The sequence below is a fragment of the Salarias fasciatus genome, unplaced genomic scaffold (genome assembly GCF_902148845.1).
Source record: "Salarias fasciatus unplaced genomic scaffold, fSalaFa1.1, whole genome shotgun sequence".
Classification (NCBI taxonomy): domain Eukaryota; kingdom Metazoa; phylum Chordata; class Actinopteri; order Blenniiformes; family Blenniidae; genus Salarias; species Salarias fasciatus.
In genome coordinates this window covers 66,904-138,992 of record NW_021941398.1, presented here as the reverse complement: position 1 = coordinate 138,992, position 72,089 = coordinate 66,904, and the positions used below count along the sequence as shown (strand labels likewise).

Sequence of the window (72,089 nt, the reverse complement as noted above, 5' to 3'; positions counted from 1 at the left end):
GAGACTGAAGATGTCTTCTGCACGATGCATGAAATCCTCCACCATTTTCTGAGGGCCCTGCTTCAAGGTTCTCAGGGCTGTCAAGGCCATGCGAGGTGAGGCATTGTCTGCGTGGTCCCAGTCCAGGTCTCTCATGTGGCTCCATCTCCTGCTGGGTCGCCTGCTGAGGGTGACGGTGCCTGGTGCTGCTGGTGGCGAGGGCTTTTCTCATCTCTGCTCCAGTGGGTCTGAATTCTTTGCAGAATGCTTGAAACTCCTGTCCAAATGCCTGTCCATTTTTGGCATTGGTGGACTCTGCACCCCGATCGGATCTGGTGGACGCAGAACGCTGACGTTGGTGAGTGTGTGGCGGAGATCTCACAGGACTGCGACCTCGGCATCTGTTCGTAGCAGAATCTGCCTCCGACTTGATCGTCTGCAGGTGATGATGGTGTCTGCTGGCGGTGGCGAGGGGAATGCGAGTCCAGGTCAGGGTCCACTTTCAGCACTGTCAGGGTCTGTATAGCAGGAGCATAGGCCAGGAAGGTGAAGCACCACTATGTGAATTAAATGTATGGCGGCGGCCATGTCAGACTTCTTGAAAGCTGTTTCCTTTCTGCTTCCTGCATCTAAGCTCACATCCAAACCTCCTGCCATTTTACACATAGTTGCTTTCTTGTTCTCTTTTTTTTTTTTCTTATACTTTCTGATTCACACTCAAACTTCCCCCTTTGGGGAGGCCAAATTTCTCACACCATTCTCTCACACACTCCACACACTCGGGCCCATATTTCTTAGACATGTCATTACATATTGGACTGTCTGGAGGACTTTCTTTAACAGATCTGTTACCCATTTTCATGTGGAACGTCTTCCACCGGCCTTTTCTGCCTTCGTGACCCAGCCACAGGGGCAAAAAGTACAAAAAAACCTCATCTACTTAGAGACCAGATCAGTGATCATGAAATCTCTTATAGGAAAATAAATAATTGTGACCCAGTCACTGTGGTCCACTTAGATAGGAAATGCTCTAGGTGGTCCAGCCGCCCTTCCTATCACAGTCCCCCAAACAACCCGATATGAAAGGAACTCACCGGGTGCCTGATGAATTTCCTCTGAGGAGAAAAAATCCGTTTATGGATCCTATCGGTGTCCCAGACGGTGGGCTCGGACCCAGTCCCCTTCTGGTCCAGCAAATGCGGTGGGGGCTGCAGTAATTTGTCTGCAGGATGATCAGTCACCGGGTCGTCGTCCGCCGCCGGGGTTCACTCGTAGGATCCTGCCGACAACGCCAAACTGTTGTGGAAATTCTATTAATAAATGCACCAACAATGAGTTCCTTAATGATTCCTTTAATTCCAGTTGCAACAGGAGAGAATCACCACTGTCCTCAGTCAGGGTGAGTCCTAAAGCTCTGTGATACAGACTGATATTTATACCCTGTCCTGAACCCCTGGGGCCAGGGGCAGACATGTTAATGTCATCAACATGTCTCAGAGGCTGCCTTCAGATAGGAAGGGACACATATTTAACATGTGAAGTGACAAAGGAACAACTCCAACAACCCAACCCACTTCAACCCCCCTGTGGCTGCTGATGCATCAGAGAAGAACAGCATTATGTTATGTTCTCACCAAAAACACCCCAAAGCGTTTTTTTCCTTCGTGCCTGTGTGTTTGAGCTTTCCTCCTTGTTGTGCTGCTCAGAGAAGCAGCCCCTCCCACCGTGACAACGCTCTGTTTCCCACGTTCACATCACACGGTGAAGATGGCTCCCCTGAGCCCCCCCCCCCCCCAGGCCCTCGGAAATCAGCGTTGCTGCTTTTTGTAACTCCGATTACGGAGATAAACTTTAACCATCGTCTGAAAGCAACAATAAAGCAGGAGCAAGAGTCTGAAGGGTCTGAAGGGTCTGAAGGGTCTGGAGGGTCTGAAGGGTCTGAAGGGTCTGAAGGGTCTGGAGGGTCTGGAGGGTCTGGAGGGTCTGGAGGGTCTGGAGGGTCTGAAGGGTCTGGAGGGTCTGGAGGGTCTGAAGGGTCTGGAGGGTCTGGAGGGTCTGAAGGGTCTGAAGGGTCTGAAGGGTGCATTTGTGCAGCGTACCTCTCACTCACACTCCGCGCACTCGTTTCCCTGATACACACGCACACACACGCCAACACACCAAAATAGTTGTGTTATTAACCGTCAATAATAATCAAGAACATATTAAAATTAGTAAAATAAGTCTCCCCGGCTGCGCACCAGGACGGACACCTTCCCACACGGCCCGTCCTCAATGTGATTCTGCGACTGCAGGCTCCACAGGACAAAGGTATTTATTCAGAAAATATGTTCGTTCTAAAATTAATTTTTGGAAATGAAAAATACATGGTTTGCTGTACTTTGATGGAGGATATAATATTTTACCTGAATCTGTAATTGGCACCTCTGGAGACGCTGCAGTGCTCCTGCTGTCAATACCATGTTCACTGTTGTGTTGAGATTTATTACATTAGTTTATTTTTATACCATTTTATGTTATTATTAGGGCTGGGCAAGTTAACGCCTTATTAACGCATTAACGCACTGCTTCCTTAACGCCGACAAATATTTTCATCAGGCGTTAACGCCCCTCACGCCCCCCCTCCCCACACACACTGCTGACCATCAAAGAAGCACACAGCAGCAGCACTTTCTGCGGTGAAACACGGTCCATTCCTCATTATTTGCCATAATGAATTCAGCCGAATTATCAGAAAAATCACAAGGAAAACGCTGGTATGAGGCACAAACCGAAATAAGGAGCGCAAATATGACGAAAATGAAAGTGAAACTTAAATCGCGCCTTTTAACGGCAGAACGCTTCCGCCCGCTGGGCAGTCTTCAGGCGCTGAAAACACGCAAAATAAAGTAAGGCCCAATCCCAATTCTCTGCTTAATCCTCACTCCTCAACCTTGATCCTGAATCTCAAATCAAGTGCCTCCTAAAAACAAGTGTTAAGGAATGTAATGTCACTTGGAAATGGGACAACCCTTAAAGACAGTTACGTCCTTGGACCACAGGGGGCAGCACTGTGCAAGAGGGTAGAAGAAAGCTGGAAGTGCAGTGTTTCCTGCAGGAAAAGAGTTTAGCCAGGGGGGAGGGCGCGGCGGGGAGTTTTTGGACCGTCAGGAGGGTGCTAGCGGCTAGCGCGACGCTCTTTTGGACCATCCGAAGGAAAAAGAGAGCGCACACATGTGGACCGCTGTTTTTTTTTTTTCCCTCTCCGTTGTCAAGGCGCTGCAGAATTTAGCACGGTAGCGGTGGTGGGGGGGCTGGCAGCAGTGATACTTTTGGTCAATGATCCATAACAACGCCCTTTATAACTAAGTAATGCACCCTGCATTAGAAATGTTGAACATTTTGCATGTGTGACCTTGTTAATAAATGCATTCAAATGAATTGTCTCGATTTCTTTATAATAGCCTTTGTAAATATTATCTGTGATAGAAAGTTAATACAATTACTCCCAAAGTAATATACACAATTTTTCATTAATAAAATAACAGCAAAACGAACTATTTAACAAGCATTCTGGATCATCCTTAACTCCAAGGTAGGTCTGGTAGAATCTCAAAATTAAGGGAGATAACGCTCCTTAGTCTCGCTCCTTTCCTCAACTTGTTAAGGAATGGGACAACACTTAACTTCACGGGAGCGTGCATTTTGAGGAATGAGGGGTAAGATTGAGGATTAAGCAGAGAATTGGGATTCGCCCTTAATTTCCCTTCAACACACCATCTGGCTTAATGAGCCACAATTTGGCGCAACTGAATTTATCCTGTCTTCTCTGTATTAGGGTGAGAGATAGAATGAAGTTTGAGGAAGTGAGCACTCATCTTTCATCTGCTCTGCTCTTGCTGGTGTGTGTGTGTGTGTTTTGGGGGGGTCGGGGGTGGCAAACTTGGTAAAGACTTGTTATTTTAAGCTATTAAATATATTTGATGAATTGTAAAATTTTTATTGTAAAAATATACTTCTTGCAAAATTCTGGCAAAAAAAAAAAAAAAAAAGTTCCTGTCCCCAGCTGGGGCAGGATGATCATTACAGCGTACTTTTGAATTCATTTATTGTATATTGGCAATAATGTGATTAATCGCAGAAAAATTATGCGATTAATCATGATTAAAAAAATTGAATCGTTGCCCAGCACCAGTTATAATTATTTAGTTGTAAACTGACAGCAGCTTACAGTAATTCTCTACCTGGAGGTGACGCGTGAACGCTTCCATGCACCACTGCAGGTTCTGCTGGACTGTACAGCAGCTGGATGTCGGTCGGGTATTTTTGGGGCAGCAGGATTACATTTGTTTCGCTGTTTGGCCCGCGGCTGTTCTGACTCTGATCCAGAACTTTCCTTCTCTTCACTCCAGTCAAGATGGCTGATGTCCGACACGTCTCCGGAATCCGACTCCCCCTCACTGACCTCCTGTATCACTGCTAAAGCTTCTTCCACCTTATATCTCTTATTTATGCCTATTTTTATTGTCTTTCTTTTGGGATCTGGTTGATATTTTTGGCCGTGTGTCTGATTGTCTGCTGTCAGAGCTAGCTCCCTGTTCAGATGCTGCATATGAACCAAAACAAATCAACAGCAGAAAAAAAAAAAAAAGCCCCGTGAAGTGCATCTTATTAATCGGGGGTCTGTGAGACTGTTGGCCTTTGGAGGTATAAATGCTTTGTAATATTAAGTGTGTCATTGTTAGGACCTTATTTGCTTCAGAAAAAATACAAGACACATATTTAGGAAAAGTCAAAGAATTAGAGGACAGGGGAATTATTTTTAACAGATTTATTTGAATTCTAAAAACCCAAACGGTCTGTCAGACCGTCTTGGCTGTTCTAGTACTAAAGAAGATAATAAAAACAATTACGTGCTTCATGAGTGATTTTGTGTATCTTTCATGACACTGACAAGCTGAAATCCTGCCTCTGAGGTTTTCTCAGACAAATTATCATCAGATCCTCCTCCCCAGCCTGCTCACACCTTCTGCACTAAACTCTCACTGCGCCAGCTGATTCTGTCGAGCCCTCCCCCTGGTGCGCCGCCACGCCCATCTTGGCGCAAGTGCAGCAGACCGGTCAGAAACCCTCTTCTGCGCCTGTCGAAAATAGGAATGCGCGGCCTCCGCCGCTGATCATCGCCAAGTTGCGCCGTCAAATTAGAGCCTCTAGTGTTCTGCCTTTGCTAACTGTGGCTGACAGAGTTAAACAAAAACAAAAAGACCAAGACTATTAAAAATACACCTGCTTCCTGTGGGTGTTTTTTTTTTTTTTTTTTTTTTTACTTTGGTCATAATGGTGGTACTTGGAAAGCCTAATTTTTTCTCAGGTGGTACTCGGTTTAAAAAGTTTGAGGAACACTGGTTTATACGAGGGGGTACCCAAAAAAAAACGGAATTTGGTCAGAAAACAATAATAATAATGAGTTCTGACTTCTGGCCGTCAGATGTGCTGCAGGTAAGCCTCGTGCACATCTGTGAGAAATCTGAGCTCCCAGAGTGACACCGACGCCTGTCAGGAGCTATTTATAGTAACAGAGTGCAGCAGCGGTCTGTGATTTTTTCCAAAATGGCGACATTGACTGTGAAGCCAGAGCAGCAAGCGAACATTAAATTCTGCTTTTTGCTGGAAAACCAGCAGCAGAAACTCTCAGCTTGTTGCAGCAAGCCTACAGGATGCTGCTCTGGGGAAGACTCAGGTCCAGGAGTGGTCCGGGGGTCTGAGAAGGGCCAGATGTCGGCGCGTCAGGTCCGCTCAGCGTGAAAACAATGCTGAGCTGCTTCCTGGCTGTCCAGGGTCTCGTCCACAGCGAGTCTGTCCCTCCAGGTCAGACTGTAAACCAGGACTACTACAGGAAGTCCTCAGACGCTCCGTGAGGATGTGAGGAGGAAGCAGAGCGTCGTGGCGGAGTGGAGCCGGTTGATCCACCACCACAGAGCGCCAGCGGACACGGCGCTGCGCCTCACGCCGTTTCTGGAGGAGAATGAGATGAATCTCCTCTCCCATCCGCCTGATTCTCCAGATGAAGCCTCCAGGGACTTTTTCTTGTTCCCCAGGTTGAAGAAGCAGCTGAAGGGACAGCGGTTTGCAGATGTGGAGGAGGGGACAGAAAAATCACAGCCGGCCCAGAATGACACAGTTACGCACGGGTCTGACGACGCATTGGTGAAGTGGGAGACACGGCTGGAGCGCTGCATTAATGCGGATGGGGATTATTTTGAAGGCGACGGTGATGTTTTATTTTGAAATGTCAGAAATAAAAAGTTATAATCAAATTCCGTTTTTTTTGGGTACACCCTCGTAGAATGAAGTAGAACTCACCCGGAATGCTTTTCTGATCCGAACAGTGCTTCGGGAGAAATTGAGATCCAAAACTGAGCGGCGCACATCCCTATACTGTTAGCAGTGTTAGCACTGTTAGCAGACGGGGCTGTGTGTGGAGTCGCTCCTAAAACGGCTTTAATCGTCCAAAAGCTCATTAGTTTCACCAACATTTCATCACGGTCTGCTCAGCCTCTCCTCCTCCACAGCCCGGTCGCCTGATATGTCATATATGCAGATATATGTTCGGTAAATGCACGCGCGTCTAGATACATACGTCTAGAAATCTATGTCTATAGATCTATGTCTAGGTAAAGCTGGAACTACGGAAGCCGCATTGTTGTTGCGACTGCTAGCGGCTTGGCAGAGGAGGGCGTTCCCTTGACGCAGAAGCAGGATATGTTCAGCAGCAGCGTAGGGTTGCTGGTGTAGGAACGCCGTGGCGGCGACGGGGGAGCATACTGAGGCCTTGACGCGTCCGCGTCTCGTCGCTGGTCGTGCGTTCCCATTTGTTTTCATTTGACGCAAAATCGCGGAAAGCATTTGGCGGTGTCAACACAGTTTCCATTCCTCGCGTCGTTTCACCGCTGTGCTCCACCTGCTCGCTCCGACATGTCCGTGCGGCTTACACTGTCGTGCGGAAACATGCTGCGCTTTAGTTCCGGGCGCTACACGCTAGTGGTTTCACGGTAGTTTCACTGTACACAATTAAAAAACGAATGCTCGAAGCAACAGAATTTAATTCGAAGCTTTTTTATAATCGAATTATTCGATTTATTCGATGAATCGTTTCAGCCCTAATATAATACAATAACCCTATAATAGCAGAGCAGGCAGAGGGGCGGCTGCCCCGGGCCCACCCTGAGGGGGGGGGGGGGTTCTGAAGAAAATGGTAAGGAAGGAAAGTTGGACTCTCTAACACTTGCGTTCATGAGGATAACGTTGTTTAAAAATAAAAATGAAAGGTACATGACAGGCTCGTACCTGTGCATGCGCGCCCATGTTGTCTGGTGTTTACTTTTGCCGGAGGTGTAGTCTGTACTTTCTGCTCCGTTCTCTGATGAGAAAGCAGCTCGTTTGTCGAAGCCAATTTGTGCCAGGAAGCAACTGATCACTCATTTATTTTAATTTTGCATGCCTTGTGCCTAAGGAAGACCACACCTGGTTGAATGCACGCTTGGGAGAACTTTTTAAGGGGTGTTCTATTTTATTTTATTTGTTTCATTTCAGTTAATTGTTTTTCATACCTGTTCTTGCATATCCTCCGCCGGACGGGTGTGAGAGATGTGGGCGGAAGAGGGAGATTGTACCATCGTGGTCGGCACAGCGGCCGTGTGCGCGACCAGAAAGCCCGGCGCAAACAAAACTTCCAGAGGCACCAGGGAGATCGTTTGGGGAGGCAGTGGCGACCCAGGAAGGTCCAAGCAGACCCGTTCTCCGATTGGAGAATGGACAACAATTTTAGAACTCGGTTGTACTGAATCCGACATCACTGGATGTCATTTGATTTTTATCTCTAGTTGGATACCTATATCTTAAAGTCTGCATTCGACTTAAAATTAGATTTGACATAATGACTGGCAAAATCCGTGGTGCTGGCCATGGTGCTGAAACCTCATTTGAATCGGTCTGACCGTGTGCACCTGCTTGCTGTGGTTGTGTCAGAGGGGCTGATCTGTGGCATTTTTATTTTAAGCGGTGGGGATGTTTAGGCCACAAGGGCCCATGGAGAAACACTTCACCCCCCTGGGCTGGGACCCCTGCCCCACCCCTGGTGTCATTAAAAACAGTTGCATATCTACAAACTACTATACCTTTAAAATACGAGATTATTGATGATGTTTTGTTCTGGCCATGGTGTCCAGCATCAGTGTCTCTCATCCAGATTTCGTCTGATCTTCCTTCAGTCTTCTTCCCTGCATGTCCAGCATCAACTTCTTTTGGTCAGGGTTAACCTCCCCTGAAGTCAGTCACCTCAGGGAAAAACAGCTGCAATTTTTACAATTTTAACCCAGAAAAAAATAAAATAAATAATAATAATAAAAAAACCCTCTTTGCCAGTGAAAAGTGATTCTACAGTATCTGGTGTAATCAGAACATCCATAAAAGGGACAAAAAAATCCAGCATCTTTTCCAGTTAAAGCTGCTGTAGGCAGGATTTTGCTAGTCAATGCTAATTTTTCTGTGTTTTCTTTGGATTAAATGTTAGAGTATCCATTGATAATCCTTTAGGAGTGCAGCATAACTGCTCTACCGCGAGGGCGCAGCGTTTCCATCTGTCTCTGTTCTGAGCTGAAAAGGATTCTCTACAGCTCCAGGTATCTTTGACCAATCAGAAGAGCCCCTGAGGCTCTAACCGTGATTGGTCGAGGGGCGTTCGTCGCACATTCTTGTGGGAGGGGCTTAACTTGCGTAAGGTCACGATGTCAGAGAAAACAGGACAGGATTGGCTGTGCTGGGTTTCAAATCACCATCTTAGATGGGTCAAATCGCCATCTTGCTAAAGCCCGCCACACACTACAGCAGGGTTTCCCAACCCTGGTCCTCGGGGAACACTATCCTGCATGTTTTGGATGTTTCCCTCTTCCAACACACCTGACTCAAAGGACCAGCTCGTCATCAAGCTCTGCAGAAGCCTGATCACAATCCTGATCATTTGGATCCCCCCCCCCAATGGAGCACGGACTGTCAGCACCTTGTCAGAAAATTGAATGTTCCAGTACAGAAGAGGGAAACATAGTTTCAGATCATTTTATTATAATTTATAATTTACCCTCCACATTAATAATAATTCAGCTTATTAGTTAATCTGTTTGTGTGTGTGTGTGTGTGTGTGTGTGTGTGTGTGTGTGTGTGTGTGTGTGTGTGTGTGTGTGGTTTTTTTTATTGTTTTTTTTTTTTACTTTTGAGTCCGGAGTGGAGCAGTAGAGTAAAGTTATTAGCAGACCGTGTCAAATAAAAGCTACTTTTTTAAATCACCAAATATCTTAAATCATTCTTTTTGTCCACAGATTTGATAGTTTACACCAGAATAAAAACATGTTGAGCTTTAGTTTCATTATAGTCCGCTCTGTCTCTGAAGGCACAGAGTCAGTGGAAAGTTTTTTTTTCTTTTATTGTTATTTTTTTCTTCCCCATTCTTCCATGATGGTTAATAACGGAGATTAATTAAAACATTGGGATTATTACAGGACTAGCGGAGATGAGGATATTAGATCGGAGTTTGGGTCTGAATGGAGGAAATCCAGTTCATCCAGGAGCGACAGGATTAACCATCACTTCCTGCACAGCTGAGTTTAGGAGCTCTGGCTTTTCTGTTTCACTGTCATATACAATGGGGGAAATAAGTATTGAACGCATTAACTGTTTTGTCATTACATTTATTTCCAAAGATGCAATTCATGTGACATTTCTTCCAGACACTGGTATTAACTCAAATAATCCACACATGAAAAGAAATCACAACATTCAAATCCATAAATAGTGATTATGTGGAATTAAGTGCAATAACACAGGAAAAAAGTATTGAACACACCATGGGAAAGCTGTATAGTTTGTCAAGGAAAGGCACCATACCATCTCACACCTGAAAGTAATTAGTCTTTGTACTTCCTATAAGTGCAAACCAACATCAGCTGGGTTAGTGCTAATTGATGGCCCTATAAACAGGTTGTTTTTTCACCAAGTAGTCAAACAAGACATATCTCATGATGGGTAAAAGCAAGGAGCTCTCTCAAGACCTTCGCAGCCTGATTGTTGCTCAGCATCAGAATGGAACTGGTTACAGACTTATCTCAAAGAATCTGAGTATTCCAGTAAGCACCGTTGGGGCCATTATCCGCAAGTGGAAGAAGCATCACCTTATCCTCAACAGGCCGCGCACAGGAGCTCCTCGCAAGATTTCTGACCAGGGAGTCAGAAAGATGGTCAGAAGAGTTCTCAAAGAGCCAAGGACCACCCGGAAAGCACTCCAGCAAGACATGGAGGCAGCAGGTACAAGTGTTCCAGAGAAAACGATAGGCAATGCACTCCACCGCCATGGCCTCTATGGACGCTCAGCCCGCAAGACTCCGTTCCTCAAAAAAAGGCATGTTGAAGCTCGTCTACAGTTTGCTAAACAGCATCTGGATAAGCCTGTGGAATACTGGGAGAATGTTGTCTGGTCAGATGAGACCAAAATTGAACTTTTTGTCTGTCATACTACACACCATGTTTGGAGGAGAAATGGCACTGCACATCACCCAAATAACACTATACCAACAGTGAAGTTTGGTGGTGGAAACATCATGGCATGGGGTTGTTTCTCATCTCGTGGTACTGGCAGACTTCATATAATTGAAGGAGCAATGAATGGAAACATCTATCGGCAAATTCTTGAGATGAACCTCCTGCCATCCACCAGGATGATGAAGATGAGACGGGGCTGGACCTTTCAACAGGACAACGATCCGAAGCACACGGCAAAGTTGACTCTCGAATGGTTTAAAAAAAAGAAAATCAATGTGTTAGAATGGCCCAGTCAATCACCTGACTTAAATCCGATCGAACATTTGTGGAAAGAACTAAAGATAAGGGTTCACCAGAGGGCACCAAGAATATTCAGGATTTGAAGACAATCTGTGCGGAGGAATGGGCAAAAATCACACCTGAGCAGTGTGGGCGATTAGTTCATACATACAACAAGCGTCTGGAAGCAGTCAGTGCAAACAAAGGCTTCTCCACAAAGTATTAAACGAGTCTCAGATAGTGTGTTCAATACTTTTTCCCTGTGTTATTGCACTTATTCCACATAAACATCACTATTTATGGATTTGAATGTTGTGATTTCTTTTCATGTGTGGATTATTTGAGTTAATACCAGTGTCTGGAAGAAATGTCACATGAATTGCATCTTTGGAAATAAATGTAATGACAAAACAGTTAATGCGTTCAATACTTATTTCCCCCATTGTATAGTGAATGTATTTCACAGACATATATTCATCCAGCTATGAGTGGATTTTTTTTTAATAAGCAGCACCTTGGTGAGACGGAGCTGTTCATCCAATCAGGGAGCTTTATTCCGGCAGTCTGGACAGCTCTACTCAGAGCTGATCGGCGCCTCTCAGAGCTCCACACACTACAGGATCTGCGATCGGAAATATTAAACATGTTCATTATCTCTGATCTCCCCTTCCGACGCCTCCCGAGAGGCTCCGACCGGAAAAAATCTCTCGGAACGCACCACACACTACACGAAGATCGGACCCGAACTCATTAGCATACTCCCGACAGTCGGACCCTGTCGGCTTCGATTGGGAGGAGAAGATCAGGGCAAAATTCGGCCCGATTATCCTGTAGTGTGTGGAGGCCTTTAGGTAACCTTACCTAAGCAAGATGGCGGAAATGCCGAATCCTGCCTACAGCACCTTTAAATTGTGTTGGATTTTGGTTTTAAAGCATCCAAGCATCCTGTGTCAGAGCCACACGTGTGACGTTTTCAACAAATCTCCAGGGAGGAACGCCTCCTCCTGACGCAGAAAGTAGCAAGTAGCAACATAGCATCACAGCGCTAACACATAGCTACCAAGGTGTCCTTTTGAACAACACTAAACACAGCCAATAAGAGTAAAACCCTGTCCCTGAGCCGTCCCTGGTCTGGGTGGATCAGAGGACGGGGAGGTTTGTGTGGAGCTGCAGGACTGGAGCAGCTCGGAGCTCACAGCTGATCTGTGTGGCTGCAGCCTGCAGGCTAACCCCCCCCCCCCCCCCCCCCCCCCCCCCCCCCCCCACTCTCCGGACTGTTTCATACGAGTCTTGTTTTAAGATTAAAACATACATTTTCGCCAAATGGCAGCACGTTGCAGCTATGATTAAGAAAAAACGGTCTCAAATCTGCAGGTGAAAAGGTGTTGATAGCAGCAGCAGAGCCTGGCATGGGGGGGTGGAGCGCATGGGGGAGGGGGGACGAAAAGGGTGTAGGAGCATGAGAGCTACGCTACAAATGTAGAGAGGTTGATTGACACGTTAGAAAACCAATAGATAACGAGGCTACCTCCTTATTGATTGGCTAAAGTAACGTTGGTTTTACAACCTCCAGAGTTGATTGTTCATGATTTTTTTTGGATCAGGATAAAAACAAGGCTGCTGCAGCTTAGTAACGCCATTTTTTTAGCTTTAATTCATTTTTGTTAGTAATAAAGATCATCTATACAACCTTTAAGTCATTCCTTTCAAATTCCACCCAAAAAACTCTGGTGCCGGACCGGTGTAAGTACCAGATGTGTCCGGGCTGCCAAATCTGTCCGGGGGCCCGCGCATGCCGATGACGTGTCACATTCTGATTGGGCCAAATGCGTATCCGATGACGTGGCATATTCTGATTGGGTTTAATGACGTATCACATTATGATTGACAGTATGATTGGTTGTAAAAATACAGCGTTTGTTTTGATACCGGTGAAGAGCGAGACGGTAGCAAACGACATGGAGAACAAGAAGGAGAACGTGCAGAAGAACGAGAAAGCGTTTTATAGGAGATTTGGGTGGAAAATGTGAAAGCCACCACCTGTCACCACCGTCATTACCACCACTGTGGGGAAAAAACGTTATGTTTTTTTTTTTCCTGTGTTTAGCACAAATGTTTTGTGTATGAAATGTGCAATATAAGTGTGAGGTTTGCAGCTCTTTTTGGTTTCATGTCTATGTTGACTTAAATTTTTTTTTGCCTCTGTCAGTGTGAAATTGTGCTGGGAAAAAATAGATTAACAGAAAAATATGTTGTTGCAGCCCTGCTTTCATTGCAGTTGACACAAGTATGCCAAATAAGTGTTATAGTTATTCTACACTTCAGTCAATATCTGTTTTTTTAGATAGCTGGGAAAAATGAAAACTCAGCTGTCAAAGCACAGCCACTGCCCACTATGGTGAGCGTCAGGCTGTACTTAAGGTAAGATTTATACTTTATTGTGCTGGTGTAGTGAATACAACAGTAATATTTAGGTCTCAGTAGCCTTAAAATTCAGTACAATATAGATCCAGCAACTAATATATAAATGAAAACTTGTAATTCTTAGTGACTTGACAAATACTGTGGACATATTTAAATTCAATTGATATTGAAGCTTCAAACGATGTACCATATTTTTTGCAGTGTCTCAAATACCTTAAGTGTTACAAATCTCTTTATTACTCAATAGGTTATTAATGAAATAATTTAATTAATTTAACAGATGTTATGTATAGATGTGTCACTGTTTGAATTATATTAACCATTATAATTTTCATCACAAATATCTGGTAATATTTGGTATTTTATAATTAAACCATTGGTTTTGCATACAAAGGCAGTGTCTTCATTTAAAAAGTGCAAGAACTACTGCATTACGAATAAAAAATAAGAATTAAAAAAATCTTGTGACGTGTCACTCCCTAAATATATATTAAACTTTAAAAATCTCCATTTCAAATATCTAGCGATCTGTCTAGCGATCTATATGTTGTTTGTCCACGGGAACTTGCCGTTGGAAGCGGTGACGTCATCGGCAGGCGCGGGGCCCCCCGGACAGATTTGGCAGCCCGGACACATCTGGTACCTACACCGGCACTGCAACTTTCAAGTGACAATTTAGCGCTGTTACAGGTACTTAAATGAATATGTCAGGGCACATTGTACACATCATTAAAAATGTGTAACATATTTATGGTGGAAAATAAGTATTTTTAAAGTTGAAAAACTCTTTAATGCAACTTTAAGATGAAGAAGCCCTGACCTCCATCCACTTTCATGCACTGCTTAATAACTATCATTGAAATGTGAGAAAAAAATGAAGCAAAAAAATAAATATCTATCAGACAGTCACATTCTGAGTGTAATCTATCAGTACATGATCACTGGTGTACACACACACACACACACACACACACACACACACACACACACACACACACACAAATGTTTTTGTGAATTATCAGTTATAAATATTTTTAAGTACAGTGGTACAGCTCACGTTTGGACTTGAAACCCTTGAGAATGGAGCTATTAATTCAGTTATAAAAAGGCTAAAGTGAATGGATGTGAGTATGCCAACTGCATGGGAGATTCCAGAGAAGAGGAACTGTTTGCCTGTCACCCCACTTCCCCTCCTCCGAGGCGGAGCCTCCTCAGCAGCACTGGAGCCACTCAGAGCACGGTGAGCCCGGGAGGCTCAACAGCGCGAGCCAAAGTAGCCCGAACAGTTCCGTACTCACCTCAAAGCGGTCGTGCCGGCGATCTCCCTAACACGGGCAAAAAGAGGCCTGAAGAACAGCCGGGAAGCGCCGCCATGTCTACTGTGGTGCGTTCAGGAGCGCTGGGACATTTTGAGATTGCTTCAGTGAAGATTGGACACTGGAGTTGCTGTAGATTGTGTTTATTTTGTAAAATGAATGAATTTTTTATTTCATAAAAAGAGAGAATCATTTATTTACTAAAACAATGTTTATACTTTATTTGCTAAAAGCCCTCTAAATTGATAGAGAAAAAAAAATAAAGATTTAGATGTAATATAGATTTTGCAGGGCTAAAAAAGTGGAAATAGAAAACTTTGATTTATTTAATTTGAAATGCTAAAATGCGTTTGGTAAAATATTGTTAAAGGGACTTAAAGCTCGTGTCCGGAGTTTTCAAAGACAGAGATTTTTTTTAATCCAATGTCTGGAGGTTCCCCCTCCCTCTGCTTTCATGAGCGACCAAGCCACGCCCCTTTAAGTGAGCACGGGCATTATCCGTCGGGTGAAAATGAGAGCCTCTCAGCATCCTCCATGTTGAGCTGTTTCCGGTGGATGTTCAGCAGACAGTGGATATATCTGCTGCAGAGCTAACTCTCCTCTGCTGGGCGAGCGACGTGCTCTCTGGCTGCTCCACACTTAGACTGACAGCACGACAAGGCGGAAGCTCGAAGTCTAATGGCTGAAGCTGACCGGCGCTTTTTCGGATAACATGGGGGTCTATGAGACGAAGGCGGAGCTCATAAATACATTTTTATATTGCTTTATGCTGATATTATATTGTAGTATGAACCAGACTGACACATTTAAGCTCTGTTGAAAAATGATACATACGTTAGAAATGAACAGAAACTCCAGACAAGAGCTTTAAGGCAACTTTACAATATTTACCTCAGTGCTGCCGCGATAGGCGCTGTGGGGAACTGCAGCCACCAGCCAAGGCCGCATGGGAGTGCGCACACACACTTCCGGTGCGCGTCAAGCCCGAGCTGCGTACACGGCGGAGGAACTGCGTCGATGCGACGGGGAAGCATACTGACGCCTGGTTCACACAGGACGCGAGGCGCCGTGCGCAGCGCCAGGCGGCAGGCGCTCGGCTGTTCATACAGGAAGCCTTTTCAGCTGCACTCTGCGCGCCGGAGACCTCGACTGAGCCGTGGAGAGGAGGAGAGTCCTGCTCTCTACTTGTTGCTGCACAGGCTCTGACATCAGAGAAGCAGATTGTGGGTTCACACTATCAATAAAAGAAGGAAGCAGCACGGTGTTTTCCATCAACTTGTTGGTGAACTGCGCCTGGACAGTGCCCACCATCACCTGAATCTGTACCCCCCCCCCCCCCCCCCCCCCCCCCGCTCCCTCCCTGTGTGTGTTTATCTGAAAAGGAAAACCGAAAAGCAACATAATTTATGTTATTTTACTTTAATTAGAAAATTGACCAGATTCTCTCGGATTTTCCGTTCCCGACTTCCTGTCTGGTGCGATCTGCTTGATCCAGCTTGACAAATGGCGCCCGGGGCTCGCAGAGAAAGTAGAGGAGCGGAGCAGCGAGCCGCTCCGCGTGCGGCGCCGTCCCGCGCCTCTTGTATGAGCCGTCAGATAGGTTAACAGGGGCGCCGATCCGAAACTCGCTGCGCAGCGCGTCCTGTGTGAACCAGGGATGCAGTGTTTGAGTCCGTGTCCACGGCGGCCGTGTTCTTCCTGTTCCAGAGCTGTCGGCAGCGCGCATACAGCGTCAATTTACGTCACATCCCCACGACTGCGCGGGAAATTCGGACCCCGACCTGCAACACATTTTTTGGCACACAGCCTGTATAAGGCAACAGACATACGCAGATCGGCCTGTTATTTTAGGTTTTTAATGCTTCATGACCCGTTAGCATTGATTAAACTGGAAATGCATGTGTAGTTTTTCCACAAATCTTGCCTTAAGTCCCTTTAATTATTGTAAGGGGAAATGTACTTGTTAAAATGCAGTGAAGCTAAAAAATAAGAATGATTAAAATTTTGTTTAAAAATATAAATTAGACTGTTTTCATGTGCCGTATTGGCCCGAATATAAGACGATATTTTTTTCCAGGAATGGTATTCTCAAAAATGGGGTCGTGTTATAATCGAGGACTAGATGGAGCCAAAGTCCCGGTGACCTGCACTGCCTCTGCTTGCATGCAGTGACTCAGCCGCCCCGTCAGGGGGAGCTAGTGAGCTGGACAGAGTGTCAGCCTGCAGCAGTGAGAGAAGAAGACTGAGCAGTGTGGCTGCTGTGTGTTTTTCTAAGGTTCATTTCAAACAGCGCATCGAAAATATCTGCCTGTAAGTACTCGAGTATACTTAGTTGATGTTCAGGATAGAGGTGAAACTTGTAAGTTTGTCAGTTTGTTTTGAAGTTTCAACGGAGATGCTAATTCCGTTAGCATGTTAATGGCGTTTCCATTTAGGGCTGTCGCGGTAAACGGGTATTGACGATAATCGTGGTAATAAAAAATGAAATTTAAATATCGTGCTCAAAATGCACACATGATAATATCGTAAAGAGGATCTAGTGCCACTTGAAACGTGTATTTTCAAAATCCGCTCATGTTCTTCCGCCCTGCTTCGTCTCCCTCCTGCAGCGCCCCCCCTCCCCCTCCCCTCACATGTAAACACAGCAGAGCAGCGGTAGCGGCGGCTCCTAGCTAGCTAGCTCCCAGTTAGCAAGCATCACGAGTGAACTAAACATGTCGGCGGTGGCCGACAATGACAGCGAGACGCTCTATCCTGACCCGAAAAAAGTGTGTTTAGCAACACTGACTGCACGTTGAAGCTAGCCGGGTAGTAGTGGGGCCCCGTTAGGTAGGTTCCAGACGTGTCATTGTAATGTGTCCGGGGGGTTTCAAGTTGTGTCGCTGATATCCGCCGTCTTCTCCGCCGGCCCCCTTCCAGCAACTAACCGGTGAGTACTCGGAAAAGGGCCCCATGCGGGGGATTTTCGACACGTTGTCGTTGCAGCGTCTAGCGTAGCGCCTTAATTTGTCATTGAAATTGACTGATATCAGCCGTCCCTCGGGGCCCCCTTCAGCTCGGGGCCCGAGCCAGTAGCGGCGCCTCTGGCTGGAGAGAAGCAGCTGCTGCTCATTCCGCCTCCGATTTAAACAAGCAAACAAAAGTTCTCGGCAGTGTGGTGGTGGTACAGGATTTCACCCCAAGAGGACCAGAGGGTTTTCAGAACCCACCAACCCGACGTAAATTATGCCTCTGCTGTGGATCCTCTGTTAATCAGTTCATCACATTTTAATTAGTTGAGTGTAACTACACTTTCTGTATGCATTTGTACAGTTACTGTTCTCATATTGTTTCAACGCCTCATTTGACAGGTATTCTGAGTGTAATTCATCTGGGAAAAGAGAGAAAACAAACAAAAATAAAATTAAAGGTGAATCTGAATGTTTGTACCATTATTAGTTAAATTTTTACTGATATCGTGATAATATCGTTATCGTGATATTTTTTGCCCACGATAATCGTGAAGAGAAAATTTGATATCGTGACAGCCCTATTTCCATTATTAGTTAGCATTGAGCTAGCGGCTTTGATTTTAAATACTAACTTGTTCTGTTTTTAGACAGTGATGTATGTTGTGATACATCTTGTGTATTTGTTCACTTCTGTGTATATCTGGTGTGTTTCAGTTTTACAGTGTCTTGAGGAGAAAGTAATAAAAGCTCAGACCAGCTGAAATCTCCTGCTTTCTTTTTGAAGAACTGTTCTCTACAGGCCAAACTGAACCCAACATTCACAGAGGCTGAATTGTTAATGTTCATGAAGCTGAACAGAACTTGAATTTGATGGTTATAAAGTTATTTACATCGTTATCTTTGAGGTTCTTAATTGTAGCTTATTGTTGCTTTTTTTGAGAAAGAGAATATATTTTTATTTAATACTGCAGTAATATTTCTTTTAATCTTAAGTCACGTGAAATATTATCTCTGTTGTGAGTTTTTGAGTTTAAATAATTGTACAATAATAAGTTCTCTCATGAGTAGCCTTATTGTCTTCAACATATTTTTATTTTCACAAAATGATATTTGAAAAATAGGGGTCGTGTTATATTCAGAGTCGTCTTATATTCGGGCCAATACGGTACTTACATTGTACTCCCTTTGTTTTCTTTTGAGGTTTTTCCACCTAACCCTGCCGCTAAAACTAACGCTGCAACTGCAACTGCAGCTGCAATAAAAGAAGCTAAAAAGGCAACGAGTGGAGTCCTGCGTGCTTCAGTTGGGGGGACATCCTATCAAGTGGGGATCCTGCATAAAACATACTTGACATACTTACTTCACAATTCATCCTTTAATGTTCACACAGAAAAATCCCATTAAACGAGAGATGAGGCCAGTGCTAAACGGGAAGCTGTTTATTAAAAAGTACAACAGAATGTTGAATGACAAAACACAGGACGTGTTGGGTTATGGTTTTAAGGGATTTCAGATATTCTCTGGAATATTTTGACTTGTTTCTCTCAGACTAAGTGTGGTGCTGTTAATTCCGTTAGAGTTTTTATTTCAGTCTTCTTTCTTCTCATCCTCCTCAAAAAGGATATTCGCTCCACAGGCTGAAAGACAAAAAACACCATGGTCAATAAAATGATACATTTTTTTCAGGGAGATGTGAATGAGGATGTCGCGGTGAAAAAAACACAGACTCAAATTATTTCAACGACACTCACACTTGACTCAGCGTGACACATGTAGTGGTGTTTTCAGATGGAAGTACTTAGTGAAAACGGAGTCCTACACCCAACAACACCGCAGCATGGCCACCCTTTTAGCTACATTATGACAGCCAGAGTCCACTCCTGTGACGCCTCCACTGCTGAAGCACCCAATGAAAAGGCTGAGCACCGGGGATCAACTACATCAATAATTAATCAATCAAACACAACTGCCGCTCTTAGCCAGGAATTCAACCACAGCTTCACATCTGAAAGGCAAGAATTTTTTTGCACAGGACAAAGCAGTCACTTCACATGTAAGACAGATTCCTGCAAAGGTTTTATGATCACGCCTCTCAGTTTACCACCACCACTAAGTTTACACACACTTGTAAAGAACATAATGTCCTGGCTCTCTTGAGTCCCCAGTTATTTCTACAACTCTGATCAAAAAAACACTCTGACAGAAAAAGTGACCAAATCTGCTGGGTCAAAAATATAGATACAGCAATTTGGTTAGATTTCCCTTGATCCTTTTCACTTCAATTAGGCACTTTTGGTAGCCATCCACAAGCTTCTGGTTGAATCTTTGACCTCTTGACAGAATTGGTGCAGTTCAGTTAAATTTGTTGGCTTTGACATGGGCTTTTTTCTTCAGCACTGTCCTCACCCTCCCGACCAGTTTCCTCTCAGGTCATAGCTTGCATTTTCTCCCTGATGGTGGCAGAGACAGAACAGTGCCAGGCACTTTATACTTACAACTGTTTGCACCATTGCTCTTGAGACCTGCAGCTGCTTTGAAATGGCTCCAAGTGACAATCCTAACTTCTTCAAGTCAGTGATTTGCTTTTTCAGATCCATGCTGAGCTCCTTTGATTTTCCCATTGTAGCGTTTGTGGGCGTTGAAAGAGGCCAGGCTATGAAGCTCTTTTCATTGAGAAAACTTTGAGTCACCAAAATTGCTAATTCTTGTTGCTGTATGAATATTTTGGACGGAGCAGATTTGGTCATTTTTGGTCAGTTTGGACACAACCAAACTTGTGTTCCAATCACTATCAGAGAAAAATCGGAGTTGTAGAAATAACTGGGGACTCAAGAGAGCCATGACATAGTGTTCTTCCCAAGTGTATGTAAACTTTTGACCACAACTGTACCTCGTTTCTCTTTTAAAGCCAGTTTCCAACTTTTGCTCCAGTAAAAAAATCTAACTCATTCATTTTCATTCTTAACTGTTTGCTCTAGCTGTGCAGAAACTGTCATTTGTCGAGCACTTGGCATCAACCAATCAGCTCTGAAAATTAAAATGACGCCCACGTCAAAATGGTGTGATTTCAATGAATATAGCCAACACCCTGACCATGCGTGCTGTTTGCAATTTTGCTGCATGCAATATACATTGCATTGTGGGAAATAGGCTAGTCCCATTAATGCAACCAAAGGTATTGATCGGAACACAGCCTGAAGCGGCAAGACACAGACCAATAACCACAGACTAACATCCCGACACACAATGCAAAGAAGGAGGGCGCTAGGGGTGTGCGATATGATGATATAAGATCGTTAAGGATTATAACGTCGCGACGATCTCATAAATCAGAAAGATCGTTAAACCGTCTGTAGAACACGTTCTATGCACTGTAGTTCTATGCTGGAGCAGCGAGACCAGTGACATGACACTGCGCGCAGTGCACTGTGGGACCTCCTGCCTTCTTGTTTGGTTGTGTAGCGGCGGGAGCCATGGCGGAGGATGAAAAGTGAGCCAGAGTTGATCCCGAAAAAAAACTCTACCTCTATAGTGTGGACTTGGTTTGGCTTTACCCCGGACGACAAAGCGCAGACCAAAGTGATTTGCAAAGTTTGCAGAGAGTCGGTTCGTGCGTGGGATGGCAACACGACGAACCTGTTTCATCATTTGCGGAGACAGCACCCAAAACAACATGCCGACAGCCAAACCAAACGGAGACGAGACACACAGCAGCCGGAGGCAGCCGCTAGCGCCAAGCTAAAACAAACCACGGTAAAAGAGTCTTTTAATATGGGCACTCCATATGAAAGAACAAGCAAGCGGTGGAAAGAAGTAACTGAAGCAGTTACTTATTACCTGGCGAAAGACATGATTCCCATTAAAACTGTGGAAAATGAGGGATTTCAGAAACTGCTGAAAGTAGTTGACCCGCGTTACGAGCTGCCCAGCCGTAAATATTTCTCCAGCACTGCCATTCCACTTTTGTACTCTGACTGCCGTGAAAAAATTGAACGCAAAGTTCAGAACGTCCAGTTTTTCGCAACAACAAGTGATCTGTGGTCCAGCCGCACTTCAGAGCCTTATTTAGCTCTGACTATTCACTACAGTCACGACTGGAAGCTCTGCGCTGCCACTCTCCAAACAACATACTTCCCAGAAGATCACACGGGAGAGCTCATAGCGCAAGGGCTGAGGGATGCGCTCCAGAGCTGGGGACTCAGAGAGGGTCACATGACCTGCATGACCACAGACAGCGGCGCCAACATGGTGAAGCCTTGGAACTAAACAACTGGACTGGTCTGCCGTGCTTTGGGCACAGACTGCACCTTGCCATTGGTGAGTGAACTATAAATAAATATATAAATGTGTTGCAACATATTAAAATGTTATTTTATTTCAGTAACAAAAAAACAGCAGTGTTTGTATAAGTTTATAATGTGGTAAAGTATTTTATTAAAATAAAAAACCTCTTGAATAAACTAAGAACACAAAAAAGAATTTATTGTTAGTCTATAATGTAATCAAGTATTTTATTAAAAATAACTCAAGCATAAACAAGGAACACATTCATTTATGTGTAGTCTATGATGCTATAAACCTTTTTTATTTAAAATATCTCCAGAATAAACTAGTAACACAGAACACAGTAATTGATCATTTAGTCTATGCTGTAATAAGCTTTTTTTTTAATTAAAATATCTCCAGAATAAACTCAGAACACAGAAAATGGTGTTTGTGTTAGTCTGTAAATTGATGAACTGTTTTATTAAAATTACTCTAGAATACACTGGGGACACAATGCAGTAGTTTGTTACATTAGCCTTTGATTTAAAAAAAAATGTTATTGAAATGTTTAATTTTCAGTTTTGAAAAATACAGCATCAGAATAAACCGTTTAGACAATTACACCATGTAACTTATCTGATTTTAGTTTGATTTAATCAATACATTTGGTGGTTAATATATTGTGTTGTTTTGTCTTTCAGAAAAGTGCCAGAGATCCTCGTGTAGCACGTGCAACATCTGTCTGTAAGAAAGTAGTGAGTGTGTTCTCCTTCAGCTGGAAGAAGAAAAGGGACTTGAGCCAAGCTCAAACAGAAATGAAGCTACCTCAACAAAAACTCATGACAGTCGGCAACCCGATGGGGCTCCAAACTTGCCATGATTGAGAGAGTGTTGGACCAAGAAAAAGCCATTTCTCAGGTCCTGAAGGCTGACAAGAGGACGAGGCACTTGGTACCAACATGGCAAGATACTGATGTGATGGAGTCCATAAAGAAGGCCCTCTGTCCGCTGAGAGATTTCACCGATGCACTTTCAGGGGAGGATTATGTGAGTGTCTCCCACGTCAAGCCAGTCCTGCACCTGCTGAAAGTCAACCTCCTTAACCTGGATGATGAAGACGGTGAGCTGACAAACACAATGAAGACAACTATCCTCAACTACCTCAGCAAAATACCAGGATCCCTCCACTGATGCCTTGCTGGACATGGCATCTCTTCTTGATCCCAGGTTCAAATCTCAATACACTGACAGTGACAAGAAAGAGGAAGTACAAGCCAAAGCTGTGTCTGAGCTGGAGTCCATGCTGGATGCACAAGCACACCATCAGCGTCCGTCCACATCACAGAGTCCTGAGGCTGAAGAACACGGTCCACCAAAGAAAGCAAAGAAGAAAACATGAGCCAGCTTTTTAAAAACCTCAGGTGCTACATCTGCAGCTGCCACCACATCTGCTCCCCCAACTCTAAGAGAGGCAATAGACGGGGAACTGAAGGCCTCCCTGTCCACACCAAATGCAGACAGTGAAATGGATGAATGGTGGAGACTTCATGAAGGAAACTTTCCAAGGGTTAGCCAACTCGCCCGAAAGTATCTGTGCATTCCAGCCAGGAGTGCTCCCTCAGAGCGAGTCTTCAGCACAGGGGGAAACATAGTAACCTGCCAAAGGGCTTCTCTTAAGCCAGATAAAGCTGACAAGTTGGTTTTCCTGGCTAAAAATCTGACTGTAATCTGTCATATGAATGTATTTCCTTTTTAAAAGGAGATGAAAGCCCTGAGATGTCTGCACAAAAAAAAAATGTTCAAGCAGCTGTTATTCACTCAGGTGACAGACATTAAAGTTGAACAATTTCTGCTCCAAATTGTTGCACTATAAGCTGTAACCAGTTAAGTTTACATTTGTATTTACCGTTTTTGATAAGCTACTTCGTATGTTTAGGTTTTCTGCTACAAAAGTGCACTGTATTGTTGTTGATTACTTTTTGTTTGTGTTAATTGCACATCTTGTTAAAAAACTATTATTTAAATAAAAGCCTGTTTCTTTGGTTTAAATTGTCTGTTTTCTTTGTCTTTTAGGGATTTTACATACATTTTACGCATTTTATATCTTTAACATTGGGGGAAAAATGGTCAAATTTGCAAATTAGTGTAGAAAAATCAATATAGAAAAGAATCGTGATAAAATCATGATCGTGATTTTGAATTAAAAAAATCGTGATATGATATTTTTGCCATATCGCCCACCCCTAGAGGGCGCTATATTCACAGACAATAAATAATCTGAAAGGTGTGAAGATACTTTGCCTGCAGTCCTTTCTGGTGACACCAGGTGGAGCTGTGCCTCTCCTGTCTCTAATGACCAGCAGCCCCAGCACCCTGTGTTTAGCACTTTTCTACGAGTCCCTGCTTAACCACACTCCACACCCTGGTACCCACGCCTTTCCATTCCATTTGAGTCCCTCATATCATGTACTTTCATGGTCCCTGCTCGGCCCTGCTTCTCTGAGGTTCCAAGCGGGCTGAGAATGTGACATCTGCAGATGCTGTCCACCGATTGGCCAGAGTGTGACGTCAGTATCAGAGCCATGACAGGACTGGTAATATGCTCAAAAATCCACCTGCCTCCGATGGAGGCGGTTTAGCCATCTACGGCTGCAGACAGGTGAGCACAGGAGGAGAGTGGTCTGGACTGGATCACGGCTGTGTTGGGCTGGTGAGTATTAGAGACTGAAAACATTTTTAACGTTACTGGAGCAGCTGGTTGTAAGATCGTGAAGAGCATGCAAGTAAACAGGATTCAGTGGGAAAACAGCGATTTACTAAAATGGGGCTAATCCTTGTGGCTACATCTGGATGACGTGACAGAATCGCAGCGCATCCAGTTTAAAATGGACTTGGGTCATGTGCGTTGCCATCTTGAATTTGGGTAAAAAGTGGTTCAGACCGCTGCACCGAGCTTTACTAAACAGAACCCCAACACCATTGATTCCTATCCAAGATGGTGATACTCGGAGTGTAACGGTATTTGTATTCGTCCCGTACCGTCACAGTACGGGGGTCACAGGTAGGTACACACAATCACATGACGAATACACGAGTGAGTGAAAAAAAAAAAAGTGAGTCCTGATTCCAACCTTAGGCGGCGGTAATGAGCCTGAAAGCTGCCGGCGACCACCATTACCACAGAAGAAGAAGAAGAAGAACAAGCAGGTCCAAACATGAACAAAGAAAGAAGAGCGCACAAGCGGAATGAGAGCTGCAGCGCGTGGCGGAGCGGATCAAACGGGGGAGTATTCGTTCTGCATGTGTTCCCTCGTACGGAGTGACGTGTGACGTGCCAGTAAACGGGAAGCAGCACAGTCAGAAAACCAGCAGCAGAGGACGCCACGGTGGTGGAAAAACACTTTTTTAATAAAAAACCCTGACAGAAAAAACATTGGAGAGGCGAGATGGAACCAAATCGCGCCACAGCGAGTTGTATAAAGAGCTCCATAGCAGAATACAAGCAATCGCCAGCTGGTGTTATGGATTAACTGGTTCCCCTGTTAACGAATGACGGCGGAGGTCTGTGTGAACACCTGCTGATAACAGCAGATGTTAAAGTAAGACTCACAAAAGACTTTAAACGTATACACTCACTGGAACTGTCGATAGCCGGCGTTCGCCAGAACGACTACATGTCTCAGTCAGCTATTGGCCACGACTTAACACGGGCACCAGTTAATTCGAAACATCGGCATGGAGCAGAGCTCACACCGAGACGTGGCGCTCGGCACGGCGATGCTCCGGCCGGGGAGCAGCGTCTCATGGAGATGCTGGACATTATCTGAGCAGAGGTCAGCAGATAAAAACTCTCTGCTCGGCGCTGAGGCTGCTGCTGCAGAGAGAAGACTGGAAGTTCCTCCACAGACTCTGTGCTCATGTCACAGGACGCTGCGTCATCCACCCAGGACCCTGGTAAACCAGGATTCATCGTGGATCGCTTTGTACGCCTACATGAATACACTCCGTTTAATACGATTGTTTACAATCGGATTGAAAAAACACCATGTAAACTGGGCCAATAATGTGTCGCATGGGAAAGCTTGGGAAAAATGTTCTGGTACATTTGTGAGCTTTTGTTACTTTTTCCCCACTGTACTGAAAAACGTACCGAACCGTGACCCTTACACCGAGGTACGTACTGTACTGTGGCTTTTGTGTACCGTTATACCCCTCGGTGATACTTGAAATGGAAATTTTTATGTATTTGATGCATGTGATGGTTATCAACTTTAAGAAGACTTCCCCAGCAGACGGCCCCCCTGGACTCCTGACACCAAGCAAACCCAAATGGGGGGTGTCATTCCTGTTTGTCCTGTTATATGCTAAACAGATGTGTCTCCCCCTGACCAGGCGTAATCTCCAAAAGGTATCTGTGGTCTGTATGCTGTTCTTCTCTGATGCATCGGCAGCCACAGGGGGGTTGAAGTGGGTTGGGTTGTTGGAGTTGTTCCTTTGTCACTTCACATGTTAAATATGTGTCCCTTCCTATCTGAAGGCAGCCTGTGAGACATGTTGATGACATTAACATGTCTGCCCCTGGCCCCAGGGGTTCAGGACAGGGTATAAATATCAGTCTGTATCACAGAGCTTTAGGACTCACCCTGACTGAGGACAGTGGTGATTCTCTCCTGTTGCAACTGGAATTAAAGGAATCATTAAGGAACTCATCGTTGGTGCATTTATTAATAGAATTTCCACAACATACTCAATTCAATTTAGCTTTATTTATAAAGTACCAATAGCCATTTCTAGACACTTTCACTTTTAGCAAACCCAACAGATCCACATGAGCAACTGTGAAAAGGAAAAACTCCCTTTTAACAGGAAGAAACCCTTGCAGAACCAGGCTCAGAGGTGGCGGCTTTCTATTATTCTGATTGTGGGCCACACAGCGCTCTTGCCTCACAGCACAAAGGTTCTGGGTTCAAGTACCAGCCGGGGCTCGGGGCCTTTCTGTGTGGAATTTGCATGTTCTCTGTGCGTGGGTTCTCCGGCTTCCTCCAAAAACATGCATGTCAGGTTAATTGGTCACCCTAAATTGCCCCCAGGTGTGAATGTGAGTGTGAATGGTTGTATGTCCGTATGTGTGAGCCCTGTGACAGATGGGCGACCTGTCCAAGGTGACCCCGCCCTCGCCCGCAGCAGCTGGGATCGACTCCAGCAACCCGCGACCCCGAAAAGGAGTAGGCGGTCTAGAAAATGGATGGATGGACGGTTGGGGTGAGGGGACAGAAAGAGAAGGACGTAGGACAGACAATTTGTTGTATCTACATACAATTCATGTATAAACAGAGAGTTCATAGGCGACAAGACAAACAATGGTCAATGACACGTAGTTATGAAACATTACACTGAAACGAGAGAAGTGAAGCAGAACTGGGAGCTGGTTCCACATGGTCGGAGCCTGGGGTTAAGTTAACGCTTACACCCAATCAATGGATCAGCTGTTTTGATTGATGCCCAATTAGAAACCGTTTGCACCCATTGAGTCCAGGTTGTCTCATTAGATCAATGGATCAGCCGCCATTGATGTTCTGTATGTGATCCCTCAATCACGGCTTACACAATTTACACAATCAATCCACGACTCCAACACCACACTACAGAACAGTTACATAACAGTTCCTGAAATGCAGACAGAGAGACAGAGAGAGAGAGTGCGAGAGAGGTACTCAGAGTGTCTGTGTGTGTGCGCACATGTGTGTTACCTGTGGTTGTACTCAGGACGTGTGTTTGTTTGCAGCAGCTCTCTGATATCCTCGGGTGGATTCAGTCCGTGGAGTCTGGCTCTCTCCCATCGCTGTAGCCTGCTGATTCCTGAAACATCAGAGACTTCACAGTGTATGTTCACTCTCCAGTCCTCATCTGCCCTGTCTTCAGCTGTCCTCACCTGTCCTCATCTGTCCTGTCCTCACCTGTCCTGTCCTCACCTGCCCTCACCTGTCCTGTCCTCACCTGCCCTCACCTGTCCTGTCCTCGGTTGTCCTCGCCTGTCCTGTCCTCACCTGCCCTCACCTGTCCTGTCCTCACCTGCCCTCACCTGTCCTGTCCTCGGTTGTCCTCGCCTGTCATGTGCTCAGCTGTCCTGAGTTCATCCTCCACTCTCACTGGACCAACTTCACGTGTGTGATGAGGGACACGTTCCTGCTCTGGGTCCACAAACACTTTCCTCCCTGCTCAAGTGAGTCAGTGTGTGAAGTTCTTTGATTCGTCAATGCATCACAATATCTTGATATTAAAAATATCAATAATCTGAAACCAGCACACAAAAATGTTCAACAATAAGACCAAACTCTGCTGTGAATGCCATTGCACATGTCTAACTCCCAATTTCCACATAATGTGAAAGCAGCTGTGCAGCACTTAGAACCCATTCTCTTCCATCAGACAATTTGGACTGCAGCACTGCGGAGCGTCCCTGAAGCGCTGGCGCATGCCACGGCGCTGGAGATTCACTTCAGGTCTATTTTCTGCACTGCTGCTTCAAAACCTCGTAAATTCACTGTCGTTGAGAAAGCACCAGACAGGAAGTTAAACCGGAACTTTCAAAATAAAACACAAAGCACGACCTCTCGGATGTACATTTTTTTCAAAATGGTGTTATTACGCCACCCCGGGAGGCACGAGCGTCAGGTCAACAGGGTCCCAGACACAACATGACGCCATGGATGAAGAGAAGCTGATCACTGAAGTGGAAAAATATCATTTATGATCCAAAACATTATTTTTACAAGGGTACTGGCAGAAAGGACAAGGCGTGAACTGAAATTTCAACAAAACCTGTATAAATCAGCTGACAAGATACGTCACAACAACATCACGTGACTCTCTGAAGAAGACAGCTGACAGCTGCCGAAACCGTCAGGTAAATAACAAGAATACCTCCCTGGTCTTTGGAAAAGAACCTTTGTTTTTGGATTATAAATTGGAAAGACCAATGAACCTTTTTGGACTGAAATTTCAACAGTTGTGGGAGTGGACGGTGAGTTAACTACTCTATATTGAAGAGAAATGAGGGGTAGTGGATTTATTTTGTGTTTACATCATGTGTTATTGTGTGATATCGCTATTCACACGAGATCCTCTCCAAGGAGCTGCCCTCCCACTCCGATGGCGCACCGCTGCACTGCACTTCCAGTGTGCTTTAACTTTGAGCAAGACGGCAGCATTTCGCTTTTTAATGTGGAAATTGGGGGTAACACATCATCATGATTATCATCTTAGTGCTACAAAATGTTGCTCATTCCATTGGAAAAATAAATTTGTGCCTCTCTTGGTCATAAGGGTGATGAGCTGTGACCAAGCGCGACCATTTTTGGTCCTGCTCACGAGCAAGCACCACCCGTACTGCGCTGGATATGGTAATTATGGTAAATATGGGAATTGAACACCCCTGTCTGCTGACTGGTTCGTGACAAATGCCACTCTAGCTAGCCCGCGAAGCAGCCAGCCATCTGTGACGATGTGTTCGACTGGTGACACCGGTAACAACTCCGCAAACCTTTCCAAAAAGTCTACTGAACACCAGTCTTCATGGGAAGAGCAGCTGCTGCTTTCTATCACTGTAGAGGAGGTTGAACGGGAACTGAACGGCGCCGTTACAAAAGGGGGGGGGAATCACGTCGTCTTGGAGCGGCCGCTCTCTGTCGGCTCCAGACCCTGGTCAGCACCAAAACTGCAAGAAACTGAGGAGAGATTACAGACAAATAAAGGATCACACCAGATCCTGGGATCCTGAGGAAGAACTGGTGGTGGTTTGACGCCATGGACTGAATTTAGGACCATAGTCAGGAGAGTGAAGGCAGAGGAGGCGGTCTGGACAGCCGGTGAGGTGGAGCTGATGGTAAGTTTTAAAACTTTGAACTGTACAACCACCAGTGTGACCATGCAGTTATCCACAACTGAAATCTGTGGTTTTTGTCTTAAAGTTGTACCCACGCAGTGCGCTAGCTGGTCAGCATTAGCACACGGCTAAGCTAGTAAGCTTCAGTCCCAGCTGGACATCATATTGCATGTAGCGTTGTCAGTGTTGCATGAAGTGTGGTTTGTGTAACGTTTCTGCAGGAGGACAGGAGTCCTCCTCTGGGCCCAGGGGTGGAGAAGGGAGATGGAGCATCGTCAACATCCGCTCAATGTCAGGATGTTGTAGATATTGCAGGAAACCATTCAGCATCTATACTGGTGTTCTATCAAGTATAATTCTATCAAGAACCACAAAGATACATCCACCACTGCTGCTCCAGCTGGATCCAGGGCCCAGTGTGCAGTGCTATTGATGGAGAGCAGAGGTCGACCGATAGTGGATTTTTAAAGGCCGATATAATAACGATAGTTTGGAGCAGGAAAAAGCTGATAGCCGATTAATTGGCTGTAGCCCAGCCCCAACCCCCCCCGAAAAAATTCAACACTATTGGAAATTAACACTCTCTGACCTCATTAGCACTACTGAACATTATCCAAATGTATAAAATTGCAAAGAAAACAAAAAATCAATATATTTAATTGAAACTTATGTGTATTCAATATCTATTAAAACTGACATGGATAATTTTGTTACACTTTAATATGGGGGGGGACTTCACATTTTGTGAGTGATGATACTGTACGCCTTAAAAAATAATATATATAAAAATAATAATAACACTAGTTAAACAAGGCATCGAGAGTGAAGGGATTTGAACTGTGATTTTCTCATCCTCCCATAAGCTGTAACCTTTATCCTTAATTATACCTTATATACTCTAAACAGTTGTGTTCTTTATTACTACTAAAGAATGGTTTGTTTTTTAATTAGGCTATCTTTTTTGAAAGAATAAATTCGGAATTCATTTCCAAATACAGCCTGTCTAACCCACTGCAGGAACAGTAAAGTTTCCAATTGCAAAGTCACTACAACCTCCAGAATATCTGCGGGGAAAAATCGAGGGGGGGGGGGGGGGGGGGGGGGGCGCTGGTTTGTCTCAAACAGCAGCTAAAATTACCTAATTTTAAGATTCATGGCATACTAAAATGAGCTGCCTTCACAGAGACACTTTCTTTCAGCTGTTTTCAACGAGCTGCTAGCTGTTAGCTTAACAAGCATAGGCCTTCACTTGGGTTTTACAGACTGGAGAGATTCCCCCATCCTGGCGCGAGGCAATCATCTCAGTCATTCCAAAAGAAAATGAAGACAGACAGGAGTGTGGAAATTACAGACCTGTAAGTGTCCTTAATGTAGATTGCAAACTGTTTACATCTATTTTAGCACGTCAGTTGGAGAACATATTACCAGATATAATCAATTTAGACCAGACAGGATTCATAAAACAGAGACAGACAATGTAAGACAATATAAGAAGGACTCTACATATTATGGATTACGCAGTTCGAGAGAAATTGGGGTCTCTGGTAGTGGGCCTGGATGCAGAAAAGGCATTTGATTCTGTCAGATGGCTTTTTCTTTATAAAGTAATGGATAAAGTCTCTTTCCACAATAAATTAATTAAAGTTATTCAATCCTTGTATTCAAAACCAATAGCTAAAGTAAAAGTTAACGGTGACCTTACAAATTTTTTTGAATTAGAAAGATGGAGTAGACAGGGATGCCCAATTTCTCCACTACTATTTGTGTTATTTATAGAGCCTCTGGGACAAATGCTTAGACAAAGTGCAGAAATAAAAGGAATTACAATGGCAGGAACTGAACACAAGGTGGCGATGTTTACTGATGATGTGTTAGTGGAGGAACCTGAGAAATCATTCAATGGCCTAATGACTCTATTAAAAGAATTTAGAATTTTATCAGGTTATAAGCTAAACATTTCCAAAACACAAGTTATAACTCTGAATTTCACAGCTTCTAGAAATTTGCAAAAGGATTACAACCTGGACTAGGAATCTCCGGGAATAAGATATCTGGGGGTAATTGTGACCAAAGATTTAACAAAGCTTCAACAAGCAAATTATGAGCCATTGTCCCTCAAGATTAAAGAAGACTTGCATAGGTGGAGCTTAATCCCTTTAATCAGTCTAACCTCCAGAGTAAACACCGTAAAGATGTCCATACCCCCCAAACTGTTATACTTGTTTAGAACACTTCCAATAGAAGTGACTGACAGTCAGTTCGAGAAGTGGGGCAAGCAGATTTCAAGGTTTATTTGGCTGGGAAAGAAGCCACGAATTAGATATAGTACTCTGCAGCTGGGTAAAGATGCAGGAGGGATGGCTCTTCCCATCCATCCATCCATCCATCTTCAGCCGCTTATCCGGGGCCGGGTCGCGGGGGCAGCAGTCTCAGCAGGGATGCCCAGACTTCCTGTCCCCAGACTCTTCCTCCAGCTCTTCCGGGAGGATCCCAAGGCGTTCCCAGGCCAGCCGAGAGACATAGTCTCTCCAGCGTGTCCTGGGTCTTCCCCGGGGTCTCCTCCCGGTGGGACATGCCCGGAAAACCTCCCCAGGGAGGCGTCCAGGAGGCATCCTGAACAGATGCCCGAGCCACCTCAGCTGCTCCTCTGGATGTGGAGGAGTAGCGGCTCTACTCTGAGCTCCTCCCTGGTGACTGAGCTCCTCACCCTATCTCTAAGGGAGCCCAGTCACCCTACGGAGGAAGCTCATTTCGGCCGCTTGTATCCGGGATCTTGTCCTTTCGGTCATGACCCAAAGTTCATGACCATAGGTGAGGGTGGGAACGTAGATTGACCGGTAAATCGAGAGCTTCGCCTTTCGGCTCAGCTCCCTCTTCACCACAACGGACCGATACAACGACCGCATCACTGCAGACGCTGCACCGATCCGCCTGTCAATCTCACGCTCCATCCGTCCCCCACTCGTGAACAAGACCCCAAGATACTTAAACTCCTCCACCTGGGCTAGGGTCTCTCCACCTACCTGGAGAGGGCAAGCCACCTTGTTCCGGTCGAGGACCATGGCCTCGGATTTGGAGGTGCTGATCCTCATTCCTGTCGCTTCACACTCGGCTGCGAACCGCCCCAGTGCATGCTGTAGGTCCTGGTTCGATGAAGCCAACAGGACAACATCATCTGCAAAAAGCAGAGATGAAATCCTGTGGTCCCCAAACCGGACCCCCTCCGACCCCTGGCTGCACCTACAAATTCTGTCCATAAAAATGATGAACAAAACCGGTGACAAAGGGCAGCCCTGCCGGAGTCCAACATGCACCGGGAACAGGTCCGACTTACTGCCGGCAATGCGGACCAGACTCCTACTCCGGTCATACAAAGACCGGACGGCCCTTAACAAGGGGCCCCGGACTCCGTATTCCCGGAGCACCCCCCACAAGACACCACGAGGGACGCGGTCGAATGCCTTCTCCAAACCCACAAAACACATGTGGACTGGTTGGGCAAACTCCCACGAACCCTCGAGCACCCGATGGAGGGTATAGAGCTGGTCCACTGTTCCACGACCAGGACGAAAACCGCATTGTTCCTCCTGAATCCGAGGTTCGACTATCGGTCGGATCCTTCTCTCCAGTACCCTGGAATAGACTTTCCCGGGGAGGCTGAGGAGTGTGATTTCCCTATAGTTGGAGCACACCCTCCGGTCCCCCTTTTTAAACAGGGGGACCACCACCGCGGTCTGCCAATCCAGAGGCACCGTCCCCGACCGCCACGCGATGTTGCAGAGACGTGTCAACCAAGACAGTCCCTGCACATCCAGAGACTTGAGGTACTCAGGGCGAATCTCATCCACCCCCGGTGCCTTGCCACCGAGGAGCTTACCGACCACCTCAGTGACTTCAGCTTGGGTGATGGACGAGTCCACCTCTGAGACCTCAGCCTCTGCTTCCTCCACGGAAGACGTGGCGACGGGATTGAGGAGGTCCTCGAAGTATTCCTTCCACCGTCCTGTGATATCCCCAGTTGAGGTCAGCAACTCCCCACCTTCACTGTAAACAGTGTTGGCGGAGACCTGCTTTCCCCTCCTGAGGCGCCGGACGGTTTGCCAGAATTTCTTCGAGGCCGACCGATAGTCCTCCTCCATGGCCTCCCCGAACTCCTCCCAGACCCGAGTTTTTGCCTCCACAACTGCTCGGGCTGCAGTTCGCTTGGCCTGCCGGTACCCGTCAGCTGCTTCGGGAGTCCCATGAGCCAGCAAGGCTCGATAGGACTCCTTCTTCAGCTTGACGGCAGCCCTTACTTCCGGTGTCCACCACCGGGTTCGGGGGTTGCCGCCACGACAGGCACCGGAGACCTTACGACCACAGCTCCGAGCAGCTGCTTCGACAATGGAGGTGGAGAACATGGTCCACTCGGACTCAATGTCTCCAACGTCCCTCGGGACATGAGAGAAGCTCTCCCGGAGGTGGGAGTTGAAAACCATGCTGACAGAGGGTTCCGCCAGACGTTCCCAACAGACCCTCACAATACGTTTGGGTCTGCCAAGTCTGTCCAGTTTTCTCCTCCGCCAGCGAATCCAACTCACCACCAGGTGGTGATCGGTCGACAGCTCTGCTCCTCTCTTCGCCCGAGTGTCCAAAACACGCGGCCGAAGGTCAGATGAGACGACTCTGTCTCTTCCCTGTCTAAAATATTACTGCTATGCATCTCAGTTACTACCGCTTCTATGCTGGTGCAATGATGAGTATAACTCAAAATGGAAAGAATTAGAGATCAGAAGGTCAAATAAATTTCACTTGCAAGCGATGGTAGAGGATAGAAATCTTAGGCTAAAAATTGAAGAGGAAGGAGACTGTTGGATAAATTTCACTTTGGGAATCTGGAATAAGGTTGTGAATCTGACCAAAATCCAAAATATGCTATATTTATTTCAATGGCATACTTTTGACTCTGAGTTTACCCCTAATAGGAGCTATATTACTTTTAAATTTTGGGCAGAAAAGGGCCTGACAACATACTGGTCATTCACAAAAAATAACATTCAGGTGCATGACGCACTGTCACTACTGCAGAGGATTATGACATTCATTTTGGTCAGAGGAGAGCGTGGGTAGGTGGACAATGACCACAAAACGGTGAGGAAATAAAACATGTTGTGTTTGGTGTGAATAGCTTTGATATTTGGTGAAAAAGTGTGTGAGGAACGTGCAATCTGAGGTGCTGGCCGTGAATGTAAAGATCGGTTTTGGGTTTGTTTTGCCGCTGGCAGGAGGCAGTCGGCTCAGAGAAGATTCTGCCTGGTGTCTCTTAAAGAGCAGGTTTTCTAGTTTCATATGAGGCCCAATACGTTGGGATGGAGCCCACGGATGTCTGGTTCTGTTGCGTTTTGTGTCGGGAGGTGCGCTGAGGGGGGCGGTACAGTCTCCGTCGGGCCGAACGCGTTAATGCCTCGTTTTTATCATTCTGGCATAAAATTACTTACTTTTGGGGTTTTCTATGGATGTGGGACTTCTGTGGTGGTTTGTAGTACATTTTGCTGCAGAGGTATTGACACCTTGGGTAAGATCAATAGCTGTTTGTTTCAGTAACGGGCTTGTCTCCAAATGAAACAGACGGTATCTTGTAAATCACGTGATATGATAATCTCGGCTGTGCAATATCGTAAATCGGGATTATATCCTCAACTGCCACATCCCTACGGGCCGGTTTGCAACCCCAGAGATGACATTTCCTCAGCCATGCCAACTGAATGAAAACTGCTGATTCACTGTCATGGCTGGTGACTGGAGCTCATCTCCATGACACCAGCGGCGCAGCTGCATGTCATGGCTGATCTCAGCTCAGCTCACAGGAGTACGGACGAGTTACACACACACACACACACACACACACACACACACACACACACACACACACACACACACACACAGATTCGGCAGCAGGCTGAAGGCACAAAGCCACAATTTCCGTGGGAATTGTATAGTCCATCCGTTCTCAAACTGTGTTATGCGTACCACTGGTGGTACGTGAGCTCCCTCTAGTGGTACGCGGGGGAATCACAGAAATGTAGATATTCTTTGAAGATTAGTTAAAAGTCAGAATTTTCAGAAACAAATAATACCACCAAATACATAATGATTTCAAATTAAAACACATCAAATCCACTGTAATTCACATTCAGTTTTTCTCTTCTGATATAATGTGTTGGACTGCGACGTGGTCACGTTCAGTCACGTAGTAGCACGCACATACATCATCGACGATTAAACTAGCTTAACTTCACCGTCATGAGCGTGCAGAGGTAAAAAATGTGGCTCCAAACAGGAGCTATGAGGAAGAGAAGTGCAGAACAGGAGGAGAATACAACCAGCAGCCCTGCTGGAACTGAAGCTGACCACAGTGAAGCGAACACGAGGCTATCAGGTGGCTAATTAAGCAGCGTTGTCGAAACGTCGCCGGCGTATAGTGTTAGCAACAAACGACGCTGCAGGAGTACGCATGTGTGTGAGAGAGAGAGAGAGAGAGAGAGGGAGAGCTGCCCCTTTGTGTGTGACAGTTCTAGTGCCTTTACTAACTGTGGCTGACAGAACTAAACAAAAACATAAAGACCAAGACTATTAGAAATATACCTGCTTCATTTCCTGTGAGCATTGTCTGCATTTGAAAAGAGTGTTTTTTTTTTTTTTGTTTAAAAAGTTTGAGAAACACTGGTCTACTTATTTCTTTGCTGTCTTTCTTCTTCATAGTTCAAATCGCCTTAAATACTAAGATACTAAAACTGGATTATGTTGCATTCCTGAAATTTCACAAATTCAGAGTGGACATTTAAAGTTGCATTAAAGGTGCCTTAAAGAGTTTGCACGTTTTATGCGAAACAGCGCCCCCTGCAGGCCTTGGGCGTAATGCAGCTTAGTGAAAAACTTGTGCCTGTGGCTCCCGTGCACGGAAGAGGGGAACTCCTTCCTCGCTCGTTTAGTAGCGCTCCAGTAAGATGTCAGTGTCTTCTCCCTGGTGGAGTCTGTGTGGAGCTGCAGTGCTAGAAGCCAGTCTGTTCTGACTTCCTGGAAGATCCTGCTCAGCTGTTGCTCACTAAGCATCTGGCGGAGTAATGGCGGACAAAATGAAACCTAACCAGCCGGAGCGCGCATTACGTCATTCCTTTCAAATTCTCTCCAAAAAAACTCTGGAGCCGGACCGGCACTGTGACTTTCAAGTGACAGTTTAGTGTTGTTAGCAGTACTTGTAATGAATATGTCAGGGCACATTGTACACATAATTACAAATGTGTAACATATTTATGGTGGAAAATAAGTATTTTTAAAGTTGAAAAACTCCTTAATGCACCTTTAAATAAAGTTTGTGTTGTATTTTTTTTAGGGCTGTCAAAAATATCGCGTTAATTACGTTAATTAATTTATGTAATTAATCTGATTAAAATTTTAACGCAGTTTAACACATGCGCATCATGACAAGCCTCACCTCTACCAGCGGGTGGCGGTAGTGTACCCGCGTGGAATGCAAGCTGCCTGCAAGCTGCTGGCAACCGAAGAAGAAGAAGAAGCCTCACTCCAGCCTCCGCTCGTCCATGCTTCACAAGTACGTGTTTCCGCGTCTGCTTTGGAGTGTCCGCGCACCACCGATGCCACGCGCTTTCTCCCACACTACAATCTGGCTGCTGCGCGGACGTCCGCGGATCGGTCCAAGGACCCTAGCGGACAGGAATTCATGACGATTTTTACGTCACGCGGACCAACGCGCAGCGCACACCCACGCAGACATGTGAAGCTGGACGGGCAGCAGACAGGAGGCAGAGGAGGCCTGGAGTCAACTCATTTATCAAAACAGAAGAAGAAAGCAGTATGGAGGGAGATCAGCCGGCTGGCCCCATGGATTCTACTTGTTTGATTAAAAAAATGTTGAAGCAGTTTTCTGTTTTCCACACAAAAAGGAACACTGGCTAAGAATGCCCTGTTTAATTGTGTAAGAATAAAGTGTGGTATCTCTTAGTTTTACTTTTCTTGTGGTACTACATTTGTTACAGACCTGAAAACGTAACTCCTGCCAAAAGCCAACTTTAGAGGGACTGCAGAGGAGCGCTGCTCACACACACACACACACACACACACACACACACACACACACACACACACACACACACACACACACACACACACACACAGACGTTATGTTATGGTGTGCATGTTTTAGTTTTTTGACTATTTATTTGGAGCCTTAAATATAAAACACATCACGTGTTAAATATATATAATCATCTCCTGTCGTTTTTTTGTTAATGCAATACAGGAAAAAAGGGTATATTTTAGACATAGTTGGAAATCGCAATTATTTGTGATTAATCTGATTAAAAATTGTAATCATTTGACAGCTCTAATTTTTTTTTAATGATTTTCTTACTCAGTTTTTCCTTTATTTTTATACTTTTTATAGCCATTGAACTTTTTTTTTTTTTTTTTACATTTCCACATTTTTGTCTTTCTTGAACTGTTTCTGGTGGTTCACCAAACTCACATCACCTCTAGAGAAGAACCCTGAAGAATGCAGAACCCTGATTTCCTAGAAAAAAATGGCTCAAAAAATTGCACATCTTCATCAAATGGTGATAGCCAAGTGTAGCTGAGATTAGAGTAACTGTCAAGATGATTAAAAAAATGATGGAGGAAGATGACGGAGGACACATTAAGAGTCAGAGGAGATCATACCTTGGTCCTCAAAGTGATTTACAGACAGAGGTAGTACAGAGGGAAGGATCACTAAGTAAGAAATGTAAAGCCACAATGGCCACATTTACATGAGTCTTTAACTTCATTCCACTTTAAAATGATCTTGAATAAGTTTGAATAAATCTGTACCTGACTTTCATGTGAGTGCAGACACTCTCTTACCTGTGCAGGGGCCGAACCTCCAGTCCAGGTCAAACTGTCGAAGCTTCTGCAGCTGCTCCTCTGGCAGCAACTCACCATCACACTCTGCTCACGTAAAAAGAAAAAAAGATTAGCTCACTCTGCATCAGTGGAATGCCCCTCAGAAAAGAAACATCTCATGACCATCAAGAAAACGTATGTTAAATAAAAAATAAAATGATTATTGTCCCAACAGGATGAAATTGTAGTAAGTGCAGCAATGTTATTAACTTGCTGGGAGATTCACTGACAGGTTTAACTGCTGTCTTTGAGAGACTGAGCAGGCAGACTGTTCCTCCTCACCATTCTGAGGGGGAGGAGGAGACGGCTTCCTTTCTCGTTTGCCCCCTCTCCTTGCCTTCTTCACCACCTTGAACGAATCAGTGATCAGGCCTCGCTTCGTTGTCATGATGGTTGATCTAGAAAACACAAACATTCAGTGTGTTCTTTCACCATTGCTTATACTTGTTCATGTGGAATTATTGTTTTTCTTTGTAAAAGTGCCATGAAATGACTGCATACACGGGCGGATCTACCACGGCAGCATAGGATGCAATGTTTTTCAATGTGACAGTAGGTATGTAGTGTGTGACAAATGGAGAGAATGTCTGTTCTTATTGCAGAGAATGTTAATGGACAGGTTTCATGTTTCATGTTTCCAATGTGTAAGAAGATCAGATCATCTCGCTATATCTCACAACAGGTGAACGCCGGTGTCGTGCCAAAACTTGATTTTGCCAGAAAGTGATTTCCGGTCTGTGGAATCAGTTTTTGTCAAGCAAAATAAGCTAATATGACATTGTAATGTCCCTTTACTCATTTTTCAAGTGGTATAAAGTATTGGTTGTGTTCAAATGTTGTAAATCTGACTCTGCTGTGTTATATTGAATAAGTTTGGGGCAAAATATCCCTCTATATACAATACCAGAGGCATGAATCAGTTTTTGGCAAGCAAAATAAGCTGATTTTGACATAATGTCCCTTTAATCAATTTTCAAACCGTACAAAGCACGCTTGGGATCCAATTACTCTTTTGAGCGATCTAGTAATTTTGGTGCAGAAAAAAAGAAAACATAGAACACCTCGGTGACACATATCTTTATTGGCATAACTACAAGCCAGATTAAAATCACCATCTGGCCTATTTATCAGCGATATAAGGACGTACAGGAGGCTATCAAATGCAAATACAAATAAAAATTGTTCGATGATGATAAACAAACTTGTTTGAGCCTGATGAAGACTGCCGCAGAGAAACAAGCAGCGCTTGTCAGCTGTCCGCGGACCGGAAATCAGTTTTTGGCAGGCAATCACTTTTTGACACAACACCGGTGTTGTGCCACCGGACCAGACATCTTTTCCCACATCTTTACAACTTGTTGAGGTTCTACAACAGCAGTTACTTTTAAAATCTTTAAAGCTATAGTGCATAACTTTTAAATGTCTATGAATGTCCGTTGTAGCCAAGCCACTACTAGTGGAGATGACAAAATGCAGATTAAGCCGATAGACTCCTCTAACATGTCGCGGGATTTTTCAATATACTGTATATAATTATTGCTTTGCGTGTCGACCGGTGACATTTCCGTGCTGGCGCGCAGGAAATTACGCATTTTATTTCACAACAAGAAGGGAGGAGGAGGATGCACGGAGGGTCTCATAGCAACAGGCCTAGCTCAGGCAGAATGAGGAAGCGGCATGGCGGATAATCTAAAGAAATGGCCGAGAAAGAGTTTTTATTTTGCATTCTAAAAAAGAGAAAGAGAGAGAGAGAGTTCATGTGCGTGTATATCCTGGTGATTTCTTCAATAGCTTGTGTGTGTGTTTACCAGTCCTGCCGATGAAAAAAATGTGCACTTTTTTTCTACACCATATCATGGTACAGTAAATGCTGCAGCACAAGCACTGACACACTTTCTATAATTAGTGGGACTGGCATGGTGTTTTCCTACTTTGTGTGTAACACTTCTCTTTTCATCAAGTAGCAGCGACTGGAGACTAACGGACAACAAATGATTTCCGCTAAAGACCACTGGGTCTTTTCATCCACTAACCTGTCAGTTACAAATTAGCAGGCACCTCGTCTTCCATTTGTAACAAGCTACCGTATTTTCAGCACTATAAGGCTCACTGGATTAATATGCGCACAGTCAATGAATGGCTTTTATTTAAAAAAAAAAAAATCATACATGGGGCGCACCACATTTTAAGGCGCATAGGATGTATAGAATAGTATGAGAGAAATACATATTGGCAGTCTAGGTGGTTACATTCTCAGTTGAAATGTGTGAGTAAAGCGACATGTCAGAGCCAGTCTGACTGAGGATCGCTGCTCTTCACTGATGTGCAGCTCAGAGCGGCCACGACTGGTCGAACTCGCTCGGTCACCGGGGTTCAGCCAGCTGCCGTCTCCTGAGTGAAGTGTCCCACCGACCAGCCCCTCCCGGCGTCCCAGCGGGTGAGCTGCCGGGCGGGGGCCGGCCGTTGTCGGAGTCGCAGCGTGCAGGCTGCCGCCCGGCATCCAGCCGCTTCCCACGTCGGCCGGCTGTGCAGCCGCTCGCCGTGCTCCACGGTTGGGAGAGTGGCAAGGGCGGACTGGCCATCGGGAGCACCGGGAGGTTTCCCGGTGGGCCGCTGCCTCAGTGGGCCGGTCGGACCACGAGAAAAAAAAAAAAAAGTCTGACGCGACACCGTCAACAGCGCTGTAGTCCGCTCCACAGGGAGGCTGGGCTGTCAGCTGGACAGCTCCTGATGCCACAGGCTGGTTTACCTGGGATTGCTGCTGATAGCCAATCACATTTCATCCCCGCGGTGGTTAAGTCCCACCCACTCCCTCACTCTGCAGCTGCTCTCACCTGTCAATCACACACAGCCAGACGGACATCTGACGGCAACTTTGGATGGATGCAGGAATGCGCAAAATATGGAGAAAAACAAAACAAAACAAAATAAAAAGGTGGCGCTGAGAAGCTCAGGGACAAAAAGAGAAAATCCCTTCATGAGCGGCAAGTAAGTTATGTTTGGTACTTGTTGATGCTTTGATGAAAATGTCAATTTGGTTAAAGTGAGATAATTCAGCACAGAGACATTTCCTGTAGATGTGAGCCTGGCTGTGCTGTTGCTAATTATGATGGGATGGAGTCTTTCACCTTTGTAGCCACGTTGTCATCTGGTTGAAATTAACCTGTTCTTATCAATTAATTGACTGTAATACTTAATGACCATAAATTAATGAATTGTTTACTTGTCTGTACAAGTTCGCTATCAGAATAATTCAGTGATACATCCCAGAATTTATTATTTTTTTTCTTTTTTATGTAAAATACCTACTGATGATGATGCGTGATGATGATGATTACTGGTAAACTAGCATAATTAATAATATTAATCTCTTATCTAGATTAAATATAACCCAGATGTGGACAGAGAAGTGAATCCCAGACTTGTTACGGTAAGGCTGATGACAATAATGCTTGTTTGCCCAACCATGACCCACATGCACTAATATCAAATGCTGCTGATAGTAAACCACTAAAACTGCTCTAACAGTTCACACTGACAATCATTTTTGTAGTCTGGTGTCCCTGCTGCTGACACAGAAGGCCAAGGCCAAGAAGTCAGGTTCCCCCCATCAGTTGATTATTTCACAAGGCCAAAGCCAGACTTAGACGTCTTCCTCCATTTTCACCACAAGCAGAAGGCAGACAGCCCTGTAGTGCAGAGGCCATTTTGTTTGATGGAACAAACCAGAAATGACTGACATATAATGAACAAACCAAAACACTCTTCTGCTTTCTTTGCATGGCTTATGGTAATGTTGAGATAGCAGCTCCTTTATCACTGACGTGACCACCTTCACCCACGAACACCTGAGAGTCGATGAGCATGAGAGAAGTGACAGTCTCAGACACTGTGCCGAGGCATATTTTCTCAGGTCCTCCTAAAAAGACCATGAAGGACCTTGTCATGGGACCTCAGATGTCACTTCACAGACAGCAAGTCCACAGGAGGCGACAAGTGTTGGAGCGCATCATGGATGTGATGAAGCTCATCGGCAGGAGGGGTTTGAGCCACAGAGGAAAGCAGGCAGAAGCAGCACACACCTTAGATGATGAGACGATTGATCATGGCTGTTTTTTAGAGATCATTCTTTTACTTGGAAAATATGATGTCTGTCTCAAGGAACACCTCACTCTCAATATAGAAAAATCCAAACAAATCCATCAGTCTGACTCTGGATCAAGAGGAGGTCGAGGTTCCCTTGTCACTTTCCTATCAAACAACCATCAACTACATCATCACCACCATCCAATAGCCTACTATATGAAGGTCACCATCGGCACCGAAATCCAGGAATATTTCTATTCACACTGCTTTTAGCGTGTGACTTAGCTACTTACCAATCTTTAAATTAGTGAATGACTTATTGTTACAGACTCTTGAACTAACATTTACAATGTGACCTATTAGTTTTAACCCAGGTTTCAGGACGGGAGGATGTGTTATTATAGCTAATGTCATGTTTTGTCTCTCACCCATAAAGGCCGGCATGTGTTCCAGAGGAGACCCGGAGAGGACTGTGATCCACACTGTGGATGGTCGTGAACATTTTAACACAACTGACTAACAAAGGTTAAGGTATAAATAACTATAAGTTTTTATATTGTATTATTGTGTATAGTTGTTTGTATAATAGCTGCACAGTTTTTATTTTATATAAAGGATAAGTTATCATATGATTGTATATAGCTGTTTGTATAGTTGCTTGCTGTGTAGTTTATTTGTCTATAATATATATAGAAATAATATTTACATCTATATTGTTCATCTATTTTTAAATAAAACAAACTTTGTGAAATGAACTTATTGTTGTAATTAAGTTGCCCTCTAGTGGTTGACTCATGGTATAGACAGGTGATGTCACTAACAGACTGGCAAATAGGGAAGCTAAATGCTATTGTACCAACATGCTATAAAATCATAATATACCTGCAGTAATTTTACAGTAAGCTACTTAAAGCTTAAGGTTAATTATTAATATATGATTGTGGTCCAAATTGCTTCTTTTTTCAGCGAGGAACTCAGGAACATGAAACTTGTGTTGCTGGCTGGTTGGTGCCACACTACGCATGAAGTGGGCCGGTCTGTCCATGTCTCCCGGGCCTCTTTTACAACCCAGTCCACCCCTGGAGAGTGGAGAATGTGCCTGAAGCTTCATGTGTGCCGTTCTGTTTAAACTAGCTAGCTTAGCAGCTTAGCAAGCAGGGGTTGTTTGCTCATGTGATCAAGGTGATTACCATAATTCCCACAAAAAAGGTGCATCGAATTATAGGGCGCTCTGTTTTAGTTTGAGAAAATTACAGGCCTTTACGTGCGCCTTATAGTGCGTAAAATACGGTGTTTGCGTTTCTGTGGAGAAAAAAAAAAACAAAAAACAATAACTACCTCTTCGAAAGAGCCCACTTTTTTTTCACGAGCTGTCCTTATTCACACAGAATAAAAACCAACGGTGATTCGCGCTGTGGAAACACAGATCGCAGTGGTTGGGGGGAGAGGGGGAGGAGGGACACCGGGGACACCTGGGCGTATGTCATATGGAAGTAGGGCTGCACGATATTGGAAAAAACTGACATTGCGATTTTTTGGGGGCTTGCAATATATTTTGCGATATTAAAAATAGAAGAATTTTCACCAGATGACCTGAATAGCTCTATTTAGGGAGATGGCCACTTGAGAGAAATACGTGGTGTTTCATACCGCTTGTCAAGCGTTCCGATCATTTTTTTAAATCTCTCTTTAACAATCCACGGTGTTCAATGGCACCATGTCTTTCGGCTCGGTAAAAAGTTATTGGATCCGTGATTTGGAGTTCCTACCATACGGTGTTATGCCGGCGAAGGCTTCTGTAATTGTTTTTTGAGAAGATGAAGTTTCACCTGGGGTCTTGTGATGGCGTTTCAAATGGTCCAACAGGTTTGACGTATTACCTCGTGTTGAGGCAACCACGGCGAGGCACTGTCGGCAGAGGACGTTGTTTTGCTCCGTATCGTCTTTTTTTATAGCCGAAATACATCCAAATTTCACATGTTGACCTTCTTTTGGGGACTAAATCCTTCGTCGTTTCCTCCTGCATGTCGCCTGTGTTCAGAGTGTAGCCGCCCCCCCTGCTGTGGAGGAGGGAGGGGGGGCCGGTGAGTGCCCAGCAGGATGGAGGGAGAGAGGGTTATGCGGCGCATGGAGCAGCTTGCTGCTTTTACGAAGCAAAACAAAAGTTAAAAATAATGATAATAAAAATATTGCACCTCCTGCGATGTGACTATTGCACATGCACACATTGCGATGGCGATGTTCAAACGATATATTGTGCAGGCCTATATGGAAGCGCCGGCTTTATTGTTGTAGGAACGCAGAATTCCGCTAGAGGGCGACCGAAGTTACGCATTATAGCTTTAAGTTAGCATAAAATTTTGAGTCAGCAGCTATCGTAATTTTGTGGTTTTGCTTTAAGGATCCGTTCTTGTAGGCTCATTTTGTCACTATAACACAATGTGTTGTACTAAAATAATCCTGTAGCTCTTTAACACACTGCAATGCCTGCAGTCATATCTTTCAAATCGTATGCAGTGTGTCAGAACAAATAATGCTCTGTCCTCTTTGAAATCGTACACAACTGGGGTCCCACAGGGGTCAATTCTGGGACCTCTGTTGTTTCGTATCTACATTAATGATCTTCCGACAGTGTGCAAAGATATTAACATCATCATGTAACCGGATGACGCAGTCATTTATGTACATGGAATGGAGATGGAGCAAGTGGCATCCAAAATGTCTTCTGCAATGAACGATATACAAAATTGGTTCAAATCCTCTTGTCTAAGACTAAATGTTAAAAAGACAAATGGAATGTTTTTCACAAAATCATACAAACCCAAGAAAATGTCTGACATTTTTGTTAATGGAGAAAAAATAAGCATTGCAACAGATCTGAAGTATTTAGGCGTCCATTTGGACCAAACTTTAAAGGTCCCATATTATGCAAAATCCACTTTACAATGGTTTTGTAACAGTGATATGCGTCCTGAGCCTGTGCACAAGCCCCCCCAAAATGAGAAAAATCCATTCTCTCCTTCTCTTGCTTGCTCCACCTTTCTGAAAATGTGTGCTCAAACGCTCCGTTTTGAAATTCCCTGGTTTATGAGGTCATAAACCCAAAGCGCTCCTCCTCGGGTTGGTAACACCGCCCACACTCATGTTTATTCAGCCCCCCGGAAAACGCTGCTGGAACATGCGAAGCCCGGCAGCTGCTCTGTTGTCGGCTGCACCAGCCAGCACCACAGTCCGTTTTGCCTCCTTTGTCTGAGGGTTTGAGGGCCCAGTGGATCAATTTCATTTTCGAGGGAGATGCACCCGCAAGAACGCCTAAGAAGTTGTGTGTGTGTGCTCACCACTTCACTCCGGACTGCTTTCACAACGAGGGCCAGTTTACATCAGGATTCGCCAAGAAGCTGAAGCTAAAGCCTGGATCGGTTCCAGCTGTCCGCGACCAAGCTACAAACGTGGAAGCTGTAAGTTTTACCATGTTATGTTGCTTTACTATATCGTCCTTCCGAGTGTTATAGCCTGTAGAAAGTGGTTTTAGCATGGCAGCTAACGTAAGTTACTGTTGCTAACAGAGTCCTCTCCTCACATTACTTTAAAGCAAACCCCGATTAAAATGTCTATTATCTCTACAAATGTTGTCGCTGATGTCTACACTTAAAATACGCTGTTAGAAAAGTATAAACATAATGCATAAGTTATAAAATGCCACTCGTTTATAGGATTATTGCTTACATGGTGGCGGCCATGTTTTGGCCGCGCAATGCATTCTGGGAGTGATGACGTCAGGTAGTTGTCTTCACCGAGCAAAGCCACAAACTACTCACAAAGTACTTCTCTCGTCAGCTACAACTGAACAAAATGCCACATTGCGTCGCTTTTGGATGTAATTTTGAAAACAAGGGAAACAAAGGAAGTGTGGTGAGCATCCACAGCTTTCCTAAGGAGAGAAAATTAAGAAAAGAGTGGGAAGATGCTCAGCCCTGCGACAGACTGGCGACTTGTCCAGGGCATACCCCGCCTTCGCCCACAGCAGCTGGGATCGGCTCCAGCCACCCGCGACCCCGAAAGGGACCAGCGGCAGAAAATGAATGAATGAATGAGTGGGAAGATGCCTGTGGGAGAGTTCAGCTCCCCATACCTGTACTCAGAAATCACGTTAACTGCATAAAATAATAATATTCTAACATTAATTCACAGAACAACTGTTACTAATTTCTGATTGTTTAATACAATTAAAGGTTAAAAAAATAAGTAATTTAAAAGAGCCGCAGATCTGCTGACGCAGTGAATCAAACCCGCCTCTGACAGAAAGTTGTTGCATCTGAGATTATTCATGAAGAGAGTAAGCAAAGGGCGAATCAAACATGTCTAAAAGACAGTTAAATTTACTGTCATTTTTTAAAAAGAAGGAAGGGGAACGTGATGATGACTCAAAACGAGTCCGAATAACACCAGCAAGTGACGCTCAGCTGAAACAGGGAGGAGGAGGAGAATCCGGACATGGCCTGATGTGGAGTGTTCTGGACTGTTAAATATGGTGAGAACACTGTTATTAGGCCGCCGTGCCAGATTTTAAATGATAACAGAAGATTTGTGTGTGCTCTCCCGGCCGTGTGCGTGGCCGCTCTCCGGTATGTTATATATTTGCCGCCCCCCCCCCCCCCCCCCCCCCCCCCCCCCCCCCCCCCCCCCCCCCTCCCGGGCTGAATTTCCCACAAGACGTCCGGGTTTCTGCAGACAGCCTGAAAGTTTGGATGCGCTGTGATACAGGGGAGATCTATGGTAAAGTAGAGAGAGCAGCCATCTCCGTTTGTCATTTTTGTGTTAATTATGTTAATCGTGACGATATAAAGTAAATAAGTACCATGAACAGCAACAGAAAGAAAATTGAGCTCTTTGCAGCAGACGCTCTCTCTCGGTCGCCACTGGGAGGCAGCATCCACAAAGGCACCAGCAGCTGTCTGACTCTCTCTTCCTCTTGATAGCGACCATTTTTATCGTCATCTCCTCTGTTACTTTCATTTTCGTCCTCGCTCTGTATTTGGTTTCGTGTTGGTTCGAATTGAAAGGGTTGAACACTCATGCTTATAAAGCTGTGAACAGATCACTCCTAAAAACACTGCCGAGAGGTGAAACAACTTTGTGACGTCACTACCCAGAATGCTTTGCAACGTGCACAACAATGGCGGCCTCCGTGCGAAATAAACTTTGTTAAAATATAGTTAACTGAATTTATATATATTTTTAAATTATTCATAGATATGTTACTGACAGCAAGCTGAACCACATAGAGCAAATTTATCATTATAGTCGGGGTTCATTTTAACACACAACGGTAAATAATATCAGGGGACGTTGAAGAGAAGACGTATCAGGGTTTCCACCAGAGAGAGAAAAAAAACTGTCCGACAGTCGAACACGGCAGTGTTAGCAGCGTTAGCCGTTAGCAGCGACACCACCCCCCCCCCCCCCCCCTTTTTTTATTTCCTGAGGAAGCACTGCCATATGAACATATATTTCATGTAAAACGAGCATTATATACGTAAGGGATAATGTATGGACGATGCGGACGGTGATAATGTACACCTCAACAGTAGGGATGGGACGAGATCTCGTGTCACGAGATCTCGCGAGATCGCAATGCCGCGAGATCTCGCGAGATGGAATGCCGCGAGATTAAGTACGTTTATATCAAGGCAAAAACTCTTTATTAACTGGAATATTGACGGAATGATACATTACAAGGCGCACAGCCATATAAACACGTGCAAACCCCTGAATATGCTCATATTCATATTTAAAAACCCGGTCGAAAAGGACATGAAATACTGTTCTGCGCATGTTCTATCTGCAAGGAATCTTGGTCTTTTGAGTCCACAAACTACTTGTGATACAGTTTAATTGATACGACGTAAAGAAAATGTGCGGAAACGGTCGTTCAGTTCTTCTCTTTTATTGAAAAAAACGGTGCATCGCATCAATGCACATTTTACCACGTCTTACCGGCTCACACTCTGTTTCTAACAGCATGCAGAGAGAGCCTGCAGCGGCTGCGGCGCCCTTCTTCCTCTGTGGTGTCTGTGTAAGGGCCTCCACACACTACAGGATAATCGGGCCGAATTTTGCCCCGATCTTCTCCTCCCGATCGAGGCCGACAGGGTCCGATTGTCGGGAGTATGCAAATGAGTTCGGGTCCGCTCTTCGTGTAGTGTGCGGTGTGTTCCGAGAGATTGTTTCCGGTCGGAGCCTCTCGGGAGGCGTCGGAAGGGGAGATCGGAGATAATGAACATGTTCAATATTTCCGATCGCAAATCCTGTAGTGTGTGGAGCTCCGAGAGGCGCCGATCAGCTCTGAGTAGAGCTGTCCACACCCTCGAAATAAAGCACTCTGATTGGATGAACAGCTCCGTCTCACCAAAAAAAAATCCCCCCGCAGCTGTCAGAGCTGGATGAATATATGTCTGTGAAATATATTCACTAGGGATGGGACGAGATCTCGTGTCACGAGATCTCGCGAGATCGAATGCCGCGAGATTAAGTACGTTTATATAAAGGCAAAAACTCTTTATTAACTGGAATATTGACGGAATGATACATTACAAGGCGCACAGCCATATAAACACGTGCAAACCCCTGAATCTGCTCATATTCATATTTAAAAACCCGGTCGAAAAGGACATGAAATACTGTTCTGCGCATGTTCTATCTGCAAGGAATCTTGGTCTTTTGAGTCCACAAACTACTTGTGATACAGTTTAATTGATACGACGTAAAGAAAATGTGCGGAAACGATCGTTCAGTTCTTCTCTTTTATTAAAAAAACGGTGCATCGCATCAATGAACATTTTACCACGTCTTACCGGCTCACACTCTGTTTCTAACAGCATGCAGAGAGAGCCTGCAGCCTGCAGCCCTTCTTCCTCTGTGGTGTCTGTGTAAAATAAGGTTGAACATGCAAACAGCGCACCTAGTGGCATGAAGTGCAAATGCAGTCATGGCGTCGTCTGTACGCTGCGGTTTGAATGGGAATAGGGGAACTAGGCGGCCGCCTCGGGCGCAGTGTAGAGAGGAGGGCAACGTGGCCGTACAAGGGGCACTCCGACCCGACACTCCATGCTGCGACGCTGCATGTGAGTACCGCGCTGCGCCCCACACCTCAGCACCAACACCCCCCCCCCCCCCCCCACCCCCCCCCCCCCCCCCCCCCCCCCCCCCCCACCGGTCTCGTGTCGTCTCGATCTCGTGGACTCAATCTCGCGAGACATCTCGTCCCGTGAAATTTGTGTCTCGTCCCACCCCTAATATTCACTATATATGACAGTGGAACAGAAAAGCCAGAGCTCTAAACTCAGCTGTACAGGAAGTGATGGTTCATCCTGTCGCTCCTGGATGAACTGGATTTCCTCCATTCAGACCCAAACTCCGATCTAATATCCTCATCTCCGCCAGTCCTGCAATAGTCCCAATGTTTTAATTAATCTCCGTTATTAACCATCACGGAAGAATGGGGAAGAAAAAAATAATAATAAAAGAAAAAAAAAACTTTCCACTGATTCCGTGCCCTCAGAGACAGAGCGGACTATAATGAAACTTTCCTAATCAACGTATTTTTACTCTGATTTAAACTATCAAATCTGTGGACATAAAGAATGATTTAAGATATTTGATGATTTAAAAAAGATTTTAAAAAGTAGCTTTTATTTGACACGGTCTGCTAATAACTTTATTCTACTGCTGCACTCGGGACTCAAAAGTAAAAAAAAACAAAAAAAACACACAAACAGATTAGCTAATAAGCTGAATTATTATTAAATGTAAATTATAATAAAATGATCAGAAACTATGTTTCCCTCTTCTGTACTGGAACATTTACATTTTCTAACAAGGTGCTGACAGTCCGTGCTCCGTGCGCACGGCGGGGGGGGGGGGGGGGGGGGGGGGTCTGCACTGAAGGAGCGATACCGATGTGAATGAATGAACTGAGGGAACGAATGAGTTCTCCACTTATTGAAAGTGGAGATGAATGTAAAAACAGCAATGAAGGGAAACAGCACAAAGTCACGTCGGACGACGCCAGATTTGGGGGAGTGAGGAGCCGATTCTCGGCTTGAAGAATCTGCTGGTGTGTGTTCTGCTCCGGAGCGACACACACACTAGAAGATCAGGAGAGGAAGATCGGGTACGATCTGTCCTCTGCTGTCGTGTAGTGTGTGGTGTCTGAATCGGGGAAGATTGAAAAAATCCTGTAGTGTGTGGCCGGCTTAAAATAAGGTTGAACATGCAAACAGTGCACCTAGTAGCATGAGGTGCAAATGCAGTCATGGCGTCGTCTGTGCGCCGCGGTTTGAATGGGAATAGGGGAACGAGGCGGCCGCCTCGGGCGCAGTGTAGAGCGGAGGGCAACGTGGCCGTACAAGGGGCGCTCCGACCCGACACTCCATGCTCCGACGCTGCATGTGAGTACCGCGCTGACACCCCCCCCCCACAGAAAGAGGTGGAGCGCCAAGGCTCCAAAGCGACTCGAAGCATGGACGACCTTTAAACGCCCTGCTGAGCGGCTCCATGCTGCTGCTCCGACATTCCGACGCACCACCATTTAGACACATCACCATTCCGAATTACCGCTATTCCGACACGCAAACGTCCCACCATTCCGACACGGAAATGTGCGCTCAGCTGAGTGACTGACTCGGCACAGTCCGGTGCTTAACTGCAGATTTACAATAACAGCAAATTCTCATCTAAAATGTAAAAAAAAGCTACAAGATTTAGATATAATTAACAGTCCTGTAGGCTTCAATCATCTCATTGTTTTTTAAATTATGTCGAGAGTGAGCGCGCTGGTGATCTGTGTTCTGATTAATTTCCAAAATAAAGTTTTAGCTTCTGAAATCCAATTTTTAAACAGTTCTGATGGAGCTTAATATTTATCTGGATGATGCGGCTTCATACTGAACCATTTCATTGTGAATCTGGACGACCCGCGGCGTCTGGAGATAAAAAATAATATTCAACGTAACGCCGGTTTTGTGCCACATGCGTCAATGCGCACAAAGATACACACCCTCCGACTGTACAACATGAGGCCCTTGAAATCAGTGAGTTAAGGAGTCATCTGCAGCGCCGTCATTGATGTCCGTAATATAATGCCAGCTGCAGGAAGACGCACGGCTCTGTGGAGAGCTTCGCTCCAGCTGGGGCTTAAAAAAAAAAAAAAAACGATAGTATTAACCGGTCAAAGTTCCTGTTATCGGTTAGCGGTTAAACGGTTAACCATGTGCATCCCTAATTCAAACTCTGACATTTCCTTTGACTCTGTCAATATGATTCTATGACAATATGACACGTTTCGCCGGCGTGCCAGATCCTTCATCGAGCCTGCAGTCATTCGCCACTGGAAGACACTGCAGGATGTGATGCTGCAGCGGCTCAGTCAGGACGACAAAGTAATCGTTGTGGCGACATGAGGGCAGACTCTCCAGGTTTTTATATTTCACTGAAATTAAAGGTAAAATAAACTGGTTACATAGAAATTGTGTGATTGTCTAGCGAAAAGTGTCTGTCAGCGTTAACATCTTTGATTTTCTTTCCTGTACTTGCAGACTCTACCTGGCTGCCATGTGTTATAATGAAAACGCCAACCGACCACAAGCCAAAACGAAGGTGTGCCCCTCTTCAAGGTCCACTTTCCAAAGGCCATGAAGGGAGGATGCAGAGAAAACAACTAAAGACAGAGCCAACGTTCCGTGTCATATTCTTTTATTAATTTTTTTAACCGAAGCATATGTTTTGGGAAGAACCTTCAACACACCAAAAACAACCTTGTGAAAACAGTGAATCAGATAAAGTGCCAAACACCAGGACGTATTTAGGAAAAAACTCTGTCATTGTAAAATTAAAAAACAAAACAAAAACAACAGTTTCTCTGTGCATGTCTTTTCTAAAACAGGGTATGTTGCTGAGATGATGGACCTCATTTTTGAAGAAATCTTCAAGGATCCGGCTCCACACACAGAGGCAGTCCTGGCCATCCCCGTTCCAGAGGACCTGACTGCACAGTTCAGCGGCCGGACAGAGGAGGTCACCGCCAGTGGCTGGCCCCGTGGTATGGTCATATGTAAAGTGTGTGATCTCAATAAATGCTTGTCTACAGAAGTGACTCTGTGATTACATGAATGCTGTACAGACCAACGACTTTTGGAAGAAATATGCAGTTTTAAAAAAAGCAAAATGAATTCACATTCATCACGTTTTGTTACAATTGTAAGATTATGTAAGATTAAGAAGCAAAGTAAGACTACATCTTTGATGTAGATACAAAGCATAACATACTGGTGTATTCCTCTCAGCCGTGAAGGACCACAGTCAGCACCATATATTTGGCAGGCATTCTGCAGAGAGTACACACTGAGGCAAACAGGCTCCAACCCAGGATGGTCCACCATACAGGACGGCTGCTGCTCCACCTCCCGCAGCCGTCTGGTGACCTACAGGGAGTTACAGAAGGTAAATGTATGGACTGTATTTATACTGTAAATGTAACATGGAGCCTGATCAAGACAAATTATTTTCAGTTTGGGTGTGGATGAAGCTACCTGCGGTATCTCCAAACAGCAGATATTCTCAGCTTCTGTGGGCATGGTAGCTCAGTTTCCACAGCTGCACCTGTCCAATGAGAAAAGTGAACATTTCAACAAAAAATGAGTGGACAAGCAGAGGTGGATCAGAAGTAACCTGAGCCTAAAGCCACTTCAGGTGCAAGAAATATCTCATTTATAGCATGTGACTAATATGGACATGGAGAACAGTGTGGCTTACACAACACTGTGCACCGACTCCAATTATGAAAACTGACTAAAAGATTATTGATACAGGCATATTTACGCTAAATTAGTACATAATGTGAAAAAGAAATGGCAGGGAGCTGTTATGACAAACGACTCTGCTCTAAACATCACAAAACAAGATTTTTTCTGGCCTTCTTTGTCAACAGACAGCGGAGGCTAGTAACAGTCCTCTGACGACACCTTTTCTCCGTAATCTGCAAGAATACAGTCATGAGAGATAACTATCAGCTTTTCACAATCGTGCGCATCCAACAAAAGAGCTCCAAGTAACGAGACGACAGCGGAGATGTAACCGTTAGCAGGAGCTAACGTGACCTAGCTGCATAAGTTACTGTGCAACAACACACACAAAAAAAGTTAAAAGAAAAATATCAGGGACACATACTATCGAGAACTTACTGTTCAGAAACGTCCTGCTGCAGCCGCAGAGTTTGGATTTCTTCAGGGGCCTCTCCTTCTGGGTCAGACTCTGGATCAAATTAGTACGGTTGAACCACAGAGTTCGTAGCAGACATGCCGCTCTGCGTGTGTCAGCATTACAGCGTGATACCAGAGCGAGAGCCACGCCCTCTCCCATATATGGTGTGCAGGAGGCGTGGTCAGAGAAGTCATTAGAATGTAAAGCTACAGACCAGAAACGGCCTGTTCTCAGCAGAGCTCAGGAGAGGGGACTTCAGGCTGGCTGAAGTCCAGGAAAAAACTGGATTTTTAGGCAAAAAACATCAAATAGACTGGTGTTGGACCTCTGAGACCCACTGGAACTTGCTGAAACTTAGCATAATATGGGACCTTTAAGTTTTAAGAAACATATAAAAAAACTATGCAATTCAATTAAGTACAATATCTCCTCCTTTAGACAGAGGCAGAGACATCTTTTATATACTTTAATGCTATGATCATTCCTCACATAACTTATTGCCTGTCTTGTTGGTCTCAGGCCAATGAGACCACACTCAAACCTCTCAGATCCGTCTATAATCAGGAACTAAAGGTACTGGACAAAAATCCTCTTCGTTATCATCATTGCAATATTCTCTGTAGGTATAAAATACTAAGTTTTGACAATTTAATTTCATTTACAAACTTAAGAAATATCTTTAAAATTGTCAATAACATTGCTCCACCTCTTAACTTTACTCTACTAGAAATCTAAAGAAATATATTCTTGATAACCAACTGTGTCAGCATCAGTCCGGTTGATTTTGTACATAGGATTTGACACTGATGTATATTAATTTTAAATGAACTAATGTATTGTGTTTTGTAATAGTTTTTAACATTAACAGTTATGTAATTGCACTGTTATTGTTGTGAACCTGCCCAAGGACTGCAGATGGAAATTAGCATTTGCTAAATCTGGCACAAAGCATCTTTTCTATTGAAAGATGAATGTATTTGTACATGGTCCCTGTCAAATAAATCAATAAACTAAACTAAACTACACTAAACTATGGAAAATATTTATGTCCTCTTTGTCCAATGTTTTTATGGCTTATTTCCCTGTTTGTCGCCACGGGTCTTTGTGTTTAGCCATCGACTTACTAATCTAGATGTCCAAAAACGATTGTGACTTGATCGTTCAATCCCTGTGGAGCAGAATTCTAGCGTTGGCTTGTTTACCCACTGACAGAAAACGAAAGCTGGTTGAGTGTCTGCTGTTGCTGCTGGTGCAGTAGAAATCCCAACAGGTCAATACAGAGCTTTCTGATACTGATGAAGTGCTCAAGTATTAATGTACAGAGTGAGCCAAACACTGTCTGTTTTCAGTAGATTTACGTAGACACGCGGGCGTTTAGCGTCAGTTTTTATCAACACGGGAGAGTCTGAACGTACCTGGTCTTGAAAACACAAAGTCCGAGGAGCCAATCACACCGTTTGATCACCGTTTTTACTCCTTTTCCTGAAACTTGTTTCGATCTGCGGGACGATAACAACACCACCTTCTTCTTCTGGTATCACTGCGGAGAACTCAGGGGTGCTTCAGCCCTCTGCTGCCCTCTGCTGCCCCCTACCTTCCCGCCGGGTACTTCAGCCCTGATTTGAATCTGAATTTACACGGTTTAATTTGAAATGTTTAATTTAAATGGTTTAATTTGAATGTGTATCACAATAAACTCAAAACTATATTTCAGTCAATTGATCTCGAATTTATTGTTGCTTTTCAGGTCCAATTTTCTCCATTCAAATTCAGTTTTTCTGTTCGTGTTTTTGAAAGTTCACCCAGGCTTTTATGTCTTAGGTTGATTAGCGTCTGACTTCATAGATATGCATACCATCTGAATAGCAATGGAAGTTCATGAAGTCCATCCATCTCCTGAGAGACAGTCTGTCCAGCATGTTCTAGGTCTTCCCCGGGGCCTCCTCTCGGTGGGACATGGCCAGAACTCCTGACCAGGGAGGCGTCCAGGAGGCATCCCCTTTCTTTTTTTCTTTTTCTTTTTTTTTTTTTCATTTCAAGGAAACACAGCCATTATTTACATATCGCTATTGTAGTTTTTTTTTTTATTATTATTGATGCTTCAATCATTTAATAATATATTACATTATTGGCAAAATGTTTACTGTAATAATAGATCAATATTACTGTATACTGTTGACAAGCTCCTATTATATAGGTCCAGATAAAACACAGCATGCCGCTCTGACTGACTGACACGAGGTGAGACTGGCTGAGAGAGAGCGAGAGGGAGAGAGAGAGAGAGAAAGACAGAGAGAAAGAGCCACCAGACAGACAGCCAATCAGAGCCAACCAAATTATAAAGAAACAGAAAGAGAAATACCTGAACCACTGGACAGAATCCATTAAAAACCAGAGCAAACTGGAAACATATTTGGCCCTAAACAGAAAATACATGGTGGCAGAATACCTGAACACTGTGACCGACCCACAGCTCAAGAGATCCTGGACCAGGTCCAGGCTCAGCGAGCGCAACCCGGCCATCGAGAGAGGCTGACACAGACAGACCTGGATCCCCCGAGAGGACAGACTGTTCCCCCACTGCACACAAGGTCAGGTGGAGACCGAGCTGTACTTCCTGACCACCTGCCCCCTGGACCAGGACCTCAGGGACCCCTACTTCCCTGTCTTCACAAACACACACACTGACTTTCAGAGCATGTCTGACATGCTCAAACTGCCAGACCTGCTCAGGGAAGTACAGCAGTGTGCAAACACAGCAGCCAGGTTCGTACACGGCTGTGACAGGAAAAGAACTGAAAAACTGAAACCTCCATGAAGTCGGGCTGGAGGACAAACCGGGACCGGGACCAGGACCAAGACCATGTCCATTCTGTGAATGATGCTGTGTACAAGCACATGGAACTGGTCCTGCATTTTGCATCTAAAAATAATAACACTGTAAACACTTTACAGCCCTACTGCACAGTGGTACTTTCAGCACGTACAAAGTACAAAAGATACAATTTTTTTATTGTTTCTATTTTTTATTTGTATTTTATAGTATTTGCACTGAGTTGCACTGTTTTTACTTCAGCGAAGTGTGTTAAACTGTTTATATTAGGTGTGTTCGATGTGAGAAAGCCAGAGGCAGACCTTTAAGACTTTTGAGCCGCCCCGCCCAGATTTGGCCCGGCATCACTGATACGTAGGACCTACGTGGGGCATCGAAAACTCACGAGACCCAAACGAGATCGGTCCCAGAGGAGCTGCTGGAGAGCAACTCACCGCTACCTGGCCCACCGCTCTGGTTCGCACAGGCAGGGGACTGGACCCCAGCCCACTCCTCATCATGGTAACACGCTTCATTTGCATAAATAAACACCCCCCATGGTGGGAGTCATGAGAAACACAAACATGGAGAACCATACGGTTGTCCGAGTTGGAGGCAGACTGATAACTCCTCCCCACAGCACGTCTGCTTCGTCTAGCTCCGCCTACCTCTGGCTTTGCCATCCTGAACGCACCTATTGTGTGCTTATTTTATGTGACACTTTGGCAATGTCAATGTGTGTTTGTCATGTCAATAAAGCTTCTTTGCACTGAATTGAAATGAAATGAATTGAATTGAATTGAGAGAGAAAGAGATTTTTTTTTTATTTTTAAAACTCGCATTTATTTACAGTTTACAGTGATACAGTGTGTGTCAGACTCTAAAAATCATTGATTCAGATTAAACATTTTAAATCATTGTTTTGTTTAAAAAACCGGTATTCGAGCCGGAGTCTGGATTTGACGTTGACCAGCTGCCACACTTCTGACGTCCTGTCCTCCTCTGCCCTCCACCTTGTTCCTCCTGCTGACATAAATCGCCATCTTGGCTTCTCCTGAGATAAAACTGAGGAGCTGCCACTTGTTTTTTTCTTTTTGTCTGCAGCAGCTCCCATGATAAAGTTCTCTCAGTAAAAGCAACACTAAAAAGACTAAAAACCGCCGTTAAAAGAGTGAAGAAGCCTGAAGCCTCTTCACTCAGTAAACCGTGGCAGACAGTCTCTCTGATGGCAGAAGGACGAGTGTTTAAACCAGCAGGGTTGAGGACAGAGATAAAAGCATTGGAGGCGATGGCACTGAGTCCGTTTTCTCAAGGGGGCTTGTATAAAATCCTCCACTGCGGGCCGGGTCCAGGACCAGCCTGTCCCAGTCTCTGTGACCACACAGTGGGGAGCCTGCTGCTCAGTCCACCCTTGTGGACGCTCTTCACACAGTTCTTGTAGAAAATCCTTTTGTCTGCTCTGTGTAAAGACAGTCTCTCAGGCTGTGTGGTCTTCAGGAGGGGGCCGGACAGGCACAGCTCCAGCTCAGCAGGACCTCAGGGAAGGGGTCTGGACAGGTCCAGCTCCAGGCTCAGCAGGACCTCGGGGACGGGGTCTGGACAGGTCCAGCTCCAGGCTCAGCAGGACCTCGGGGACGGGGTCTGGACAGGTCCAGCTCCAGGCTCAGCAGGTCCTCAGGGAAGGGGTCTGGACAGGTCCAGCTCCAGGCTCAGCAGGTCCTCGGGGACGGGGTCTGGACAGGTCCAGCTCCAGGCTCAGCAGGACCTCGGGGAAGGGGTCTGGACAGGTCCCCCAGCTCCAGGCTCAGCAGGTCCTCAGGGAAGGGGTCTGGACAGGTCCAGCTCCAGGCTCAGCAGGACCTCGGGGACGGGGTCTGGACAGGCCCAGCTCCAGGCTCAGCAGGACCTCGGGGAAGGGGTCTGGACAGGTCCAGCTCCAGGCTCAGCAGGACCTCAGGGAAGGGGTCTGGACAGGTCCCCCAGCTCCAGGCTCAGCAGGACCTCGGGGAAGGGGTCTGGACAGGTCCAGCTCCAGGCTCAGCAGGACCTCGGGGAAGGGGTCTGGACAGGTCCAGCTCCAGGCTCAGCAGGACCTCGGGGAAGGGGTCTGGACAGGTCCAGCTCCAGGCTCAGCAGGTCCTCGGGGAAGGGGTCTGGACAGGTCCAGCTCCAGGCTCAGCAGGTCCTCGGGGAAGGGGTCTGGACGGGTCCAGCTCCAGGCTCAGCAGGACCTCGGGGAAGGGGTCTGGACAGGTCCCCCAGCTCCAGGCTCAGCAGGTCCTCGGGGAAGGGGTCTGGACAGGTCCAGCTCCAGGCTCAGCAGGTCCTCGGGGAAGGGGTCTGGACGGGTCCAGCTCCAGGCTCAGCAGGACCTCGGGGAAGGGGTCCTCAGCATCCGGGGAGAGTTCTCCTCGGCTGTACCTCCTCAGCAGGCTCCTGTCTCTGGGCGTCAGAGCACTCCTCCACTTCTCCAGGAGCCCCTGGGACACCCGGCCCCACAGCATCCACCAGCTGACCCACGGTGAGGGTCCCAGACTGGATCAGCCTTCCGGTCAGGCCGGGGGTCGAGGCTCCGCTGATGTCCAGTCTGGATCCGTGGATCAGGGGTTCTTTCAAGCAGCCAGTGCAGAGAGTCGGCTTTCAGGCACCTTCTGCGTGAAAATCAGGCCCAGCATTTAAATAAACTCTGGTAAAACGGAGGCAGCCCCCCTCTCTCCCCCCCTTGAGGTTTAGAAATCTGGGATCAGTCAAAAACAGAACATGATCCAACCCCAACTTATCGGCCCGCCTCAGGATGCAGCTGGCCACGCCTCTCCACACCAGATCCGCCGGTCCTGCGAGGTACCTCTGCAGGAACTGGAGTCTAAAAGTGGCGGTCCGGCTGGCCAAGTGGACCAGGCCCTGGCCCCCCTCCTCTCTGTCTAAAAACAGCACCCCCTGTGGCACCCAGTGCAGACCATCCCAATCAACCATTTTCTTTTGAATTTGAGCCAGGAGACCTGGAGGAGGGGGAGGAACCAGGTTATTTAAAACCAGGACTCTGCCCCGAAGTGACATTTGTGGGAGGAGCCACCTCCACCTGGAGAGCGTAGCCTCCACCGTTTCCATGACGGTCTCCCAGTTCTTCTGAACAAAATGTTCCTTGCCGACAAATAATTATAAATAAATTAAATAATAATAATATATTAATATTATATATAAATAATCAAATTATTATGCAGGCGTCTGGTTTGACCAGGTGGCGTTCCGCAAACGCCGCCTGGTCACGTGACGGCATTCGGTGAACGGCGTCTGCCCATATTTATGCCGCTTTAAACGCCATATTTTTGATCATATCGGCCACCCATAAGAGAAGACCCTGCATCGGCCGCTACCACGAATGGGCGCTGTCGAGAAATGCGCCCGCCATCTTGGTCCGGTCAGCCGCCTCACTCTGCTCCGCTGAGGTGCAGTGAAGTCTCTGCATTAAATGAATCGCAGTTCGCTCAATACCAGTGGTGGGGCAAGGGTCCTTGGGGGCTCCAAGCAACAAAAAAAAGAAAAAATTCATCAGGCCCCCACCCCATCCGTGCACACCGAAAAAAAAAGACCACTGCTGGTCTTCCAAAGAGGGGAAGCTCATTTTCAGCATACATTGTAATATGTGTAATCTGTTTTTTGTATGTAAATTCTATTAGCTTTCATGCCTTTTGTACGCCCTGTCAAAGTTAGACAGATCCTCAAAGCCCACTTGTGACCAGACAACACCTCCCTGAGATAGTTTCATCCAGAGGCGTGGCCAGCAGGACATTTTATTGGTGACAGCACTTCAGTCAGCAGCTCACCTGGTCAGACCAGGACAGCTGAAAGGACCTGTTACTTTTCCCCACCTTTCGGCACCAGCTCAGTCTTAGGAGTTGATCTGTTATGTATGGAGATAATTTTGTGTCTTGATTATTCATTCATTCATTTTCTGCCGCTGGTCCCTTTCAGGGTCGCGGGTGGCTGGAGCCGATCCCAGCTGCTATGGGCGAAGGCGGGGGTATGCCCTGGACAGGTCGCCAGTCTGTCGCAGGGCGGACATATATATACACAGACATACAACCATTCACTCACACATTCATACCTAGGGGCAATTTTTAGAGTGACCAATTAACCTGACGTGCATGTTTTTGGACCGTGGGAGGAAGCCGGAGTACCCGGAGGGAACCCACGCACACACGGGGAGAACATGCAAACTCCACACAGAAAGGCCCCGAGCCCCGGCCGGTATTGAACCCTGGACCTTCTTGCTGTGAGACACAAGCGCTAACCACTGCACCACCGTGTGTCTTTATTATTCAATCAATCAAAAAAGGTTTTGCAAACAAAAAAGACAGTTGAGACCAAAAAACATAAAGTTGCAATCAAAAAATAAAAGTTCAATCAAATAAAATGAATCTGAGAACAAAATTATTTAAGTGGCAACCCCACCAGTTTTTTTGACATCAAAACAGAAAAAAGCTTTGGTTTTGAATTGTGAAGTTTTGCTTGCAAGCTCAAAAGTTTTGGTTTTGAACTAAAAAGTTTTGGTTGCAAATTCAAAAGTTTTGGTTACGAATCCAAAAGTTTTGGTTGCGAATCCAAAAGTTTTGCTTGCGAATCTGACTGAACCCAATGGGCGGGGCCAACACTCGTGGAAGAGAGAAGAGCTCCTATTGGTCGCTTTGACCTGGCTCCTCCACCGCCTGTCTCCGCGCTGCTGCTGCTTCCGCATTGGTAAAGGCCAGTAGACATTACAGGCTTTTTTCAATCTTCCCCGATTCAGAGACCACACACTGGAAGACAACAGAGGACAGATCGCACCAGATCTTCCTCTCCTAACCTTCTAGCGTGTGGTGTCCTGTGGAACACACTAGAAGATTCTTCATTAGAGAATCGGCTCCTCGCTCTTCAAAATCTCGCGGAGTCAAACTTGATTTTGAGCGTTTTCCCTTCAGTCCTGTGTTTACATTCATCTCCATTATTAATAATAAGCGAAGAGCTTATTCCCTCGCGTCATTCATTCATATCGGCTCCGTTCTGTCAGAGCAAAAAAAAACCTCTCGGAACACACCGCACACTACAGGAAGATTGGACCCGAACTCATTTACATACTCCTGACAGTCAGACCTTTGGCATCATTCAGGAGGAGACAACCGGGACAAAATTCGGCCCATGGTTCGGGCATAGATAACTGCCAATAATCCTGTAATGTCTACTGGCCTTTACCAATGCGGAAGCAGCAGCAACAGGCGGTGGAGGAGCGAGGTCAAAGCGACCAATAGGAACTCTTCTCTCTTCCACGAGTGTTGGCCCCGCCCATTGGGTTCAGTCAGATTCGCAAGCAAAACTTTTGGATTCGTAACCAAAACTTTTGGATTTGTAACCAAAACTTTTGAATTTGTAACCAAAACTTTTGAATTTGCTACCAAAACTTTTTAGTTCAAAACCAAAACTTTTGAGCTTGCAAGCAAAACTTCACAATTCAAAACCAAAGCTTTTTTCTGTTTTGATGTCAAAAAAATTGGTGGGGTTGCCACTTAAATAATTTTGTTCTCAGATTCATTTTATTTGATTGAACTTTTATTTTTTGATTGCAACTTTATGTTTTTTGGTCTCAACTGTCTTTTTTGTTTGCAAAACCTTTTTTTGATTGATTGAATAATAAAGACACAAAATGATCTCCATACTTATGCAGTTTAACACCAATTTTCTCTTCGTAAGGAAGACTATCAAATGGCTTCGCCAAAATCCGGTCCACAACATTCACATTGTCTGCCGCTGTGTGCAGCTGAGCAGCTGGAGCTGCTGGAGGCTGGAGCTGTGTGAGAGAAGGGGAGAAGCTCCACAGCTGCTGGTCCAGGACAGAAACCACAGAGTGACCGAAACGAGTCTCCAAACACAACGCTAGTCGTTTTTTACAAACACAAAGTCTCCAGGGATCAGCAAAGCCTCCGAATCAACTCAGAACAGCAGAATGAAAAACTTCAGAAGCACTATGGTGCATTTTTTTTACTTCAAGATCGCTGATTTGCTCATTTCGCTGTCAATCAAGCTTGACACAGATCATCCAATCACCATGCAGAAGCTCAGCGTCCAGGCCAGCCCACTGCCCCATAGACCCCCAGAGACGCTGAGCGTCCGTGGGCGGGACCAGCCCAGCATTTTATCCAATGAGCGTCCAGTTTCACTGCAGCAGAACAACCCACTCTGGCTTCCGCATGGACGCTCAGCGTCCGGCTGTTTAAAGCGCCGTGCCGCTGCGAGGAGTGAGGAAAAAGCCGAGTCAACTACTTGAGATAAATAGACGATTCTGAACAAAAGATGAACGTGTTGTAGCGCATATTTAGTCAATGAAATGTTCACACAACAATAAATATTGGACCACTTATTTTTTGACATTTTAGGGGAAGTTGAGCTTCCCTTGCAGTCTTAGAGCAATCGCCACTGGAAGGGAGCCAGACAACGCCACCTTGGGAGTTGCACCCAAGGAAATAAAGAATGAGGACACTCGGGTTCGTGGCTTAAGAAGCAGGAGATGTGGGTTCTGGCTAACAGAAAGTTTACTAAACTTTACTATATCAAAAACACATTCACTCTCTTTAAAAGAAGGGGAAGAGGGGGAGCCCAAACAGGAGCTGAGGCTTACCGGTGGGACACAGGTAGTAGGGGGAATGAAGGCCTTGGAAGGATCAGCCCAGACACACGTGGACACTCTCACTCGCTGAAAATAAAGGTGAACACACTCAAACAAAAAGGGGTGCGCAGCACATCACACGGGAGGGAGACAGCCACCCAGGGACACCGATGCCGCCACCATCGCGCTCAGCTTCTGAAGGGAGGGAAAAAGACAAGGGGAGTTAAAAAAAAAAAAAAAAAAAAGGTTTTCCCTCACCTTCATGCATTCAAAAAGAAAAACTAACAACTAAACACGAGTGGGAGGGCAACCACAACTCACAAGTAAAAAATAAAAGCAAACGTGTAACTGCCACACCCAAACAAAACAAAAGTAAATAAAAAAAACATAACCAAAAGAATGAAAACAAAGTCAAGTAAAGAAACGACAACCAAAAGAACAAAATATACCAACACCTATCTTAAACAAAATTAATCAAATCAGAAAGAAAAGATAATAAAGCAAAGAGATCGCTTCTGTCTTCCGCCTGGCGTTCCACAAGCGTACAAGCTCGGTTCAGGAGATCAGCCAGTTGATTGGAGTACGGCAAACTGCAGACAGCCGACTCCACGGAGCAGAGGCAAACCAGGCGTAATTAGTTGTGCCAACACTGGTCCTGGCAGCAACCCATAAGGCAAAACAGCTGGCAGGTTCCACTGCAGATTAGTTGGCCGCTCATAATATGTAATAAAAAAGGCAGTCATACAACTGCACATACATTCATACACCTATGGGGGTATCTGAACTGCATACCTGGCCAAAAAGCATCCAAATTGATCACCCAGTAGGAGAGGTGGGGAGTCTGTGGCTTCACATCAGCCACCTAAACACAAAACGCAGATTACTGCCAGCTGATCATGACAGGAGGGGTGCGCCTCCAGAAGGACAGCTATACTCGCTCATCTAGCCGCAAGTTGACTCACAGATGAAGGGGGGAAATGACCCAAACACTAGTGGTGGGCGGATCGATCCAAATATCGATAGTATCGATACCAAAGTTAGTATTGGTATCGATCGATACCTGCACGTTAAGATCGATATGTTTTTTCTGCTCTGGTAGAGTTCGCGCAGCCTCTCTGTCGGACCTCAGCTCACTTCAGTGCTCAGACGCTCCATAACGTGCTCTGCGCCGCTCCCTCCTCCCTCTGCTCTTCACTGCCATGTCAGAGCAGCCAGAGAGAGAGAGAGAGAGAGAGAGAGAGAGAGGAAAAGCAAAGGTGGAGGATAAAGATGCGCTGTGTGGACTTATTTCACAGCTTCAGACAAAGACGCTGCATCCTGTGTGCAGGAAGGTGATTCGCTGCTGCGGTAACTCCACCAATCTGCACAAACTTTTAAGAGCAGCGTAAACAGAGCAGAGCCGACACAGACAGAGGTCTCTGCCTGAGGTTTCCAGCAGAAGCCTCCAGAACATCCAGGGAGTGTTGTAGAGAAGCCAAGTTAAGATTTTGGTATTTCCAGCATAATTTGACGTTGCTTTTCAATTGGCGGTCAAAGATGTCATTTTAGCAGTGATTAAACTATTTTCATATATTTAGTCAATTGAAATAAATCCTGATTGTGTTAATGGAACAAAAAAAAAAAATAATATATATCAAAGGTGGTGGTGAATGACAGCCAGCTATAGTTTACAGCAGTGGTGGGCCGTCAGGGCCTGCAAAGCCTTCTCTGCTGGCCTAAAAATTATCTGAATTACAGACTGATGTAAATTATATTTTGTCCATGAATACTTACTAAGTGATTCCAAACGGTATGTTGTGGTTCCTTTCATAGTTTCCCCGTGGCTGCGCTGCTTCCAGACATGTTTTTTTTTCATATTAAATCATTTAACCAATCAGATTTCAGGCATCATCTGTTGCTAGGGTCAAAGAAATCTGCCCGAGGCCTTCGCTATCCGTTCCTGATGGCGCAGTGAAGTAAAGTGAAGCGTCAAACAGACAGCTGCTTCAACCAATCAGATTTCGAGTTGGCGACTCAGCGCCTTCTAGCTTCTAACAACAGCATATCCAGGCCCTCTGATTTACATTCACCAAGAGATACAGTAGGGGGCGCTATGCACCTAAGTTGTTGGTCGCCTACCTCAATTATTCCAAAGAAGAAGAAGAAGAAGCAGAAGAAGAAGACCTGAAGAGAAATAAAACTTAGGCCAGAAATCCCACAGGGCAGCTGGACTTTCAGCCCTGGCTTTATGGAACTGAAACACAGGATAATCTATATGACAGAGCAGTTGAACTCTTTTTGAGGAAGGAAAGGAGGATGGATTTTGTTTACATTTTACATTTTAGTGAGTAAAATGTTCCTCTTTTCCTAAATAATATTGCTGTTTTATTAAGTTGTTGATGCTCATTGTATGTGCACAGATGTAGTAGGAGACTTGTGCTCTTCAGCAAAGGCTTTTATTCTGGCTGCACAAGTATCTATCTGCTGTGCAACAACTCTTTATGTGCATATCTGCAGAATAAATTTTTTTTTGTAGACAAAATAGTTATTGAGAGGTGGATTGGTTCAGGCGGATCTGTTCTGAAGGCCTTAATGTGAAATGCACGGTCCGCCACTGGTTTACAGTATATTTACACTGATGACTGGAGCTGTTTCATGTGGTTCAGCATGTGACTCTGAAGATGCTGTGTCTTGACACAGCTTGTGTGTTTTTAAAGTTTTGTTTATCGTGTTATTGCTGTGCATTTTCAGGTATTTTTATTAAATGTATTTACTTACTGTAGTATAACTGCTCACGATATCCAGGAGCAAAAAGTGACCTCGGGGTATAACTCGTTGACAAAAGAGCAAAGAACCAATAGTATTTTGCACCTTATTTGCACTAAGGACTTTTTTTCATAAATACCTGTGGGTAATGGTACTTTTTGTTGTACTGCTTATACTGTTACATTTTTTAAATTATATTTTCAGTATTGACATTTTCTGTGTGTGAAAAAGGCAAAAGGAATAATTTTTATTGAAACGTTGACATTGTTGTAGCAATCTTGTGTTTTTTGGTAAAAACTGCTCTTTTCTTTGGTTAAAATCTTGGTCCCGTGTTTTATTTTCCAGGTGAGGTGATTACAGATCGCTCCTCTCTCTCTCAGCTCCTCAGGCTCACTGTGCAGCTCTCCTCCTCCTGCTGCTGATCAGACACACAGACCGGTTCATTAATGGCAAATTTAAGATGAGGAACAGGAGCAGGACTGGTAGGAGCTACTTCAGAGTGCCAGACAGCGAAACTGCTACCTGTGATGGATGTAAAATAAAAATAAAAACTTAATTTTTTTTTTAAAAACCTAGTAAAAAAGTGTCGGTATCGGTATCGGCGATACTGGCCCAGTATTTACTTGGTATCGGATCGATACCAAAATTCAGAGTATCGCACACCTCTACCAAACACAGTCAATCAATCAATCAATCAATCAATCAATTTATTTTTGTATAGCCCAGTATCACAACAACAGTTTCCTCAGAGGGCTTCAAGATGTTACATTGGTCGGTAAAAGTAAAAACAGTGAATAAGCACTGTTAATCTGTCAATATTTACAGTAACGAGACAGAACGAAGCAACCACCGCCTTCGACCCTCACATCCGGCAAGAAAAAACTTCAAAAACCCAGTGGGAAAAGAAGAAATCTTGGGGAGAACCACAGTATGGAGGGATCCCTCTCCCAGGGACGGACAGCTTTGGCAGCAGCTAGCATGAGACAATAAGAAGTAAAGCCTAGGACTATGTTGAGGACAGTCCGTTGGATGGTCCAGCACAGGAACCACGGATCCCAGCAGTAGAACCAAAGCCAGTCCACGGGCAGGACCGACAGGAGTGTCCTCCCGGTCCGGACGGAGCTTGTTCATAGGTCCTCGTAATAGTGGAGTCAGCAACTGAAACTGGAGAAGACTCCCCCTCGAAGGGGGGGACAACAGGTGAAAAGCAATGAACGGACTAAAGGGAATAACATTCAGACATTAGAGGACAGGGCTCAGTGCACCGTACTTCCCACAGCATTCTAGCACCTAGGGCAGCTTTGTGGATACTTAACTGTTTAAACTAGTATTTAGTTAGTATAGTTTAGTTTAGTTTGGTTTAGTTTAATTTTGTTTAGTGTAATTTGGTTTGGTTTGGTTTAGTTTAGTTTAGTTTAGTTTAGTTTAGTTTAGTTTAGTTTAGTTTAGTTTAGTTTAGTTTAGACATGGCTCACACCAGGAAGTGAGGAAGCCCAGTGGCGGGGTCTACTCCAGACTCAGAGGCTACACCAGTGAGAATGGCCTACTTTTATACACAGCTCCCCCTGCCGGGATTGGTTAATTACTGCAAGTCAGGAGAGGGCCTCCTCCTGTTACATGTATTAGAGCTGGGCAACGATCAAATTCCTTAATCACGAGTCATTGTAATCCTGGAGTTAATCGCGATTAATCGCGATTAAAATGGCTCATCTGAAGTCTGCCAAGGCCATTCAAAATGTGTGTGTTACATAAATAAAAAATAAGTCCTCAAGAACGAATTTCTGTTTTTTTCAATGAGACATGAATAATCAGCAGCATCACAGGAAACCAGCAGGTAATCTGACACAGTTCTGTGTTCATGTGTCATCAACCAAGTCAGAAACAGATGAACAATGGAATTTTCTTATGAGCCACACTTCCTCACACTTCATCATATCTCCGACTCTCAGACAGAGAAGGCAGGATGAATTCAGTCACGCCGAATTGTGTCTCATCCTCATCTTTATTGAGCCAGATTGTGTGTTGAAGGGAAATGCTCTTTGTTTTGTGTGTTTTCAGCGACTGAAGAAGGCCCAGCGGCCGAAACAGTGCACCCGTAAAACACGTAATTTAATTTTGATTTTCATTTTTTCATATTTGCGCTCCTGATTTCAGCTTGTGCCTTATACCAGCCTTTTCCTCCTGATTTTTCTGATCATTCGGCCGAGTTCAATATGGCAAATAATGAGGAATGGACCGCGCCTAGCCTCAAGTCTCTAGAGTCCAGCGCCTAGCCTCAAGTGTCTAGAGTCCAGTGCCTAGCGTGTAGACTCCACCGCCTAGCGTCTAGAGTTCAGTGCCTAGCGTGTACAGTCCAGCGCCTAGTGTCTCGAGTCCAGTGCCTTGCCTTAAATGTCAAGGGTCTAGTGCCTAGCGTGTACAGTCCAGCGCCTAGCATGTAGAGTCCAGCGCCAAGTGTCTAGAGTCCAGCACCCAGCGTGTAAAGCCCAGTGCCTTGCCTTAAGTGTCTAGGGTCTAGCGCCGAGTGTGTAGAGTCCAGCGCCAAGCATGTAGAGTCCAGTGCCTAGCGTGTAGACTCCACCGCCTAGCGTCTAGAGTCCAGCGCCGAGCGTGTACAGTCCAGCGCCTAGCATCTAGACTCCAGTGCCAAGTGTGTAGAGTCCAGCGCCTCGCGTCTAGTGTCTGGGGTCCAGCGCTTAGCGTCCAGTGTTTAGAGTCCGGTGCCTAGTGTGCAGAGTCCAGTGCCTAGCTTCAAGTGTCTGGAGTCCAGCGCCCAGCGTGTAGAGTCCAGCGCCTAGCGTCAAGTGTCTAGAGTCCAGCGCCAAGCGTGTACAGTCCAGCGCCTAGCATCGAGAGTCCAGCGCCTAGCGTGTAGGGTCCAGCGCCAAGCGTCTAGTGTCTGGGGTTCAGCGCCTAGCATGTACAGTCCAGCGCCTAGCGTGTAGAGTCCAGCGCCTAGCGTGTAGAGTCCAGCGCCCAGCGTGTAGAGTCCAGCGCCGAGCATTGAGTGCCTATCGTCCAGCGCCTAGCCTGTAGAGTCCAGCGTGTAGCTTGTAGAGTCCAGTGCCGAGCCTCAAGTGTCTAGGGTCTCGCGCCTGGCGTGCAGAGTCCAGTGCCCAGCGTCAAGTGTCTCGAGTTCTGCGCCTAGCGTCGAGAGTCCAGCGCCTAGCGTCTACAGTCCAGCGTGTAGCTTGTAGAGTCCAGTGGCTAGTCTCAAGTGTCTGGGGTCTGGCGCCTAGCGTGTAGAGTCCAGCGCCTAGCGCCTAGAGTCCAGCGCCTAGCTTCTAGGGTCCAGCGCCCAGCGTCTAGAGTCCAGCACATAGAATGTAGAGTCCACTGTCTAGCGTGAAGAGTGTAGCGCCAAGCGTCGAGAGTCCAGCGCCGAACATGTAGAGTCCAGCGCATAGCATGTAGAGTCCAGCGCGTTGGATGTAGAGTCCAGCACCTAGCGTCTGGAGTCCAGCACCCAGCGTGTAGAGTCCAGCGCCGAGCCTCAAGTGTCTTCAATCCAGTTCATAGCGTGTAGAGTCCAACGCCAAGCGTCAAGAGTCTATAGTCCAGTGCCTAGCGTCGAGAGTCCAGCGCCTTGCGTCTAGTGTCTGGGGTCCAGCGCTTAGCGTCCAGTGTCTAGAGTCCAGCGCCTAGCATGTACAGTCCAGCGCCGAGCATCGAGAGTCGTGGAGTCCAGCGCCAAGCGTCTAGTGTCTAGGCTCCAGCGCCTAGCTTCTAGAGTCTGGAGTCGAGCGCCTCGCCTCAAGTGTCTGGGGTCCAGCGCCCAGCATTGAGTGCCTATCGTCCAGCGCCTAGTGTCTAGGGTCTAGCGGCTAGCGTGTAGAGTCCAGAGCCCAGCGTCAAGTGTCGAGAGTCCAGCGCCTAGCGTCTAGAGTCCAGCGCCTAGCGTCTGGAGTCCAGCGCCTAGCATGTAGAGTCCAGCGCCCAGCGTGTAGAGTCCAGCGCCTAGCCTCAAGTGTCTGGAGTCCAGCGCCTAGCGTCTGGAGTCCAGCGCCGAGCATCTACAGTCCAGTGCCTGGAGTGTAAAGTGCAGCGCATCGCGTCTCGTGTCTAGGGTCCAGCGCTTAGCGTCCAGTGTTTAGAGTCCAGCGCCCAGCGTGTAGAGTCCAGCGCCTAGCCTCAAGTGTCTGGAGTCCAGCGCCTAGCGTCTGGAGTCCAGCGCCTAGAATCTACAGTCCAGTGCCCAGAGTGTAAAGTGCAGCGCATCGCGTCTCGCGTCTAGAGTCCAGCGCCTAGAGTGTAGACTCAAGTGCCTAGCCTCAAGTGTATAGGATTTAGCGCCGAGTGTGTGGAGGCCAGCGCCTAGCCTCAAGTGTCTCGAGTCCAGTGCCTAGCGTGTAGAGTCCAGCGACTAGCGTCTAGAGTCCAGCACCTGGCGTGTAGACTCCAGCGCCTAGCGTCTAGTGTCGAAGGTCCAGCGCCGAGCATCAGTAGTCTGGAGTCGAGCGCCAAGCCTCAAGTGTCTGGGGTCCAGCGCCCAGCGTGTAGAGTCCAGTGCCTTGCCTTAAGTGTCTAGGGTCTAGCGCCTAGCGTGTACAGTCCAGCGCCTAGCGTGTAGAGTCCAGTGCCTAGCGTGTAGACTACACTGCCTAACGTCTAGAGTCCAGCGCCAAGTGTCTAGAGTCCAGCACCCAGCGTGTAGAGTCCAGCGCCGAGCATATGGAGTCAAGTGCCTAGCGTGTAGAGTCCAGCGCCTAGCCTCAAGCGTCTAGAGTCCAGCGCCTAGCGTCTACAGTCCAGCGTGTAGGGTGTAGAGTCCAGTGGTTAGCCTCAAGTGTCTGGGGTCTCGCGCCTGGCGTGTAGAGTCCAGCGCCTAGCGTCAAGTGTCTAGAGTTCTGCCTCAAGTGTCTGGGGTCTCGCACCTGGCGTGTAGAGTCCAGCGCCTAGCGGCAAGTGTCTAGAGTTCTGCGCCTAGCGTGTAGAGTCCAGCGCCTAGCGTCTAGAGTCCAGCGCGTAGCATGAGGAGTCCAGCGCCTAGCTTCTAGGGTCCAGCGCCCAGCATTGAGAGTCCAGCGCCCAGCCTGAAGTGTCTGGAGTCCAGCGCCTAGCCTCGAGTGTCTGGAGTCCAGCGCCCGGCATCAAGTTTCTAGAGTCCAGCGCCAAGTGTGTAGAGTCCAGCGCCCAGCATGTAGAATCCAGCACCCAGCGTGGAGAGTCCAGCGCCTCACCTCAAGTGTCTAGAGTCCAGCGCCTAGCGTCTAGAGTCCAGCGCGTAGCATGTGGAGTCCAGCGCCGAGCTTGTACAGTCCAGCGCCCAGCGTGTAGAGTCCAGCGCCTAGCGTCTAGAGTCCAGCGCGTAGAATGTAGAGTCCAGTGCTTAGCGTGAAGAGTGCAGCGCCAAGCGTCGAGAGTCCAGCGCGTAGCATGTAGAGTCCAGCGCTTAGCATGTAGAGTCCAGCACCCAGCGTGAAGAGTCCGGCGCCTAGCCTCAAGTGTCTACAGTCCAACGCCCAGTGTGTAGAGTCCAGCGCCTAGCCTCAAGTCTCTAGAGTCCAGCGCCTAGCCTCAAGTCTCTAGAGTCGAGCGCCTAGCCTCAAGTGTCTAGAGTCCAGCGCCTAGCCTAAACAGTCCAGCGCCTAGCATCGAGAGTCCAGCGCCTAGCGTGTAGAGTCCAGCGCCAAGCGTCTAGTGTCTAGGGTCCAGCGCCTCGCATCTGGAGTCTGGAGTCGAGCGCCAAGCCCCAAGTGTCTGGGGTCCAGCGCCCAGTGTGTAGATTCCAGCGCCTCGAATTGAGTGCCTATCGTCCAGCGCCTAGCGAGTAGAGTCCAGTGCTTAGCGTCTGGAGTCCAGCGCCTAGTGTGTCGAGTCCAGTGCCTAGCGTCTGGTGTCTAGGGTCCAGCGCTTAGTGTCTAGTGTCGAGAGTCCAGCGCCCAGCGTGTAGAGTCCAGTGCCTGGCCTTAAGTGTCTACGGTATAGCGCCTAGCGTGTAGAA

General features: G+C 45.9%; 1 protein-coding gene across 1 annotated transcript; it reads right to left on the bottom strand.

The window, feature by feature from the left end:
* Positions 1-18,934: 18,934 nt before the first annotated feature.
* pold4 (DNA polymerase delta 4, accessory subunit) lies at positions 18,935-55,478 on the bottom strand. Its single transcript, XM_030087742.1, has 5 exons — positions 55,367-55,478; positions 38,889-39,004; positions 38,568-38,651; positions 27,535-27,643; positions 18,935-19,155 (listed from the first exon to the last, which is right to left on the bottom strand). Exons 2-5 carry the CDS (start codon positions 38,992-38,994, stop codon positions 19,131-19,133), a joined length of 324 nt encoding a protein of 107 aa, XP_029943602.1. The 5' UTR covers positions 38,995-39,004; positions 55,367-55,478; the 3' UTR covers positions 18,935-19,130.
* Between the last annotated feature and the right edge of the window lie 16,611 nt (positions 55,479-72,089).

Excerpts from the sequence above, each read along its gene's own strand:
- pold4 (XM_030087742.1), bottom strand. The coding sequence starts at position 38,994 with ATGACAACGAAGCGAGGCCTGATCACTGATTCGTTCAAGGTGGTGAAG. Across the intron at positions 38,652-38,888 it reads TCCTCCTCCCCCTCAGAATG|AGTGTGATGGTGAGTTGCTG; the intron begins GTGAGGAGGAAC and ends TTACGTGAGCAG. Across the intron at positions 27,644-38,567 it reads GAGGTTCGGCCCCTGCACAG|GAATCAGCAGGCTACAGCGA; the intron begins GTAAGAGAGTGT and ends CTGATGTTTCAG.